Source organism: Hevea brasiliensis, unplaced genomic scaffold (genome assembly GCF_030052815.1).
Source record: "Hevea brasiliensis isolate MT/VB/25A 57/8 unplaced genomic scaffold, ASM3005281v1 Scaf355, whole genome shotgun sequence".
Classification (NCBI taxonomy): Eukaryota; Viridiplantae; Streptophyta; class Magnoliopsida; order Malpighiales; family Euphorbiaceae; genus Hevea; species Hevea brasiliensis.
Genome location: NW_026614868.1, coordinates 34 through 72,122, shown reverse-complemented (window position 1 = coordinate 72,122; position 72,089 = coordinate 34). Strand labels below are relative to the sequence as shown.

Here is a 72,089-nt window from a genome sequence, read left to right as displayed (position 1 = left end):
GTTTTTTTTAAAAGATAATTTAATTTTAAGTTGAAATTAAGAGTTCAAAATTCACATATTTGGGGTTAAGGAAAAAATAACGTAAATTACTAAAACGACCATACTTATCCACAGGCGCCAAATCACTTCTGTTAGCTCATCACCCCATTCATTAACAGTTAACTAAGATAATTAACATTTCCATCAAAGGAACGTTAAACAAATTGGCATATTCTATAACTAGCCCTCTAGATTAGTAGATTCCTGATTCAAGAACAAGAATTGCGATCATCATCTTGATCCTCTTTGTCGTCTCTAAGAGAACGCAAGGGGAATAGGGGCAATAGCTCAGGAGGCTCAACTCCTCTGGGAGTGCTCAAAGGACTTGGATGCAGATAAAACCCTTTTTCAGCAATGGCTCTCTCTTCCTCCTCACTGGAACCCCCACGGGAACAAAACTCTTCGTAGGGTGACCTAGGGCTTGCGCGCGCACAAAAGAAGTCCAAAGTTGACACCGGGGACACCAAGAAACCAGTTCGCTGTCTGAACTGCAAGAGGTCAGGATGCTCGAAGCTGTTGTTGATTGTAGAATTGCTGTTAAGGTTGATTTCTAAGTTCTTGGCGCTCTGTCTCCTTTCTTGAAGTTTGAATGCAGGTCTTTTAGGGCCTGTAATTACAGAGGAACGATTAGGGTGGGTGATTGGGAGCTTTTGGGTTGATGGGTCGTCGGTTGCTCCAGTTAGCTTTTGAACAATGGTGCGGAAGGTTGACGAGTCGGCTTGCACAAAGGTGGTGTCGAGCGAGGACGGGTCAGATCCATAGGGGGGTGGGCTGTGGTGCATGGTGGTGGTCATATTGTTATTAGAAGCGGAAGCCATGAGAGAGAAAATGGGTGATAAGCATGAAAAGTTGGCGTATATATGGGGTTTCTTGTTTTTGGGTAATTGAGAAGGTAAAGAAAGGCTGTTCAGAAAAAATTAGAGAAGGTAGAGAGAGAGGGAGAGAGGAGAAGGGTTTTTAAAGGGTTTGTCTTTGAGCTGCGTTTGAGATTTATAGGGCAACGCGTGTGGGGTTGAATGTCAGAAGGAGATATGCCAAATGATAATACTTTAGTTTGGAAGGAAATGAATGGGGGAACTTCTTGTTATATTTCCACCATGGCTTTGCTATTTGTAGAGTTCCTCTGGTGAAGGGCGGCTTGTGTTAATTTATTTTTGGATTAATTCTAATTCTTGTGCCAAAATCCAAATTGTGCTTTGTGTTATTCTAATATTATTTTACAGTATAAGGAATGGATGGTCCCACCTTGATTAAAGTTAATTATATTCATTAGGCATAATTAATCAATCAATCATTGTTTTCCTGCTTTAACTTGGTGAAATAAACGCTAAATTCAAAAGGATTTATCTCACATTTTTTTAATTACTTGAATATAATTATATGATAGACTTAGTGATTTATGAGCAAAATTTAAATATATATTCATTACTTATATTATATACACACCCATTAATTAATTTTTTATAAATTTTTATGTAAATAATTAAATTTATATTATACGCAATTTTTTAAATTGAAGTAGATCCGGCGAGAGTGATGATATAAATGGAGAATGAGCTAGCATTGAATGATGAGTCATGCGCAGTCAGTGGGAGGGGTGGCATTGAAACAAGAAACGAGGGAGAATTTGCAGCAGCAGGCAGGCAAAAGTAGTAGCAGGACTTTCAGGCTGCTTTTCAGACCTTCAAAGGTTTTGTGTGCGAGTTTCCCTTTCTCCGCCTCGACCACTTTCTTTCCATTTTCTTGTTTTGTGTATTATGCGTGATGGATGGGTAAATTTTCTGTTTCCCTTTTCTTGCTCTGGCCCTTCTTTTTCCTCTCTTCTTTTGCGTGATGGAATTTCGCTTTGACATTAGGGAAAGAAAGAAAAAGTCTTTCCTAAGAGGGCAGGTGTTGTTTCAGATCTTTTTTGGCTGTGTGTGTTCTTCTTCGTAGTTTCTTTACTTTATTTTCTTTCTTTTGATTGATTTGCTGGAATGGTTTGGTATTATGATGCCTTCTTGAAATTTTGATTTCTTAATTCATAGGACTTTTATCAGTCTTCTCTTTCCTCTTCAACATTGCTCTTTCATAACATAATCCAACTTAACTAATTTATCCTATATATATAAATGTGTGTTTGTGTGTGTGTTTGTGTGTGTGTGTTTAGAAATTGCTAGGTTTATTGAAAGCTCTGATATATATTATATACACCCCGGCGTTTTTAACTTCTTATACGGATGAGATTAATTTACACTGGGCTATGGGCAGGTGATATTTAAGTTGACGATCCCAAGATTGAATCCTTGAGCTTCATAAAAAAGTAAAAAATCTATATTCATGTCAATGGAGAGAGAAAATTGATAAAGAAGTGTGATGATGATAAGGGCAATGGTCCCCATTTTTGTGCTATAAATTGGAGTAGTAACCATTATATTATAATTATATGGTGGAAAGAAAGAGTTCCTGCGATGAGTAGATCAAAGCTATTCACAAATCCAAGAAAGACAGAATATAACAGCACAAAACATCAATAAAAGTTTCATTCTTCTTTTTCTTTCTATATTATTCCTAACTTATCTGAAAGCAAACTTTGTGAACGTAAATGTTTTATTCATCAATCTCTTAATGGGATAATCTTGACTTGCAAATTAGGAATTTAGGATAGAACAAGGCATCGTTATTCCTTTTAGCCACGCCAGCAATGGTAAGGTTTGTTGGACATGGCATCAAGAGTTGCCAAATATTATGTCACTGGTTAATTAATCTTGCATACCGAAAATGTTCATGATATATATATATGATTTCGAAATTTATAAATGTGATGTATACATCAAGAAATATAAAAATAAATTCTATGATATATACAAAGCATGTTTCAAGATTTTTTTTTCACCCCTTTGACGTCTTGGTCTTTTCAAACTTTATTTCTTTACATCTCTAATGCTTCCACTAAAAGCAAACGCAACGTGAAAAATGAAGCATTCATATTTAGATTAGCAAAAATTAGCAATATTATAAAATAAATTAGCAATATTTCTTTGCATTTTTTTATTGATTTTCTATTAGTTTGCTATTTTATGTATGCTATTTTCTCTGTCCATTTTTATTTGTCGCATTTGAGTTTTGTATAATAAATAAAGAAATAATTGAATAATCTCATTTTTATAAAAATATACTAATAGTTGTCTAAATTATTCTTTATCTTACATAATTAATTTTTATATAAATATTTATTATGCTTAATAGAAATAAAGAGCAAAGTTAAAAAAAAAATAATACTCTTTAACTTTTTAAATGTAATAAATAATTTTAAATAAAAAAATTAAATACAATAGATAAAAATAACAAATATTTTACGTGGAATATAGCTAGTCAACTTCGTTGTCTATTCCTATTTCCTTGCCACCAACCAATACGAAAATTTTGGCCGTTGATCATGATTTGGTGGGGTGAGATGTAAGGCTTTATAAATTTTTTATAAAAATTTTAATCACGAGATCCAAATATAAAAGAAAAGAAAGAAAGAAAATTACGGGGATGTAAGCAATGGCCAGTTGGATTGGTTGAAAGCAGGGAAGACGCAAAGTGAACACTCAATGAGATGAGTGATGTGTGGAGGACGGTATGATTACATAATGGACTATATATCATTCTCTAATTTAATACGTTAATCTTGCCTAACAACTCATTCAATTTAATTGATTATTCATCAAAATGCATACGTAATTAATTAATATTATTATAATGACCTATTATTCTAGTGGATATGTTACAACTTTTGCTTTGATTGGGTGTTTTTCAATCTTCTGGTGGACTTGCGAAGAAATAAGAAGTTCAATAATAATAAAAATAAATCAATAAATAAGTTTATTTGTTCTTCTTTCACTTTAAATTTAAAATTTTTGCTAATTAATGTTCTTTATATATACCTTCACATGAAACAAAGGAGGCCGTCAAGCAAATTACATTTTATGTGAATTTAAGATTTTCTTTTTTTTGTTTTTTAATGTTGTCTCAATTAATTTTGTATTATTACAATTTTGATTAATTAAAAATTTTAAAAGATTTTATTATAAAGCAGGGAAATTTTTTTTTTATTTGTCTGTTTATACATATTTGGTTCATACCATATTTTTTTCATTGCTAATGTTATTATTCACAAGTTCCCTCTTTTTCTATAATTAATTAATATATTTAATTTATAATTTTACCTTTCAATTTTTCATAATTAATATATTAATTTTTATTTTTATTTTTATATTTTTAATTTTCATATTTTAATTTTAAAAATATAACGAATTTACGAGCAATCTACGCGTTCTGCAAACTAATAATAACAATTATTATAAAAAAAAAAAAAAGAAGAAAAGTTACTAGCGTGAGATGAAATTGAGATGCAGATGGGCCAATTTTTCGAATTTGGATTTGGGTGGGCTACTTAAATTAAAGGGTGTCATTCGGATTGTTGGGCAACTAATGATTAGACTACGGCCTATGGGATTTCATGGGAATTAACTCAAATTGATCTTTCAAATTACAATCCATTATAAACTATAAATGACCATTGTCAACACCAATAGAGCCATGCCGTAACCATGAAAGTAAACTTAGAAGCTAGATAGGGCGTTAAAGTAATGAGAAAGTACCATATCCAATTGTGATTAAACACTAAAAATACAAAGCTAATTTCGCTAATATTTAGACTATTAAATTGTAATGTGCAGTTAAAATAATAAAACCTAATGTAAACTAAAATTAAATTTAAAATAATGCAATTAACCAAGAATAAATCTGATCAAATAAGCACTACGGTTATCTGAGATCACTTGCATCAATTTCTATCCCAATTCAACTGTTCAACAATCCAATTTTAGTTACCTAATACAAGGAAGGATGTTAAAAAAAAAAAATTAATACAAGGAAGAATAATCATAAAGTAATAGCCTATTGAATTAAAAAAAAGTCAAAACTTTTTTTTGTGTTTTTACAATTTAATTCAATACTTTCAATTTTAGCAAAATCAGCGAAAATTAAAAGTAAATAAAAACTTTATTCAAAATTGCAATTGAATTTGGAGAGTATGTTCCATACTATGTAGCACTCCAGCTAGCATTTTTTATTCTTTATTAGCATGTCCCACTTGACACATAGGAAAACCCAAGTTAATGTGTATTCTATGTTTATACCCCAAGTTAAATGGATTTGACTAAAACTGAATTAATTAACTAACTCGAGTTAATTAAAATATTTATAATTAAAAATATAATTTAAATCTCAATTTCGTAAAAGCAATAACATAAAAAACAAATCCCTAATCCCTAATTTTATTGCATTTTGTTAATGGTAATGGGTTTATAAATGACGAGCAACAATGTGTGTTCTTGAATGATATTTGGGTTTATTTAGTATCTGTTATTTTTATGTGACTTTGAATTTTAGATATGTCTTATGGACTCGAATTGTAACCTGATTCAAAAGTTTTATACTGTGACCCAAATAAGATAAAAAGTGAGATCTATAGTAGTAGTGGAGGGCACAAGCTGATAGGATTTGAGAGTTCTGAGTGATTGTATTATAATATTTTTTCATTTGCAATAGAGTTGTGAGATATTCGAGAAACAAACTGGGATTAGGGTTTGAGAGTTTTGAGTGACTACATCTTACTTTTTTCATCATAGTGAAACTTTTTCTCTTGTCTTGCCTGTGGACATAGACCTTATAGTCGAACCACGTTAAATTCTGTGTTATTCTTCTTCTTTTTTCTATACTGTGTGATTGTGCAATTTATGTGTGTGCCTTAGATTTGTGTGTCTGCTATAACAAACTCATATCAAAGCTTTGCGCGTGAAATTAAGGTGTCGTCTTCAATGAAGTATGAGATGGAGAAGTTTGATGGTGGATCGAGTTTCATTCTTTGGAAGATTAAAATCAAATCTTCCTTGATCCTGCAAGATCTATGGAAGGCAATCGATGATAACTTTCCAGAAGGTATGAAAGAGGCGGAGAAGGCTGATCTGAAGGAGAGAGACTTGAGTGTGATTTTCATGAGCGTAACTGATAATTCCCTACACAAGATTACTGGTGAAATCTTAATGTTTGCAACATGGAAGAAATTGAAAGAGTTGTACTTTGCTAAATTGCTTACCGACCTGTATCTGAAGAAAAGGCTACAATCTGAGAATGAGTGAATGTACGCCCATTAAAGAACATCTGGATGAATTTAATTCAATCATTATGGACCTGAAGAATATTGTTATTGATAGTGAGGATTAGGCCTTTATTATGTTATATTTTTTGCCACCCTCCTATGAGATTTTTGTTAATACTTTGTTGCATGGGAAAGATGGTATTTCAGTAGACGATGTTAGTAATTCTCTAAAATCGAAGGAGTTGAAAAAGAATTTTTTCAGACAATAGAGAAAGATTTGAGGGAGAATGTTTGGTGAGTAGGGGAAGAATACATTCAAGGGAGAGTTCTTCTAGTATGAAGAAATCTAAGGTCAGATCTAAGTTAAGAATGAAAAGGGCTAACTGTTTTGAGTATACTACAGGAGAGACAGGTCACTACAGGAGAGACTATCCCAAGTTGAAAAATAAAAAGGAAAAGTAACCAAAAAGTTCTGTGAATGTGGTTGACAGGTTTATCAATTCTGATGGTGATGATAATGCTAAGAAAATTTTATCTGTGAGTTAAGATCATGGATAAAGTTCCTGGATTCTCGATACTAGTGCTATTTATAACATGTGTCCACACAGAAACTAGTTTGTCACTTACAAACAGATGAGTGGTAAGGTGTTTCTGGACAAAGATCGTGCATTGCCTGTGAAAGGAATTGGTAACATCAGATTAAGGATGCTTGATAGCGTTGTCAGAACTATAAAGTATTGGCATATTCTAGGACTGAAGAGGAACCTACTTTCTCTTGGGACACTACTTGACTCTCATGGATTCAGATACCATGCAGAGAATAGAGTTTTCAAAGTGTACAAGGGCTTTATGGTACTCATGAATAGCAGTTTGGTTTCAGGATTGAATTTTTTGGGATAGTATAGTTTCAGGGGAAGCTGCAGTAATATTCGAAAGTAATAATCAGAATAGGATTCAATTGTGGCATCTGCGTCTTGGTCATATGAGTGAAAGAGGGTTATCTGTGTTGAGCAAGCGAGATTTATTAGATGGGCCAAAAATAGAATCTGTGGACTTTTGTGAACATTGTGTGTTTGGCAAACAGACTCGGATGAAGTTCGATAAAAAAGCAGTGCACAAGACTAGAAGAATGGTGGATTATATCTACTCAGATCTATGGGGTCCTAACAGAATCCCTTCCAAGAGTGGTACCAAGTACTTCATGACTTTGATTGATGATTACTCTCAGATGGTGTGGGTGTATTTTTTGAAAACAAAAGATGAGGCATTTTTAACCTTTGCAAAGTGGAAGACGATGATTGAGAAGTAAACAGAAAAAAGGGTCAAGTGTCTTAGAACTGATTACGGGTTGGAATTTTATAATCGTGAGTTCAACGTATTTTGCAGCAATGAAGGTATAGTGAGACACCGCACTTGTGCAAGGACACCAAAACATAATGGTATTGTAGAACACATGAACAGAATGCTTTGTAAGAAAGCACGAAGCATGCTCTCACATTCAGCATTAGGAAAGGATTTCTAGGCTGAACTAATTAATACAGCCTGTTTCTTGGTTAATAGATCTCCATCTATAGCTATTGAGTTCAAAACTCCTTTTGAGATCTAGTCTAATTCACTTGCTGATTACTCTTATGTGAGGGATGAAAAGCTTAAGCCAAGGGCAAGAAAATACATATTTCTATGGTATGCATTTGAGTGAAAGGCTACAGATTGTGGTGTAATGATCTAAAGTCTCCAGGATTAATTATCAATAAGGATGTGACATTTAATGAGTCTACTTCATTGAAAAGTTAGAGGGAGAAGTCAATAGCAGAATCAGATCACGGTGTTAGAGAATAGGTAGAGCTTGACATTGATACTTCAGTAGTTCAGTCCAGTGATTTAGAGGATGAGGTGATCAACAAGAGGATGCACCTAAGCAACAGCAACAGGAACCATATAGCATTGCAACTAGTGGAGAGAGAAGATAAATTAGACCCTTGCAGAGATATGCAAATACAAATCTAGTTGCGTTTTCCTTGTCAGTTACTGAGACAGTTGATGCGCATGAACCCAACAATTATAGAAAAGCTATTTCTTATTCAGATGTAGATCAGTGGGTTGCTGCTATGGGTGAATAAATTTAATCTCTTCACAAGAATCGGACTTGGGAGCTTGTAACATTGCCTAAGGGATAAAAAGTGGTAGGCTGTAAATGGTGTTCAAGAAAAAGGCAGGCACTCCAAAGGTTGAAGAATCTAGATATAAGGCACGGTTGATAGCAAAAGGCTTTACTCAGAGGGAGGATATTAACTTTAATGAAGTGTTTTCTCTAGTTGTAAAGCACAATTCTATCAAATTCCTACTTGCTATGGTTGCTTTTTATGATTTAGAGCTTAAGCAACTAGGTGTGAAGACAGTATTTTTGCATGGTGAGCTAGAGGAGAAAATTTATATGTGTCAGCCTAAGGAATTTATCATTCTAAATATGGAAAACCATGTATGCTTGCTTAAGAAATCTTTATATGGTCTAAAATAGTCCCCTAGGTAATGATACAAAAGATTTGATATATTTATGGTTCATAATGGCTTTATTCGTAGTTCATATTACAGTTGTGTGTGTTATAGAAAGCTTTTAGATGATTTCTTTATCTATTTGCTGTTGTATATAGATCACATACTTATTGCTGCTAAAAGTATATCACAAATTAACATTATGAAAAAGTAGTTGAGTGATGAGTTTGAGATGAAGGATTTGGGTACTGCAAAGAAGATTTTGGGAATGGAAATTACTAGGGATAGAAGTGTTGCGAAGTTTTTCTTGTATCAGTAGGCTTATGTTGAGAAAGTACTTAAGTGTTTTAACATGAATAAATCTAAACCTGTGATTGTTTCGTTTGCTGCCCATTTCAAGTTATCTATAGACATATCACCAAAAATAGATGAGGAGATAGAGCACATGTCCAGTGTTCCTTATTCGAGTACTGTTGATAGCATCATGTATGTTATAGTTTGTTCCCAACCTAACATTTTACATATAGTTAGTGTTGTGAGTAGATACATGTCACGTCCTGGGAAAGAGCATTGACAGGCAATGAAATGGATTCTGAGGTATTTGAAAGGTACTACAGATATTGGTCTAACATTCGATAGGGCTAGATGAGTCATTCAAGTATTTGCTATGTGGATTCAAATTTTGTAAGGACTTAGATAAGAGGAGATCTCTGACAAGTTATTTGTTTACTCTCTCTAAAAGTGCTATCAGTTGGAAGGCAACATTACAAGCTATAGTTACTTTGTCTATTATAGAGGTTGAATATTTGGCTTTAGCAGCGGCAGTAAAGGAAGCTTCATGGTTACAATGTTTAGTGTGTGATCTTGGGTTGATACAAAATAAGCCAATAGTATTTTGTGATAGCCAGAGTGAAATACATCTCACAAAAAATCAAATGTACCATAGGCTAACTAAGTATATTGATGTCAGATATCATTTCATTTGGGATATTATATCTTAGGGACTGTAGTTGTACAGAAAGTCTCTATGCATGATAATCTAGCAGATATGATGACCAAAAGAGACCCAGTAAGCAAGTTTAGGCATTGCCTAGACTTAGTTGATATTTGTAGTGCTTAGTAGTGCCCTTGTGAGGGCATATAGCAAGACAGAGTGTTTGTGGCTATTTTGGTGATGATGTAGAAAATTCAAGTCAAGGGGAAGAATTGTTATTTTTATGTGGCTTGAATTTCGAATATGTCTTCATGGACTCAAATTGTAACCCAACCCGAAAGCTTTATGTTGCAACTCGATTGGGATAAAAAGTAAGATTTGTGGTGGTAGCAGAGGGCACTGGTCGATGGACCTGGGCTCAAAGCTCATCACTGATCTTTTTGGGGGTGCGGGGCAATGCCTCCGTGGTATGAACTAGTATGAATATTATAATACTCTACCATTTGCGATAGAGTTGTAAGATATTTAAGAAATACACTGGAGTTAGGGTTTGAGAGTTCTGAGTGATTGTATCTTGCTCTTTTCATCATAGTGGAACTTTTTCTCTTATCTTACCCGTGGACGTAAACCTTACGATCAAAACCATGTTAAATCCTGCGTTATTCTTCTTATCTTTTCTATATTGTGTGATTGTATAATTTGTGTGTGTACTTTAAATTTGCATGCCTGCCATAACAGTATCCTTACGCTTTTTCTTTTGTTAATGGGTGCTCCATTTTCTGTTTGTTTTGTGAAAATACACAAAGAGGAGCTTTCTGGTGTTGTCTCAGGAATCGGGTCAAGATGCAGAGGCCTTAGGGAAACAAGTGAATGCAGCTTTTGGATCCTCATGGAAAGAAGTTCTCAGTGAAGGGCAGCTTGTGGAAGGGAAAATCCATCCGGGTAGTCCGGCTGTTCTTATTACTAGTACATTTGCCTCGAGAGCTATTGAACTTCTGAGGTCTAATAGTTCTTCATTTTGTCTAGATTGAATTATGCTATAACTAAATCGCTATGATTTTCAAATTCATATGAACTTAACAATGTTGTTGTAATATAGAAAACTTGCTTTTCTTCATTTTCTATATGATCATTTAGATCAAGTGAGTATGATTCTCCAAACGGGTGCGCTCATTGGCAAGAGAATGTCATGCTGTCAAGCTAAACTCAAAGCATGTGAAGGTTGAGGAATAGATAATTTCTTAGTCTTTTTGGGCTTTTATTTATATTTATTTTCTTGGGCCGATATTCTTCATTTAATACGATTTTATTTTTAAATTGTGACCATTTTGGGTTATTTATCTTCATATATCTGTTAAATTTTATTCTTCTAAGATGATATTTCTGCTATGAGTTGAAAAATGATGTGAATTTACCACAAATTATCATAGGCATTAGCTATGTTGAATGTGTTTATTTGCATGTCAGTCTGATCCCAATTCTTGTTGATAAAAATTTTACTATTGATTTATGATCTAACTTAGTTAAGTCTCCAATATCTGCTGTTAGATAGCCCTTGCATAGTTATATAGCTTTACATTTTTACCCTTTAGTTAAATAGTTAAATAGGGTTAAAAGTCTTTTTTTTTTTTTTCTTTTTGCATTAAATATATGTGAAGTGAGATCCATTGAAAGAGAATAAAAAAGTCGACTGAAGTGTCACATAATATGAGCATACTCCCTCTAAATTCATTTTTAATTTTAGATAAAATTTTTGTGATTTTGAAATTTTGATCGATTATGTCAAGATTCAAAGCATTGAATTAAATTGTAAAAATAAAAAATATTTAACTTCTTTACTCCAATAGACATGAAGTAATTGATAATATTTCCTATTTAAAAATGCTACTGCCTATTTCCCCCATAGCTATAGCAACACATAATTAGTTCTTTAGAAATTATGATTATTCATCCATAGGTCAAGCCTATTATTTTTATAAAGTTTATTATTTCAATCAATTTAATGACATTGTCTTCCAATGGGATCAGTAAACAAAATCAATGAAGTATAAACGATACTCAAACGCATTAAAAGTAAATAAAGGCTGAATATATAAATTGTTCTCTGAATTTTATCAAAAAATTTTGATAATATTTTAAATTTTTAAAAAGTCTCATGACACACTCTAACTTTTGTAAATATTTTTTGACACACCTCAACTTCTGTGAAAATTGAATTAAAATACCCTTCAAATCATAATTAGCAGTTTATCATGTCAGTGCGATTGAAATTCATGCTTAGTTTTAAAAATATCTTAATTTCACTTTATAGAGTTGAGATGTTTCATAAGACATTTTAAAAATTTAAGGTACAATAATTTCTTTTTTAATAAAATTTAGATGTGAAATGTTATGATAAACTATTGTATAGATAAAGAAAGCTAAATCAATTGTATTGATTTAATTATCGATAAAGGAATATATATATATATATTCCTTTATATATATATATATATATATTTTATCTTTATAAATTTAATTATCGATATTTTTTAATAAAATATACATTTATTTGAAATAAAAAAGCATATGCATGATGTCTATTTAAAAATTTATTTACTTTTAAAATTTTACCATAATTTTTTTATAATAAACTTTATTAAAATAAAATAATATAATTAAAAGTGTTAATAAATTATTTTTAGTCACTTATATAGAGATTTGTATTTAATAGCGTTAATAATTAAAGGTGTACAATTTTAATTTCAATTTAGGGTTTGTAAAAAAAAAATCGAATCGAAATTTTAATACGATTCTTTGTTGTTTTAGTTTCAGTTTGATACGATTCTCGATTCTTCAATTCCGATTCTAATATAGTGCTCTATTCTTAAAATAATTTTATGCAATAATTTTCATAAGAGATCATACTTGAATTAACATTTAACTTTTAAAATAAGTTATTAATTAATAATATACCATATAATATATATTTTAACTATTTATAAATTATATAATATTTAATTATAAGTTACATGTTAATTTATAATTAATTAAATTATAATAATATAATAATATAAGTGTATTATATAATATACATTTTAGTTATTTATTAATTATGGAACCTTTAATAATAATAATAATAATAATAATAATAATAATAATAATAATTTTATTATAATTTTCAAGATATTAAATTTAGTTCAATTTAATTATAAAATATTAATATTATATTTTCAATTTTTATAATATTTTATTATTGTTTTTTTTTATATATTAACTTGAAAATAAAAATTTAAATCCACCACCATTGACCAAGTCAATACCACAATTTTAAACACATCACACTCAAATAGAACTTACCTATTTCTTTGTGAAGACTTAAAAAAAAAATTCCAAGTCCACTACCAATTCGCTTTTGATTTAATTTTTTTTATTATTTTTTAAATCAGTCAATAATTACCTAAAATTTATTATTTTAAGTTGAAATTTAAGTAAAAACATTTGAGTCATCTGATGATTAGTCCAAGTCATTTCAAATCATGAATTGACATATTACATCAAATTATATTTTTTTATGTTCCTTTTAAATTGAATTTGACTAAATTTAGTAATCTAGCCTCACAATTTAATTAATTTGATTTGAATTGTCAACTAAAAAAAAAAAATAGTGCATGAATATTATATTTTTTAATTATATATTTATTATGAAAATTATAAATAAAAATTAGGAAAATTAATTAAATTTATTTATATAAAGCATATCACAAAAACATACCTGGTTCACTTATTTTTTTTAATATATTTTCTTATGTTAATCAAATCTGATGTATATTTAGCATATTTTAAGAAATCAAAAAAATATATTTATTTCAAAATCAAACGAGATAGCTTTTATTATAATCTCTTATTATAATACCTACAAACTAATGCTAGAATTCAGACCTTTATTAAGTGATGAGGTTAGCATGAGCATTTAATTAATCAAATCAAATATTTAAATAATTAAAATTTTTTATATATTTAAAATATTAATCAAATTGAATTGAAATTTAATGGTTAATTGAATATAATCGTATTGAAATGTTGTATTTGATTATTTAGTTTAACAAAAAAAAAATATATTTGATATTAATTTATAAATTTATAATTTAAAATAAAACTATAGTTATATGTTATTAATAAAAATAATTTAATATTTAATATTATTAATAAAAAAATTATAATTTATATTATTAATTAAATAAATTTAGTTAATGCTATTATCATTTAAAAAGTAATTAAATTGATAATAAAAAAAATTATAGGTCAAAAACCAAATCAATTTTTAAAAAATGTGTATTTATATTATTTTAATTTTATATATAATATTTTAAAAAATGTGGGGCGAAGGCTCACTTAAATGCTTAGTCTTCTCCTATTTATTTTAATTATAATATATCAATTTAAAAAAAAAAATTGAGGGGACCAGGGTTCGTCCCTGTCTATATGTATAAGTTACCGAATTAGCTATTTGATTCTTTAAAATAAAATCATATCACACATGATGTTGTGAACAAATTTATTGAAAATGTGAATTATTCATAAGAAATTAATAAATTATTAAAATGACTATTTATAAAAAAAAAAAAGACCTAAACATCTCAGTCAATATGTGTATATAAATAAAGTTGTTGAAAATAGAATACACGACACAATTATTAGAAACAAAATCACCCGTGAAAATTGAATTAACAAAATACTCCTCAAAAATTATAGTTGAAGATTCATGCATTGTGCAAGGGGATTTAATTCCCTTGATACGTGGTCAACAAGTAGAGAGCACAACCCGTCGTAGGGGATGGGCGAATTTGCTTGCAGTGAGTGATGCGCTAAATCTAAGAGCACGATGGAACATTAGTTCAGAATGGAAAATTTCTTAACGTATGGAAAGGTAAAATGGGTCCCTTTGAGTGTCCAAATTTAATCTAGTCAATTTAATTCAATCAATCTTTAATTATTTTAATTTACATTACATCTAAAATAATTTATAAAATTAAAATTTTATTTGAATGTACTATTTAATTTAAAAATGACTCGTTTGAATTAATTAAATTAACTCAAATTTTAACTTAATAAACAAATAAATGATAAACAATTTGATAATATGCTCATCCTCAAATTGAAAATTTTTAATTATTAAATTGTCTCAATTTAAAATAAACCAAAACCATTAATTTTATTACAAAATTAAGTTTGATATGGTTGTTATTGATTTAGTACAGACTTTTAATTCATTTTAAAATTTTCGAGAATCGTCCATCCCTATAATACTAATAATAATAATAGTAATTTTATTATAATTTTTAAGATATTAAATTTTCATTCCATCTAATTATAAGATATTAATATTATATTTTAAATTTTTATAATATTTTATTATTTATGTTTTATATATTAACCCAAAAAAAAAAAATTTAAATCCACAACTGTTGATCAAGTCAATATGACACACATGCATGAAAGGTCCTCCTGCAGGACCACAATTTCTTTGTGAAGACTTACAAAAAATTCCAAGTCAACTACTAATTTGCCTATGACTTAATTTTCTTATTAGCATTCTTTATTTCATATATTTTTTGAAGGCTTTACTCATTCAACATTATCTTAGCAAATTAAATGATTATTTCAATAGTTTATGCTGTCTTAAATATTAATCGTAATTTGACAACTTAAATCATTTAAAATGTTTGATCTCATTTTAAAATAATTCAATAAAAAACTTTAAAATTACGTAATATTATTTTATGCAAAATTTATGCAAAATTTATTATTTTAAACTAAAATTTAAGTAAAAATATTTAATTTATCTGATGATTAGTCTTAAGTCGCCCCACACCATGAATTGACATATTATACCAAATTGCACTCTTTTTACGTTCATTTTCAAAGTCCATTATATAAGGTTTGGCCATGGCATGGTTAAGAATTAAATTAGATAATTAATTCTAATTATTGTTAATTTTCAGTTTAATTTAGACTGAAACTATCTAAGGTAATTAAGGTGTTGGTCTCAATCACTTTCTCTCTTAAATTTTAAATTGAATCTGACTAAATTTAGCCATTTAACCCCACAATTTAATTAGTTTAATTTGAGCTGTCAATTAAACAAAAAATGAATAATGCACTTACCTCAATTAAGAATGAATAGTGGATTATTTTATATTTTTTAATTATATATTTATTATGAAAAATTATAAATAAAAATTATGAAAATTAATTAAACTTATTTATATAAAGCGTATTACATAATATACATGCTCCACTTATTTTTTTAATATATTTTCTTATGTTAATCAAATCTGATATACATATTTAGTATATTTTAAGAAATTAAAAAATATATTTATTTCAGAATCAAACGAGATAGCTCTTATTATAATCTCTTATTATAATACTTACAAACTAATGCTAGAATTTGGACCTTTATTAAGGGATGAGGTTAGCGTGAAAATTTGATTAATAAAATCAAATATTTAAATAATTAAATTTTTTTATACATTTAAAATATTAATCAAATTGAATTGAAATTTAATGGTTAATTGAATATAATTGTATTGAAATGTTCTATTTGATTATTTAGTTTAACAAAAAAAATATACTTGATATTAATTTATAAATTTATAATTTAAAATAAAACTATAGTTATATACTATTAATAAAAATAATTTAATATTTAATATTATTAATAAAAAAAATAAAAATATTATAATTTATATTATTAATTAAATAAATTTAGTTAATCCTATTATCATTTAAAAAGTAATTAAATTGATAATAAAAAAATTGAAGTTTTAGAAAATATATTTTAAATTAAATTATTTATTATTAAAATAAAATTTAATTTTTTTTATTATAATCAAATGATTCATGCATTCAAGGTGAGGTTGATGAAAACAAGGACTTGATCAAATCAATTATGGACTATTACACTTATAGGGAGCATGAAAGTCCTCCTGCAGGACCACAATTTTAAAAACATCACAATTAAATAAAACTTATCTGCTTCTTTGTAAAGACTAAAAAAAATTGCAAGTCCACGGTTAGTTCGCCTATGATAACATCCTCCACTTCTTGTTGAAGTCTATACTCATTGGACATTATATTAATTTCTAGGCAATTTCATAGCCCATCTTAATCAAACCATCTTGTATACGTTTCTCAAATTGATGTTTTGAACTTTCAAAATATAAAGACTTGGGTGTAAGGGAATACATTGTTCCACGTCGATTTTGGATAAAAAAAACTTTGTTAAATAAAAAAATTTTGGCAAACGTCGTCTCTCAAGCTAGCTTTTAAAGTACGTTAAACTTAATCTATTTTTTTCTATATAGAATGGGATAAGAGTCTCCGTATGTAGAGGCGGATGCAGGGTTTAATGCTGAGGGACCAAAATATAAAAATTATGTAATTATTATAATTAATAAAAATTTACAAATTACACTTTTATAAAAACAATGTAATTTATATGTTTTTAATAAATCATATATTTTATTAAATATAGATGGTTTTCAAATATATATATATAAATTTTTATTATAAATGCAATCGATTCAAATAGGTAATATAAATTTTATAATATTCATATAAATAGACTATCAACTAAACTTTCCGGCAGCCACCACCTGAATTCACTGGTACATATACCTTAAATTAAAAAGTTTTTGCAATATAATCTTTTGAATACTAGATTGATTATACTTTATCAACCAGAATCCAACTATATATTATAAAAAATATTGCCAATAAATTGCTAATAAATTGAAGCATAAAACCATAAATTTTAAACATGTTGAAGATAAAAATAAAAAGGAAAAAATAAATTTAAAAAATGTAAATTTTAATATTAAAAAGTAACAATATAACTATTTATGAAATAATAATGCCTAAATTGTGAAATATTTGAATCTCAATTAAAATGATTAAATTCTATTCTAGTTAGCTATTTAAAATTACAAATCTTAAACTATAAATCATAGTTAGAAATTATAGGAATTGAGATTTAAGAACTATAAATCATATCAATTTTTTAAAAAAATGTGTATTTATATTATGTTAACTTTATATATAATATTTTAAAAAGATGTGGGGCGAAGGCTTACCTAAATGCTTAGTCTTTGTCTATTTCTTTTAATTATAATATATTAATTTAAAAAAAAAATTGGGGGGGACTAGGGCCTTCTGAGGTATGTGCTGGGTTCGCCTCTGTCTATATGTACAAGTTACCAAATTAGATATTTGATTCTTTATAAGACAATCATACTACACATGATGTTGTTGCTAAGAAATCAATGAGTCACTTAAATGATGGCCTACAAAAACACATTTAAACATCTCTATAAATACGTTTTAGTGAATAAAGTTATTGAAAATATGAATTGTTGATAAAAAATTAATGAATCATTAAAATGACTGTCTTTAAAAGAAGACTTAAATATTACAGTCAATACGTGTATATGAATAAAATTATTGAAACTGTGATAATATCACTTTCTTTTGGAAAATTTGAGAAGTTATAACATACCACTTGCCAGTCAATACTTAGTATAAAGACTTACACTTTTCAAAATAAAGACTAAACTTCGTAACATAATATTCTTTCATAAAATTTTATATTTTCTACTATAATATTTGTAAAAACTAATTTAATTTGGATATTATATTATTGTAAATATTAAAAAAATAAACAATATAGTATCACAAATCAATTTTTATGCATTAAATTTATTTCTTTATTTAATCAAACCAAACTCTATCATTAAACTACAAATATTTTCATGATTTTAATATACATATATATATGTATACACTAGCATACTTTTAAAATCTTGAAATATAATTTTTAATCAAATTTAAATATAACATCATACCATTAAGAGATTTTTTTTTTTTTAAAAAAAGCCCTTGTATTTTAATCTTAAAAATAAAATATTTTAATAGTAATGTAGCATCATTATTTCCTCATTTATTAATAGAGAATGAAATTAAATACTTACATGTACTAAATATTCAATCTTATTTAATTGGACATGATTTCAAATATTTGAAATATTAAATTTATATCCCCAATAAAATTTGATCCAATGAAATACCTAAAAACATTCACCGATTGCCATCTCATCTACATCCTACAATAATTTCATAAATGGTATCATTAAAAAAGAAAATAGATTACGCCATGCAATTATCAAAAACCAAATCACCCATAACAATTGAATTTACAAATAATTCATCAAAAATCCTAGTTGAAGATTCATGCATTGTGCAAGGGGGTTCAATTCCCTTGATACGTGGTCAACAAATGGAGAGCACAACCCGTCATGGGGGATGGGCGAGTTTCATATATAATATTTATATATATATTGATAATATTTATATATAATATTTATATATATAGTGATAAATAAATCATAAAATATTTATATATATAGTGATAAATAAATCATAAAATAATTAATAATTAATAATGAGTTCTACAAAATTAAATTTTATTTTTATCTTGAAAATATTTTTATAAATTTTAATTTATTTATTTATTATTTTAACATATCATTTTATATATTAAATCTATATAAAATTACCATTTTAATATAAAATTTCTAATAATGTTGCCTTTGGACGGTTATTAAAAAAAAAAATTGCAGAGCTGACTTCAAGTCAACACAATTATATTAAGGAGCACATTTTCTTCTAATGAGCCAATTTGCTTCTACTACACCAAAGTTAAAGTTTCTTTCATTGAAAATTCTTGAAGAGTTAAGAATTGAAGGGTTAAGAATTGATAGGTTTGGATGAATAAAATTATTGAAAATTTGATAATATTATTTTCTATTTTAAAAATTCAAGTTAACATAATTGTTGCATTAGGGATACGTTTCTTTTTGCATTAGCTTAGTAATATTGCTAAGGACCGCAGAGGAAAGTTTTAGAATTTTTAGAGCTTATTTGGATAGTTTTTGCAAAAAGGGTCAATTATAAGGACTAAACTGTAATTTTACATCGTGCGATTGATGACTGATTGGATGGGCCCAGGAGGGGCTGTGTGATGTGATTGAGTTGTGGATATATGGTTTGTGGATACAAAAGTGTGTTTTAAGCCCTTTTGCAGGTTGGGTAGGTCCTAGGTATAGGAGAGACTCTGCCGGATTTTCGGCACGACTTAGGATATCCTTGGTCTTTTCTTAGTTTGTATTGGATCAAATGTACTAAATAATTGTAATAAAATTGTCAGGTGAGCCGGGACAGCCTTCCTCCTCCGTCCAGCCGCCACAGTGACTGCTGTTAAGTCTGTGAGTAAAATATTAATTTTAATTGTAATTTCGATATTATTATATGTTCAAGCATGCCCATGCATCACTTACAAATATGTATTTATGTAGTTAAATACTATGCATATTTTTATGTTGCATTCGTAATTGTTAAAGTGCTATGGATATTGTTGTGGTAATTTGGAGCAGTGTGCGTGCGTTGGCGTGCGTGTGGTATAATGTTGGCTATGGACAGGACGGGTAGACACAGCTTGAGATCTTCGCTGGGACCCGGTCCTTTGGGGTAGACACAGCTTGAGTTCTTCGCTGGGACCTCAATTTGGTTTATTAAGTGGAAGTCCGAGTTTGAGTTCTTCACTGGCATAGGTTGGATTAAGAGAGCTGTATAGGGGATCAGCTCCCATATATGTATTGTTTGACATTATCGGGTGTGTGAGTGCTCCAAATTACCTTTTTGCTGTTATGATGTGAAAATATTGCCGATGTTGCATTTCACTCTACAGGGTGCATTAGCTTTAGATAGTTATAGAGATTATGGTTAAAATTGATATTTTACTCTCTGAGTTGAACGCTCACTCCTGTTCATTATTTTTCCAGGCTACAGGAGGATATTTATTGTGGTTAACCTGCTTTTCTTCTTCGCAGGTCGTTTATTAATATTTGTATAATTCTATTAACTCCTAGAATTTCCGCATGTGTTAGAAACATTTATTTGATTTGGGTCTGTAATATAATTACCATGTTGGACCTGTAAACTTATTATATGCATGTATGTTGGACTAGATGAGGGAGCTGAGCTCCCATTTATTTTTATGTTGTTATGAGTATGTGGAGGGTGAGCTGAGCTCCCCAATTGATTATATATTGTGTTTACAGGTCGGGTGAGTCAAAAACTCCCTGTTGAAAGGTCCATTTTATGGCCGGACTCTGTCTGGTTGAATTCTTGAAATTGGACCCAAATGGGCCTTAGAGTTGGATTGAGGAATAGTTAGGCTTACTACGGGCCTCGGGGGCTTTAGGCTGACCCAGGTCCTAGTGCCGGTCCGGCCCATAGGTTGGGTCGTGACAATGGAATCTTTAATAATAATAATAATAATAATAATTTTATTATAATTTTCAAGATATTAAATTTAATTCAGTTTAATTATAAGATATTAATATTATATTTTAAATTTTTATAATATTTTATTATTTATTTTTTATATATTAATCCGAAAAAAAAAATCCACCACTGTTGATCAAGTCAATACCACAATTTTAAACACATCACACTCAAATAGAACTTACCTGTTTCTTTGAGAAGACTTAAAAAAAAATTCCAAGTCCACTACCAATTAGCTTTTGATTTAATTTTCTTATTATTTTTTAAACTAGTGAATAATTACCTAAAATTTAAACCCACCACTCTGTTGATCAAGTCAATACCACAATTTTAAACACATCACACTCAAATAGAACTTACCTGTTTCTTTGTGAAGACTTAAAAAAAAATTCCAAGTCCACTACCAATTAGCTTTTGATTTAATTTTCTTATTATTTTTTAAACTAGTGAATAATTACCTAAAATTTAAACCCACCACTCTGTTGATCAAGTCAATACCACAATTTTAAACACATCACACTCAAATAGAACTTACCTGTTTCTTTGAGAAGACTTAAAAAAAATTCCAAGTCCACTACCAATTAGCTTTTGATTTAATTTTCTTATTATTTTTTAAACCAGTGAATAATTACCTAAAATTTATTATTTTAAGTTGAAATTTGAGTAAAAATATTTAAGTCATCTAATGATTAGTCCAAGTCGTCCTAAACCATGAATTAGCCGTTTAGCCCCACAATTTAATTAGTTTGATTTGAATTATCAACTAAAAAAAATAAAGAATAATGCACTTGCCTCAATTAAGAATGAATAGTGCATGTATTTTTTATTTTTTAATTATATATTTATTATTAAAAATTATAAATAAAAATTAGGAAAATTAATTAAATTATTTATATAAAGCATATTACAATAATATATCTGCTTCACTTATTTTTTTGATAAATTTTCTTATGTTAATCAAATCTGATGTAAATTTAGCATATTTTAAGAAATTAAAAAAATATTTATTTTAAAATCAAACGAGATGACTCTTATTATAATCTCTTATTATAATACCTACAAACTAATGCTAGAATCCAGACCTTTATTAAGAGATGAGGTTAGCGTGAAAATTTGATTAATCAAATCAAATATTTAAATAATTAAAATTTTTTATACATTTAAAATATTAATCAAATCGAATTGGAATTGAATGGTTAATTGAATATAATTGTATTGAAATGTTCTATTTGATTATTTGTTTTAACAAAAAAAATATAGTTGATATTAATTTATAAATTTATAATTTAAAATAAAACTATAGTTATATATTATTAATAAAAATAATTTAATATTATTAATAAAAAATCAAAAATATTATAATTTATATTATTAATTAAATAAATTTAGTTAATCTTATTATCATTTAAAAAGTAATTAAATTGATAATAAAAAAATGAAGTTTTTAAAAAATATATTTTAAATTAAATTATTTATTATTAAAATAAAATTTAATTTTTTTTATTATAATCGAATGATTCATGCATTCAAGATGAGGTTGATGAAAACAAGGACTTGATCAAATCAATTATGGACTATTACACTTATAGGGAGCATGAAAGTCCTCCTGCAGGACCACAATTTTAAAAACATCACAATTAAATAAAACTTATCTGTTTCTTTGTAAAGACTTAAACAAAATTGCAAGTCCACGGTTAGTTTGCCTATGATAACATCCTCCACTTCTTGTTGAAGTCTATACTCATTGGACATTATATTAATTCCTAGGCAATTTCATAGCCCATCTTAATCAAACCATCTTGTATACGTTTCTCAAATTGATGTTTTGAACTTTCAAAATATAAAGACTTGGGTGTAAGGGAATACGTTGTTCCACATCAATTTTGGATAAAAAAAACTTTGTTAAATAAAAAAATTTTGGCAAACGTCATCTCTCAAGCCAGCTTTTAAAGTACGTTAAACCTAATCTATTTTTTTCTATATAGAATGGGATAAGAGTCTCCATATGTAGAGGCGGATGCAGAGTTGAATATTGAGGGACCAAAATTTAAAAGTTATATAATTATTATAATTAATAAAAATTTACAAAGTACACTTTTATAAAAACAATATTATTTATATTTTTTAATAAATCATATATTTTATTAATTATAGATGGTTTTCAAATATATATATATAAATTTTTATTATAAATGCAATCAATTAAAATAACTATTTGTGAAATAATAATGCGTAAAATTATGAAATATTTGAATCTCAATTAAAATGATTAAATTCTTTTTTAGTTAGGTATTTAAAATTACAAATCTTAAACTATAAATCATAGTTAGAAATTATAGGAATTGAGATTTAAGAACTATAAATCATATCAATTTTTTTTTAAAATGTGTATTTATATTATGTTAACTTTATATACAATATTTAAAAAAGATGTGGGGCGAAGGCTTACTTAAATGCTTAGTCTTTTTCTATTTCTTTTAATTATAACATATTAATTTAAAAAAAAAATTGGGGGTACTAGGGCCTTCTGAGGTATGTGCTGGGTTCGCCTCTGTCTATAAGTACAAGTTACCAAATTAGATATTTGATTCTTTATAAGACAATCATACTACACATGATGTTGTTGCTAAGAAATCAATAAGTCACTAAAATGATGGCCTACAAAAACACATTTAAACATCTCTGTAAATACGTTTCAGTGAATAAAGTTATTGAAAATGTGAGTTATTGATAAAAAAATTTATGAATCATTAAAATGACTGTTTTTAAAAGAAAACTTAAATATTTCAGTCAATATGTGTATATGAATAAAATTGTTGAAACTGTGACTTTCTTTTGGAAAATTTGAGAAGGTATAACATACCACTTGCCATTAGTTGTTGATTGACAGTCAATACTTGGTATAAAGACTTACACTTTTCAAAATAAAGACTAAACTTCGAAACATAATATTCTATCATAAAATTTTATATTTTCTACTATAATATTTGTAAAAACTAATTTAATTTGGATATTATATTATTGTAAATATTAAAAAAATAAACAATATAGTATCACAAATCAATTTTTATGCATTAAATTTATTTCTTTATTTAATCAAACCAAACTCTATCATCAAACTACAAATATTTTCATGATTTTAATATATATATATATATGTATACACTAGCATATTTTTAAAATCTTGAAATATAATTTTTAATCAAATTTAAATATAACATCATACCATTAAGAGATTTTTTTTTTTAAAAAAGCCCTTATATTTTAATCTTAAAAATAAAATATTTTAATAGTAATGTAGCATCATTATTTCCTCATTCATTAATAGAGAATGAAATTAAATATTTACCTGTACTAAATATTCAATCTTATTTAATTGGACATGATTTCAAATATTTGAAATATTAAATTCATATCCCAATAAAATTTGATCGAATGGAATATATAAAAATATTCACTGATTGCTATTTCACCTGCATCCTACAATAATTCCGTAAATGGTATAATTTAAAAAGAAAATAGAATATACAATGCAATTATAAGAAACAAAATCACCAGTGAAAATTGAATTTACAAATAACTCCTCAAAAATTCTAGGTGAAGATTCATGCATTGTGTGAGGGGATTTAATTCCATTTATGCGTGGTCAACAAGTAGAGAGCACAACCCGTCATGGGGGATGGGCGAGTTTTCTTGCAGTGGACGACGCGCTAAATTTCTTAACGTGTGGGAAGATAAATGGGTCCCTTTTGAGTGAGCTGTCTGTTTCAACAATATTATAAAATTATAAATTTGAATTTTTATTAAAAAAAAGGGTCTTTATCATTATGTTATGGTAGACAACTAGTTATAAGTAATTATAAGGGGGAGAAGTAGTGAATGGGAGCATCACATTTTCAAATGGAGTTGGCAAATTTAGCAAAGTGCTTATTATTGGGTTTTATGATCCTGTGGATTCAAATCCATAGAAGCAAAGGTTGCTTTGAAGCTGAGAGATTGGCACTCTTAAATTTTAAGAAATTTGTTGTATCAGATGGAGCTGATGCTGATCATCTTCTTTCTTCTTGGGTTGATGATTCAATGAGTGACTGTTGTAAATGGGAGCGTGTCACGTGTAATTCTACTACAAGTCACGTGATTGAGCTCTTCCTCAACAATACACGACAACATGACAAAAATAGTGAATCATTTTATGATGATGAAAATATTTGGTTTATAAAGTTGTCAATGTTCCAGCAGTTGAAAGAGCTCAGAAATCTTAATTTATCCTACAATGAAATTGGTGGTTTTATTGATTATGATGAAGGTACATATCCTATGCTCTTCTACATATCCTATGCTCTTTTATCTATATTATAATTTTTTTTATTTGTTTGCCAAATACACTATTTCAGTAAGTTATTGGGTGCACTTCTCTAAAAGGTTTTGAAAGATTTTGCTCATATGCAAGTTTTGAAAGATAATCAAAATTGAAAAAATTAGAAGTCTTAGATCTCAATGTTAATTATTTTAATAATAGAATCTTATCATCATTGAGTGTGCTTGCATCACCTAAAACTTTGATTCTTAATTCATTAGGTGCTCATATATTACTTAAGACTTTGATTCTTAATAACAATTAGTAGAATAAAATGGTCATTACATTGGGCACTCTTATGTCAGAGTTGGACTTCAATTTCAATAGATTCAATAATAATATCTTATCATCATTAGGTACTCTTATATCACTTAAGATTTTAATTTTTTTTAATAAGATTAAGTCTTCAACACTTAATTACAGTAGAAAGAAAGTTTCTTCCCTAAGAAAGATATGCTTTATTCAAAGGTTTATATATCATGATATTTCATAAATCTACAATCAATTTCATCTTTGCCCATGTATCTATGGGCATTACAAGCCATGTCAATTTCATCTCTATTCAAGTTAATTTTTGTAGTGTAAAAAGGTGTATACTATATATGTGCAGGTTTTGAAAGATTATCAGAATTAAAGAAGCTAGAAACCTTAGACCTTAGTCATAATTATTTCAATGACAGCATCTTATCATCATTGGGTGCTCTTACATCACTTAAGTCTTTGATTCTTGAAGATAATTGGATGGAAGGTTCCTTCCCTAGCAAAGGTATGTTTGATTCTTAGAATTGTTTTCTTCACACTTATTCTATCATAACATCCAACTAATAAATGGATTTTTTAAATGTTTTTGATAGAATAATTATATAGATTGTGTATATCGTAAATTGCATATCTTTTTTCTTAGTGACATACAATTTTATGTTAAATGTGATGTATTCAAATAAAATATTAAGAAAAATAAAATATGAATCATAATTTTATTAAATAGTTAAGCAATAGATATTAATATTAAAGTTTATAATTTTTTTATTGTTATAAAATTTCAATTTGTTACAATTTAATCCCTAAAACATGCTTTTCTTGCAAATAATTAATGTCATTTAGTTAAATCTAACATGAAATAAAAGTTAGTATATTATGAAAATTAAAATTGTTAATCTAATTTAATTCCAGCTACTTGAAATTAAAGATTTTTTTTTTTTGAGAAATTCAAAAACAGTATCTTGTAATTTTTTCTAGAACTTGTTATAATTTCATCTTTAATATATGCATTTTTATTTTTCTTTTTTGCACAATTACATAGAAGCTTATTTATTAATCAATTATATCATGAAATAACATAAAAGCTATAAGGTATAGAGGTTTTGAAAGGTTAAAGGAGTTGGATAACAGTGGCCATTGGTTCAATAATAGTATCTTATTATCATTGACTGCTCTTATATTTCTTAAGGCTTTGATGATTAGTGATATGTTTGATACAATGACAGGTTCCTTTCCTATCCAAGGTCTGTTCAATTTTTGGAATCCTTTTTTTCACACTTATTTTATCAGAACATCCAATTACTCTCACTTATTCTTATAAAAATAAATTGATTTTTCAAATTATTTTTGATAGTCTTACAAAATCACATATAACAAAAAAATCAATATGCAATGTTTTAAGATTTATTATATAGATTATATATATTGTAAATTTGAAGAATTTACAAATTTTAGATCACTTATAAAATAATTAATTTTCCAGAAATTTAAAAACAGTAACTTGCCATTTGTTGTAGATGATTTATTATAATTTCATTTCTAATATATACATTTTTATTTTTCTTTTTTTTACAGCTACATGTGATTCAGAATTAAATAATTTGAAAATTTTGGAAACATTGGATCTGAGTCTCAATTTTTTCGACGCTCTCTTTCACTTGAAGGTAACTTCATATCCCATCTCATTTATTATTTTTATTATTTGACATAAAATAAGCCAATTCATTTTTTAGAGCTATCATGTGTCCCGTTTAAAAAAAATGCTTGACTTAGCTGACGAATTTAAAAAATTTTCAAAGTAAGTTGAAATAATATTGAAATTATAAAATATTAATGACAAATAAAATAGATTAAAAATTTAACAACAAATAAACAAATAATTAATAAAGAAAATATTTATAATTAACCTCTATGAATTTATTTATTTTTTGAATATGTATAATTATTAACATTATTAAATATATTTTCTTTATATAAATAAAAATTTTCAAAAGTATGCTTTGTAAATCATTCTTTAACTAATAATTGCATATAGGTAATTTTTAAAAAAAAAAATATTAAAACTCTTAAAATTTTCCTTCTTTCTTTTAGTTTTGTCTGAATGTACATCCTTTATATATATATATATATGCATGAAGCATAGTTATTATTTATATATTAAATAATACAATAGTGAATCACATAAAAAAATTAAGGGAAAATAAAAAAAAAATTCATGTGGCTTCATGCTTTGACACTTTATGTTTATGTTTCATTTTTTGTCAAAATTGTGTCTTGAGATTGTTTCTGTTAGCACAAATGGTTCAAATCACACTAACGGTGTTAAGCTGCTAACATGACATATTAAAATAGTATATTGTAATAGAATGGGTCCCACAAACAAATAAAAATTAAAAACAAATTAATTTAGTTGGTTCAACAAATAATAAATAGAAATTAAATAACTTAAATTTACATTTTCTAAAATTATTTAAATAAAATTATATTTTTATTTTAATTGAATTTAAAAATTAAAAAGGAAAAGAAAGCGAAAACATGTCCTTCCCCAATTCCCAAATCATGCATTTCTTAAATCCAATCATATAGCTGTGCAAACTTAAGCTTTTGATTCTTATTCTTAATTCCCATATCCTGTATTTCTTAAACCCAACCATATAGCCATCATAGCCATCTAGTCTTAAATCAATAATAGGGATATTCCTTTCAGTACGTCCTTAACGCAAAGAATAAAGAAACATTCATAGAGTTTGTAAATATTGAATAAGTCTAACCGTTGCTAAATAATTAAACCAAATTGAAATTACACCTTAACTTATCATGCCGATGTCGTTTATGCTCAAAATATCTCATCCATCTTTATTTTCTCATTATTACCTTACCCATTCTAATCTTCTCAATTTTCTACAACACACAAGTGAAGATGAGTTATTTGAAATTTCTTCTCTGCAATTTATCCATTCTTGAAATAAATAGAAAAGCAATAGAAGATTAACACAAAAGATTTTGTGGGTTGGTTTTGATTCGGGGATTTTTGTGGATTTTGCTGATTTGGGTTAGCCACAAGTTTTTTTGGATTCCAACTCCAATGCTGGCTTAGGAGATTTTGGGCTGGCTCATGCCTTTTGGGCTGGCTCATGCCTTAGAATGAGAAAATCTCATATGCAAAGCTCAAAGGAATGCCTGGAATAATGGGCTACATTGTCCCTGGATGCTTTAATATTGGCAAAGCTACCTGTAAGCCCGATGTCTATGGATTCAGTGCGATGGTTCCTGTCTTCCTGAGGTGGTGTGAGGGCAATGACCTAGGACCAAGATTGCTAGCTTCCAGTTCCTATTGGAATGGGTGTGGTGGTTGCATTGAGAAGGGTGCATACTTGAGTACTAGGCAATTATACTAACACTCCTCCTTATAATAGAACTGTCATTTAGTTATAATAGAACTGTCATAAGAAATCTAACATGAAATTTAAGTTATTAGATTATGAAAATTAAAATTATTAGATTAAATTGTAATTTTGAGAAACGAATGACTTTTTTTTTTTTTGTCATTAAGCCTTATTTTAATGATAATTGAACTTCATGTTCAACTTGAATTTAATACAATTTCTGAAGTATGATATCATGGATATGTAGTAGTGTTTTCTTATTTTGGTCACAGTCAAGTAGTTATAGCTTTACTTATAATTGATTAGTTACAGAAACACTTTATCAGCTGGATTAGTTAAGGTGGGGCTGCTTAAAATTATTTTCTTTTTTACAAATTCAAAAACAGTATCTTCCAATCTTTTTTAGATGACTTGTTATAATTTCATCTTTAATCTATGCATTTTTACTTTTCTTTTCTGCACAATCACATAAAAGCTTATTAATTAATTAATTATATCCCAAAATAACATAAAAGTTATATGGTGTGCAGGTTTTGAAAAATTAGAGGAGTTAGACATCAGTTGGAATAGATTCAATAGTAGTATTTTATCATCATTGGGTACTCTTACATCACTTAAGACTTTGATTCTTAATGAGAACACAATGGCAGGTTCCTTCCCTATCCAAGGTATGTTTGATTCTTGAAATTGTTTTCTTCACACTCATTCTATCAGAACATCTAATTATCTTGCACTCTATTATTTGATTTAATTTAATTTAAATTTTATTTACTCTCTATTGTTTGATTTAATTTAATTTTTATTTACTCTTGGGTCAAAATTAAGCAACTTGAAAAATTGAAATCCTTATATGTAAGTGGTAATGGATTCAATGTATCGTCCTACCAATATAAGGCAAACTTTAGATTTGGGTGAACTTTAGATTTGAGTGAATTATATTTACATTTATAAATTAATTATTTTTATAAAAATTAATGGATTTAAAATTTTTTTTGATAGTTTTATAAGATCACGTATAAAATTAAAAAAAAAAATGATCTTCATGTTTAAACCATTGTTTTAAGATTTATTATACAGATTACGTATATTGTAAATTTCATTTTTTTTTCTTTCTTAATGACATATAATTGTAAGTTAAATATGATACAATTAATTCAAATAAAACTGTTAGATTAAATTGTAATTTGACAAAAAAAAATTACTTTTTTTAATCATTAATACTTATTTTAATGATTATTGAACTTCATGTTAAACTTCAATTTGGTGGAATTTAGTAACGCAAATATAATTTTTCTACTTAATTCCAAATACTTAAAATTAATGAGTAAAACTTTATAGAGTGACTTGTATAACTGAACTATCTTTTGCAAATGACTGCATATGTTTCATCTCTAATGTATATATTTTCATCTCCAATATTTAAAATTATTATATTTTCATCTCTAATGTATGTCTTTTTATTTTTCTTTTTTCATAACTGCATATGTTTCAGAATTAAATAATTTGAAAAATTTGGAAATGTTTGATATGAGTCGCAATCAATTCAATGGCTCCTTCTCATTTGAAGGTAACTTCATATCTCATCTCATTTGTTATTTTTATTTTTAGATATAAAAAATGCTTGACTTCAATTCAGAAAATTTTTAAAATGGATCAAAATAAAATTTTTATAATTGGCTTCTATGAATTTAATTTTTTGAATGCGTATAATTATTAACATTGTTAAAAAAATATTTTCTTTATATAAATAAAAACTTTCAGAAGTATGATTTTTAAATCAGTCTTTTAACTAATAATTACATGTAGGTAATTTTTTTAAAAAATATTAAAACTCTTAAATTTTTCTTTTTTTTTTTTTTTATCATAATGTATATCCTTAATACTTTTTATTGACTTTGAGAATTCATCACTGTCTTACTTATTAGTAGCTATTTATTTTTTTATTTGATTATTGTATGAATTATTATATTATTTTGGCAATTTCTTTTTTATTACTTTGTTTGAACTTTGAGTCAATATTACATTATGCTGCGGAGGTTTTGAAAAATTATCAAATTTCTTCAAAACAGTTTCTTTTTTTTCTAGAAATTCAAAAACAGTAACCTGCAATCTTTTATAAATGACTTATTTTATTTTAAACAGTAACTAATATATATTCATCTCTAATATATGTTTCAGAATTAAATAATTTGACAAATTTGGAAGTATTGGATTTGAGTTACAATCAATTCAACGGCTCCCTCTCAAAAGGTAACTTCATATCTTATCTCAATTGTTATTTTTATTTGGTTAGATATAAAATAAGCTAATTCATCTTTTAGAGGTATCGTGTGGTCCCCTTCTTAAACAATCTTGACTTAACCCATCGACAAATTCATAAATTTTTTTTAATAAATAATATATATTAAAAAATTAACCATATAATACTTTATGTAATTAATAAAGAAATACTTTACAGTACAATGCGAATATTTTAACATAATTATTCTTAAAAACTTAATAATATTCTTAAAAACTTATATTTACTGCATTTTTTATATATATATATATATATATGGAGGAACAAATAGAATAACTGGTGTTTTTAGCGCACTTCAAAATTTAACTTGTAAATTATATTTTTTATTAAATAATAATTTATAAATAAACAAATTATGTTATTTTATATCAATATTAAATGATATAATACTAGGTTTAAAGGCAAAGGATTTATTTTTTAATCAGATAAATTATTATTATTATTATCTTTCTTGAAATATGCAATTACAATATTGTTTTTATATATAAATATTCATAATTAAACATAATAAAATAAATAGAATTAAAATAAAATTTGTATACTAGTGACTTAAAAGATTTCATTATTATGATTATTATTAAATATAATTTTTGAAATTTAATATAAAAAAAGAAGTTATGAAATTAATAAATATTTATAATTTCATTAAATAATAAAAATTAAATTAAATTATTAAATAATAGTAACTGCGTGTAAGTGCACGTACCGCTACCTTGTTATGTATTATTAGATTGAATAAAAGATTTAACTACGTAATAATATATATATGACATTTGATTGAAATTTAACTAAATTTTTTTTAATTAACTTTTATTCACATTAACTTCACAAATATTACAAAATAAAATTAAAAAAAAATAATGTCACAAATATTTCCCCTTCCTTTTTCTAAAAAACTCTTTTGTCATTTTTATTATTATCTTTCAGCTAATCTCCTTATTATTCTTAACCTTCATGAATTATTTTTTTTTTCTTTTAAATTGAATATAATACTTTACAATTACATTAGCAATAATTTAAGAAAATCAATTATTAAAATAAAAATAGGTTTTCACTTCAAGTAAGAAACTTGAAAAATCATAATATTTTTATTAAAAAATATATAATAAAATCGTGAAAAGCGTGAAAATTGTAATTATATACTATTTACTCCATACTGTCATTATTTGATACATTGTCCTTTTTAAAATTAAAAGATAACACTAGAAATTATATAATTTATGATCACGTTATAGTTTTTTTCATTATCGAATTTTATGCATAAACTTATTGTTTAAAAGTTTCATTATTAATGTAAAATATAATATCATGCATGCGTACTCAGAAAGGAAGAATATTAGCAAATAGAAATATCAAAAGAACATATAAAAATAAACACTTAATTTATAATTAGCTAGGTGAATTCAAAAATACAAATAATTAAATACTATATGCAAAATTAAATATATTTTCAATTAATTATATCATATATAAAAAAAAAAGACTAATCTGTAAATTCTAGGGGCTAACATCTAGTTAAATATATTCCAGGGCACCAAATTGAATAATTAAAATTTTTTATTTTCTTTTAATTTTATCAATATTAATTTAATTTAATTATTAATATTGATAACAATTTTAATTCATTTATAAAACTTATGTAACTATATCAATTAATAAATAAAAATATTACTTTTATTTATTTTACTGTTAATCGTTAATGAAATATTTTTCTTTAAAAAATTTATTAATTTTTTTAATAATTAAGCAATAAAAATATTAATTTAAAAAGAAACATTTATAAAAAAAAAGAATGCATGCTTTTTATCATAATTAGTAAATGGTGAAAATTATATTTATCTTTTATGAAAATAGGTTTTTTAGGTTATATATACGTAAAAAATTAAAAAATTATATAAAAATATTTAAATATATTTTCAATGATATCAATTATAAAATAATATTAATCCGCGCATTATACAAGCTAACGTCTAGTTAAACATATTCTGGGTACCAAATTGATTAATTTAGCCTTCAAAATTAAAAAAAAAAAAAAAAATCCTACATTCTGACTTTATAAAATTTATCCATACTATTGAAAAATTATGGTTGATTCGCAAAATTGACTTAATATTCAAACATTTTATTGGCTTAATATTTTCCTATTGTAGGATTATGCAAATTCAAAAGTCTCGTTGAGTTAAGTCTTCAAGGAAATCGGTTTTCTGGCCCTCTTCCGGAATGTATTGGCAACTTGACCAGCCTCCAAGTTCTTGATCTGTCATTCAATCAGTTCAACGGAAACATTCAATCTGTTGTTTCTAAACTCACATCCCTCAAGTATTTGCTTCTTTCTAGTAATGAGTTTGAGGGCTTATTCTCATTTACACTTTGGCTAACCACTCAAAACTTGAAGTATTTCTACTGTCTTGGGGAAGTAGTAAGTTGGAATTGGAAACAGAAAATCCTGCATGGTTCACCGCATTTCAACCGAAGATCATTGACTTGTTGAATTGCAACTTAAACATAAGAACCAGAGCAATTCCTAGCTTTCTTCTTTACTAGTATGACATACGCTTCATTGAATCTTTCTCATAATAAGCTGGTTGGAACATTCCCCAATTGGATCTTACAAAACAATTCTAGGTTATGAGTTATGAATTTGATGAACAACTCATTCACGGGAACTTTTCATTTGCCAAACTACAAGCATGATTTGCTTGAGTTTGAAATTTCGTGCAACAACATCACTGGTGTGCTGCCCAAGGAGTTTGGTTTGGTCCTCTCAAATCTACAATATATAAACATGTCAAGAAATAATTTCAACGGTAATGTTCCTTCTTCAATTAGTGAGATACGAGAACTACATGCTCTGGATTTATCCCATAATAAATTCTCAGGAGAGTTGCCAGGAAGTCTGTTTGCAAATTGTACCTTTAATTGTGTACTGATTCTGTCAAACAATAATCTTCAGGGGAACATTTTTTCTCAAAATATGAACTTGAGAAGCTTGACGACATTGGATATGAAAAACAACAACTTCAGTGCGATGATAGGCGTAGACTTCTTGGACGGATCCTCCCTATCTTTTTTGGACATATTCAATAATAAGGTATCAGGTTCATTTCCTAGACAACTATGTAATATGAGTAGTCTTGAATTTTTAGACCTCTCAGAAAATAGGTTATATGGGCCTATGCCTTCTTGCCTAAATGCTTCATCATTGCGCTTCTTGTTTTTACAAAAGAACAGTCTAAATGGATCCATACCCCATGTGCTTCTTAGAAGTCCTAATTTAGTGGCACTTGATCTGAGGGATAATAGTTTTTCTGGAAATATTCCATCTTGGATCAGTTAGCTCTCCCAATTGCATGTGCTTTTATTGGGAGGTAATGAATTACATGGCAGTATTCCTAATCAGTTGTGTGAAGCAATAACTGTGAGTATCATGGATCTTTCAAGTAATTTACTTTCAGGTTCCATACCTTCGTGCTTTAATAACATATCTTTTGGGAATAATATATCATTTAGAATGATGGGAGTCTATTATTTTTACCCTATGAATGAAAGATATGAAGTCGTTTGTGCTCCAAGAGATAGCAGTATTGACTTGTATCTGCCTTGTGTACCTTGGGATTCTTGAGAATATGTGGAAGTGGAATTTGCAATGAACTCTTCCAGGAGTGATATTATCAACTTGATGGCATGAATAGATTTATCATGCAATAAGTTAAGTGGTAGAATTCCTCAAGAAATTAGAGACCTGCATGGAATTCGGTCATTGAATTTGTCTGACAATCACTTAACAGGATCTATGCCAGTCAGTTTTTCAAATTTAAGGAGTTTAAAGAGCTTAGATCTTGGCAACAATAATTTTAATAGTGAAATTCCTAGTGAACTAGTTATGTTGAATTTTTTGGAAACCTTCAATATTTCATACAACAATTTGTCAGGTAGAGTCCTTAATAAAGGGCAGTTTGGGACCTTCGATGAAAATAGCTACAAAGGTAACCCCAGCCTTTGCAGATCACTCATTCATAGGAGCTGCAAAACTGATGAAACTCCACCACCATCACCATCTGTTAATATAGAAGAGGAAGATGAAGGTGGTATTGTTATGGTGTGATTCTATTGGAGTTTCTGTGCATCCTTTGTCACAATTCTATTGTTGTTGGTAGCAATCCTCTGCATCAATAGGCATTGGTGCATGTTATGGTTTAACTTGGTTGATATTTGTATTAATTCAATTTTGGTTTGGCTCAATCAATAATTTATTTAGTGTCTATACAAAAATGTAGGCTTTTGCTAGTGCTTGAAGAACATGAGAACTCCATTAATATGAATATTATTGGTCTGTGCTAGTCATTGTAATAATTGAAATTTGAATTTCATTTCCATTGCCAAAAGTAGGATGTAAGATGCGTCAACATTATTTTAATGCGCTCTTTAAATTTACTTTTATTGATTGTTATTATCTTCATATAATATCTCTTTCTCATTATTTAAACTATTAAATTTTCTATAATAATATAAAGGCATTAAAGTAGGTCTTTCCTTATTACTAATAAATAAACATGAAAAAGAAAGTAGGTAAAGTATGTTTTACGTAGAATTAAACAGCTACATCTAACGGCAGAAACAACCAGTGGAAAGGGAATTGATTTTCCAAGGCCTAAATCCAAATTGTAAAAAATTGGCCACATTCTAAAATTATAACGTATTATTATTATTATTAAACTACTGTAGTTTAAATCTTGTTTATTTATTTAATATTATTTATAAATCACAAATATTTTTTTAAAAGAAACTTTTAAACCTCGATGTAAGAAAAATAAAGAAATGCTTGAAATGGTTGGATGTGTGTGTTTTCAACATGCTTCCTTGAGACTGAGCGTCTTTTATTTATTTATTGTATCCCTTTGGTTCTAGGCTTGTAATTTTGTTCCATCCAGAGTTGCATTTAGCCTGTGTTTTCCTTGGCTGGGTACACTTGGATTTTTTAGTTTCGATGACTTGGATTACAAAGGGGGTAAAAGAAGAAAGGAGAGGAAGACTATTCACAAAAAGCAATTGAAGGATCAAACATCTCCAGATCGCTCAAAGAGCTCAAGCCAGGTTTCCCCTTGCTCTCCTTCAGATAGTGATATAAATCATGTCAATTCTAGCATTCGGCGCTCCAATCCTAAAAAGAGTTATGGAGATGTTCCTTTCAATGTTAGTGAGGAAGCTCATTAAATGTTAAAGCTTGGTAAAGACTTAATGTTGGGGTTCTTGATTAAACAGATTAATGCTGACATCGAGTTGTGGAGGGACGCTATTTAATTATCTCTGTATTGGGATCTAGAGTTTTTGGGTTTCTTGATTCTCCTTTTATTTTGGCTATTTTGCCCTGTGCCTCGTGGTTTTGCATTGATTTCCTGTGTAGTAGTTGGGTCGAATTCTGTTCATTGTTGGTTCCGTTTGTTAGTGGTTTTCTTCATGGTGCTTGCTTTTGATGTTCGTGTTCCAAGGATTGGTGCTATTGGTTCCCCTTTGTAGTTTGGTTTGGTTCCCCTTTGTAGTTTGTTTTGGTTCCTCCCCTCTGTGTGTTCAAGGGCACCTTTTTTTCATATCTTTAGTTGGGTCTCAAATTGTCGAGTTCTAATGTTTGGTTATGCGCCTCCTTTTGCTATTCTAACTTTTCGGTTCGGTGTTTGCTTCTTCTGCCTTTTTCACGGTGCTAACGAGTTTCACTGTTGGTTCTATGGGATTGTGGCAATATGCTTTGCTTTGGCAAGGCATTGTAAACCAATGATTTAGCCTATAATTATGCAATCTTAGCCTATAATTATGGTGCAAGTCAAAACATATATTCTGCCTATAATCATGATCCTTAATTTATGTAAATTTCCTAGATTAGTTCCTTTGTATAGGATTTTCTTATTTTAGCTATTCAGTACACTGTATATAAATAGGATCTTTGTACACACGAGGACGCATGGTTGTTTTGACAACTCTTTTATGAAATACCAATATTAGCAATTATCAAGTTTACATGGTATCTGAGCGTGGTTTTGCTTTGATCCTTGAAGAGTCATTTTAAGACAATTCTGATTGTCTCAGTTTCAGCATCAATAGCACCACTGGTGATTGCTTGCTTCACGTGCAAGAATTGCTGAATCTGCTTCCTTTGGTTTCTCCACTCCAGGTGTGATCTGTACCTTGCTTCCTTTAATTCTATGGATTGTGATAAATCTGATACAATATCTGTTAAGTTTAATGGGAGGAACAATTCCCTATGGGAATTTCATTTTCATTTTTTTATTGAAGGTAAGGGACTTTTGAATGTTTTGGATGGTTCATTAAAAGAGCCTACAGATGATAAAGAAAAAGCAAATTGGAGAGTCAATAATGCTAGAGTTATTACTTGGATTTTAAATTCAGTTGAGAAAGACATAGCTTTAAGCTTGAGACCTTTTAGTACTGCTAATGAAATTTGGGTCCACTTACAGAAGTTATATTCTCAACCAAATCATGCTAGATTGTTTGAAATAGAATATGAAATTGCTAGAATCAATCAAGATGATAAGGATGTATGGACATTTTACTCTGAAGAGTCTGAACTCATATGATTATGGACTGAACTTGATATGGTTTCTATGAGTCTTGTTGACAAATCAGCTTATGCAGATTTAAAAAAAGAAAGGGACAGAAATAGGGTGCTGCAATTTCTTATGAAGCTTAGGCCAGAATTTGAGAATATAAGGGCCACTATAGTCAATCGTGGGATCACAGATTTTGATTCAGTTTTGGTAGAGTTACTTTGAGAGGAAACTCAGCTACAAACTCAAGCTAATTTGGATGCAAAAGCTAATAATGTTGATACTATCTTTTTTGCTTCTTGTAGTAGACCACCAATAAGAAAATGATTGGGGAAAATGGAACAGTTCAATGCAGATTTTGTGGAGAAATGTACAGTTGCTAGTCTACTTGTGCAACCTCAAAAGCATTTTTTTGGGGCTCAGTGGCACTGTTACCTGAATTTTCATGTAGAGATAGGACATTTTATAATTGGCAGTTGCATCACAAATTATTTTATTTAAGTATCAAGAAGTTAGATTGTGTATAGTGTTGAAGTTGCTGGCCTTTTCTAATGTCTTGGTATTTTAGTGTTCTTGGTGTTGTAGTAAGGTTTTCCTATCCTTTTTTATCTAATAAAATCTTTTTCTTAAAAAAAAAAAACATTATCACTGGTTAGTCCCTAAGGAATTTGGTTCAATCCTTCCAAATATGGCCTTTATAAAAATGTCAAGGAATAGTTTTGACTTTTGATGGCAATCTTCCTTCTTCAATTGGTGAGATAGGAGGACTATCTTTTCTGGATTTGTCTAATAATAAATTCTCATAAGAGTTGCTGGAAGGAAGTTTGCTAATTGTACCGATTTAGATATATTAATTCTATCAAGCACCAATTTTCAAGGGAAGATTTTTCCCAAGAATATGAACATGAGAGACTTGAGGGTCTTAAAATGAATAATAACAACTTCAGTGGGATGGTTGTAGACTAGTTGAACAGTCCATTGCTAATTGTTTTGGACTTATCCAATGATAAGGTATTAAGTGCAATTTCGATTCAGCTATGTTAATCTGAGCATTCTTGAAATTTTAAAACTCTCACTTAATAGGTTATGTGGTCTATGCCTTCTTACTTCAACGCTTCAACTTTGCGATTCTTGTTTCTTGATAAGAATAGTTTAAGTGTTTCTATACCCTATGTGCTTTCTAAAATTCATAATTTAATGGCATTGGATGTCTGGATCTAAGTGACAATAGATTATCTAGAAAAACTCCACCTTGGATCGGCCAGCTTTCCAAATTGTGAGTTCTTTTTGTTATAGTAAGCATGCAAATCTAAGGCATATATACAAATCGCACAATTGCACAGTATAGAAAAAATAAGAAGAATAACACATGATTAATCGTGGTTCGACCGTATAGTCTGTCTACGGGCAAGACAAGAGGAAAAGTTTCACTATGATGAAAAAGACAAGATACAATTACTCAGAACTCTTAAATCTTAACCTAAGTGTATTTCTCAAATATTTCACAATTCGATCGCAAAGGGCAGAATATTACAATATTTATAATGGTCTTTAAAAAAAAAAAAAATATATATATATATATATATATATATATATATAATAACAAATATAATTTCTTTTGGCAAATAACAAAGTTATTTACTAATCCCATCAATAATAAAAAATTATTTTATTTATAATTATTATCAATAATAAAAAATTATTTTATTTATAATTATTAATTTTATTGTTGCGAATTGAGATGAAATAATATAATTTAGTCAGTGCTTTTAAATTCTAAAATTCAACTCACTTATATTTGTAAGATTATCTAAATATATTACTTTTCTTTATACAAAATTTTCAACTTTTAAAAGTTCAGAGATTTTGAATTTGGAGCACAATGAATTAACAGGATGTATTCCTGAATATATGTGGACTCCACCTTTTCTCAAAGTATTATCTTTATCTAACAACAAACTCAATGGCTCTTTACCGAATCAAAGTAAGTAGCAAAATTCCAATTTTGTTATTATCAATTGTAATGATTTTGTTACATAGAATGGAGATGATAATGTTATTCTTTGTTATATAGGTTTGTGTGGCTTGAAGAGTCTTCAAGAGTTAGATCTCAGATTTAACAAATTTAGGGGCAGTCTTCCATAATGCCTTGACAATTTGACAACTCTCACATTCTTAGATGTGTGTGGAAACCAATTAACAGGCCATATTCCTTCATCTTGGCCAGCTAACCTTAAATGTATTAGTCTTAGCAATAATCTTTTTGAGGGCTTATTCTCTTTCAATTTAATTGCTAATTATTCTACCCTTGAGGTGGTTCTATTAAGTGGCATAACATTGCATTTGATGAAACTAGTTAGATTCCAACATTTCAGATAAAAGTTCTTATAATGCAAAGTTGTGGTCTTGACAGTATTCCTAGTTTCTCTTTCACCAATTCAAATTGGAAGTCCTCGACTTGTCTCACAACAAACTCAAAGGAAGGTTTCCTAATTGGTTGCTTGAGAACAGTGGAGGATTTGAGATCCTAAATCTTATGAATAATTCTTTCAATGGGTGGCTTGAAGAAATTGGTAAAAAGATGCTTCCGAATATGGGATATCTTAATTTAGCCAGAAATTGTTTTCAAGGTTATTTTCTTTTTTCTGCTGGCGATGAGTGTAAATTGAGAGATTTAGATTTGTCTTATAACAACTTCTCAAGAGAAGTACTGGGGAAACTACTTTCAAGTGTTTGTGATCCTTAATGAAAAGCTTGTGTTTGTGATCCTTAATGAAAAGAAAGCACATTTTGTTTGTCTTTTATTTTGGATCCTTTATACCATAATGTGATGGAATGTGATTAGTTACTTATCGGCTATAAGGAGGATTTTATTTCAGAAGATCATTGTCAAGAGTATTTTTCAATTCTAATTTGAGGAATGTACCAATGAAACTTGGAGGTAAAATAACACGTTGCCATAACAAGAAAACATTAAGTAGAGATGTGCAATTATGGTTTCCATGGAGCCAATAGAATAAGATAGGTGGTAAAAATTTTTTGCGGCTTTATTGGGAGTGTAAGATGCTTTCAAAGCAATTTACTGTTCTTGAATGCATGTGCTTTAACAATTCACTGTGGACTTATAGGGTGATAAATGTTTTTCAGCTTAAGGGTTGTGCTTTACCAGTCTTGTGTCAAGGAATCATCTGGAGGTCAGTCACCTCACCACTCCTTTGATGATTCAGAAGCATCTAGGTGTCTTGTTCGACAAGTAATTAAAGAAAGTTTGACCAAGTTGGAGGAGATGCCTGTTGCTTCTTAAAGGTCCATTAGACGGGAACCGGGTTCATGTTGGATGCAACATCTGCAAAAGCAGGAAACTCCATCAGATACTGATTCTAAACACTCTGAGGAGGATACTGAGACCGAACATGCTGTAAAAGGTCTTGGAAAAGAATTTAAGTTCTTGAAGAAGAGGGATAAAAAAACTAGTATGAATGGCACCCTTGAGAAGGAAGAAACTAAAACTGGCCTCTGCAGACTAAATGTTAGAACTGATGAAGGACGGCATAGCAATGGAGACTCCAACAGTGAAAATGAATTGAAGGAATTGATTTCTGAAGAAGCCTTCTTCTGTCTGAAAGAATCTGGAACTGGCCTTCATTTAAAGGTTTTTGAAAGTCTCTTTTTCCTTATAAATTTTTTGCTTGTTTCTGTCCCTGCCTGTTGTTCTTGCAGCACCAAATTTTTTCTGCTTATCTGTTGGATTTACTTCTTGCAACAGTCAGTGGATGAGCTTATTCAAATGGCATATGGATATTATAATGAAATTGCTTTGCCAAAGCTGGTAATACTTTGTTTATACAGTCAATTGCTCTAGGACAATAACTTTTATGTGGTTTTGTGTGTGATTTATGATCTAGATCTCATGCGTCATTTAGGTAACAGACTTTGGCTTGCTAGGACTTTCCCCTGTTGATGGACGTACACTAACTGACTTCATGCATTTAAGGGCACTACAGATGCGCTCTATGGGCCGGGTGGTAAGTATTCTGTGTAGGCGTGTTGAGTTAGTATGTGTCTTACTCTCATATTATATATCTGTATGCTATATTTAGTGAGTTCATTTTGTGCAAACCAGCTAAATCAAAGCATATCATACAAGTCATAATATTTCTCTGGGAAGCATACTGCCTGATAAATATTTTTGTATCGTTAACTGTTGCAATCCTTTGAATATATCCTTATGTAGTGTAAAATCATTTTGGAAAAGTTATTTCATTGAAGATTTTCATACTTGCATATGTTTTAAGAAAAATATTCTAATTTTATCGGTTCTGATCTTGTTGTAATCAGTTCGAACTGGCAGAGAAGCTTCCTCATTTACAATCACTTTGTATCCATGAGATGGTTACTAGAGCTTTCAAGCACATAGTGAAAGCAGTTATTGCATCTGTGGAGAATGTAGCAGACCTATCGGCAGCCGTAGCTTCTTCCCTAAATTTCTTCTTTGAATCATGTAATATGGAAGATAATAACCAAAATATGAAGGATGATTATAATCTCAAATTGCATTGGTTACAAACGTTTCTTTCTAGAAGATTGGTTGGACATTAAAAGATGAGTTTCTCCACTTGAGAAAGTTATCAATTCTTTGAGGACTTTGCCATAAGGTACCCCTTTTTAAAATTGTTTTTGGCTGCTGAATATATTTGAAATGTGGTTCTCACTAATAATTATTTTTCCAGGTGGGGCTGGAGTTAGTTCCAAGAGATTATGATATGGAATGCCCAAACCCTTTCAGGAAATTTGACATCATCAGCATGGTTCCTGTGTGTAAGGTTGGAGTTCGTTATCTGTCAATCTGAAAATTTCATTCTTAGTGAGCTATTAGTAAATTCAATATGAATGAGGTATTATGCTATGCTGTACAGCATGTAGGATGCTCTTCAGCAGACGGACGAAATTTATTGGAGTCATCCAAGATTTCTCTTGATAAAGGAAAGCTGGAGGATGCTGTTAATTATGGAACAAAGGTGTTAACTCATTCAATGGATACATATATGCTACATTAATCCCTTTGTTTAAGTTAGACACTCATTGTTCTCATAATATGTCTATTTACATTGAAGGCACTAGCAAAGATGATAGCTGTATGTGGTTCCTATCATTGGACTACTGCAAGTGCTTATAGTCTTCTAGCTGTAGTTCTTTACCACACTGGAGACTTTAATCAGGTAATAAAACTTCTCTGCCATGTATCTGCTTTAGTTTTAGGAATTTGATTTGGGTCATTCTTATTTCCCTTCAAGCAAAGGCATTTGTCTAAATCATTAGAATTATTTGTTGAAGTGAAGCATAAAATGGTGCATTTAATTGGTATATGATTGGATGTAAAAAAGATTCCAAGTTCTTAATATCTCTAATTATAGAATGGCTATTCAAGAATCAGAGTAGATCTTAGAAGTTACTGCAGTGCGTCAGTTTCTTATTAATATGTGTTATTTTTTGTAGCTTGAATTTTGGATATATTTTTCAAGGACTTGAATTATGACCCGACTCTAAAGTTTTCGTGCTGTGACCCGATTGGAATAAAAAGTGAGATTTGTGGTGGTAGCGGAGGGCATAGGCCGATAGTGGAACTTTTTTCATCATAGTGGAACTTTTTTTGAAAGTTCTGAGTGATTGTATCTTGTTTTTTTCTTTATAGTGGAACTTTTTTTCTTGTTTTTTTTCTTCATAGTGGAACTTTTTTTCTTTTGTCTTGCCCGTGGACGTAGACCTTGTGATTGAACCACGTTAAATTCTATATTATTCTTATTCTTTTTTTCTATACTGTGTGATTGTGCAATTTGTGTATGCCTTAGATTTGCGTGCTTGTTATAACAATATGGTAGGTGTTTGCATGTTTGAGCATCGATTATTGCTAGCAGAAAACGAAGCGGACGCCTCAGTAACCGAAAGAATAAATGCTTTGACTGAACCAGCCCGGATAGAGGAGAAGATTCTAGAATGAGAGAGATCGGGAGAGAGGCCCGGCATGAGAGATCGGAAAAGGATTGTATTAGAAAGATCGGAAGGGATGGGAGATCGGAAAGCAAAGAGAGAATAAGACAACTTCCAATAACTGTCGTCATAATCAGAGCCGAGGTAGTTAAAGCGTTGCAGACGAGATCAAATCTCCATTGCACGCCTCATTTGCAGAACCGCCTACATTGCTGACAGGTGCCAGGATATGTCATGACAGTCCTGTACATCTCGATCTCCACCGTTGATCTTACTTGGAAGGACAAGCCCAGAGCCCTTAGATCAAAGAGAAGACGACAAGACCGGTGCCTTTTATTCCCGGCCCTCAGATCTCCCTTGATAAGAGGATTTTGAGCCGTTGGATTAGAAAAGAGAAAGGACAAATATTCTGAATAGGATCTCAGCCATTCATTTTGATTCTCTTCAATTCTCAAGCATCAGATCATGTCCTTTAAAATCCAAACCTTCCATCTCCCTCAAAGAAAATCCTGACCCTTCATTGGGAGCACCCGTTCCCTATAAATACCTGCATGAAAACTGTTGAAGGGGGGAGACGAACAAAAAAGGGGTGGTGATTATAGTAGAAAGGCTCTGAAACTTGATTCAGTCTTGCTACTCTGCTATTTTTAAGCTTTCAAAATAGAAAAACTTCAGAAACTAGTTTTCTAAAGATTTCCATTGAAGGAGGGTTGAATACTGAAACTCTTCATTTTCAGTTTGTTCATTACTCTGTGATACCATCCCCCAGTTTCAGTTTTGTCTTCATCATCTTTATATCAACTTTTTTAAGCTCCATCTCATTCCAACCCGGTTACTGTTACTTCGGTTCGACTGCATTTTAACTCGGTATTCTGTATTTCAAGGCAAGCATTACTCCCCAGATTATTAGCTCGCAGCTCTACTATAGTTGTGACTTCACAGTTAGTTCAATAGATTCAACTCCCCACAGGTGAGCGTCTGAACCGTTGTTTTGTCAAGCTTTTTTATTTTCCTTTGTTTTCATGCTCGTAATTTTCATCAAGTTTATGTCATGTTAAAGAGTTCCACGAGGGTAGTTATTCTCTTGAGTTTACCTCTTATTCATCAGTTCATTTGTTCTTAGCCTTATTACCTTTAGATATAGGTGTTCTGGTTACGAGTAACGTATAAGTAGTTTAATAGAATGTTGGTAGCTGTGTCTTAACACAAGAGTTTCTTTAAAATAATAAAAGTTTGGATAATAAATCAGAGGAAAATTATGAAGTCGAATCACTAGACTAGCTCAGAAGATGACTAGTATAGTGGGGGATCAAAGTAAGGTCGGACCCCAGACTAACAAACGAAAGAGATCGAATATTGCCTGTCGAAAGGTACTGGTAAGGCGATTAAATAGGAGATCGGTAAAAATTCAGTCTGGTATCCCCTATCTAGTTATAAGGTACCAATGGGTTAAGAGAAGCCTGATTCGGGTTCCCAGTGTCTTCGGATGCCAGAACCCTTAGTCTAAGGTCCTTGCGCTATACGATCGTAACTAAATTTCAAGAGGTCAAGGGAGAGTTCTTACCCAATCCTCATTCGAACAAAAAAGAGGAGATCGGAGGAGAGTTCTTATCCGATTCTCAATCAAATTTTAAATATTAAAGAGATCGGAGGAGAGTTCTTATTCGATTCTTAATCAAATTATAAATATTTAAAGAGATCGGAGGAGAGTTCTTATCTGATCCTCAATCAAAATTTTAATAAATATTAAAGAGATCGAAGGAGAGTTCTTATCCGATTCTTAATCAAATTATAAATATTTAAAGAGATCGGAGGAGAGTTCTTATCTGGTCCTCAATCAAAATTTTAATAATTATTTAAAGAGATCGGAGGAGAGTTCTTATCCGATTCTCAGTCAAATTTTAATAAATATGGGGAGACCGGAGGAGAGTTCTTATCCGAGATTCCCCATCCAAATTTTAAACAGATTATCCCTAGAGATCGGGAGAAGCTTTTACTCGGATTCTCTTAAATCCAAACTAAAATGGCACAATACGCAAAGTAACCCTCTAAACAAAACCGTTACGCAACACCAACTCACTAAGGGTCGTCTCCTGTACTTATGTATTTGGGTAACCCGAAACAGTGAAAAATTAAATATTCCCTCTTATCAAAGGGATTAACATCTTCATTCTAACCCCCCTAGCTATCGATTTTAATTTATAAAGAGCATAATGTTAAATCTGTTTGCCCTCATAGATGGTTCCCCGCCCGTATACGGACCCCGAACCTAGAATCTTTGTTTTCGAAGTGGTTTCATTTTAATTTATTTTCACAAATGATTTTCTTTAATTTCCCTCAAAATTAAAGTGGCGACTCCTCACTCTTTTCCACTTCGGTGAGTGTTCGTCCAGGCGACCGCAAAATACCTTGCGACAGGTAACACCTACAGAGTGAGACCATCTGGTCTCCAATATGGGGTCTGGGATAGTTTTTGCATTACAATGGATGTTTTGCCTAAAGTTTAGTGATTGTGTGGCAGTAAGGCACAGGGTATGACTTTGCTCCCCTAAAAAGGAGATCGAATGCTATGAATGGTGTTCATAGCCTGTGAAATGATGCTTTAAGGAGTTTGCAATATGATAAGAGAGCAGATAGCCTAACATGATCTTATCTTTTCAAGAGGGACAAAAGGTTACTGCTAGTGATGGTGACCTATGAAATAGTATCCCAAATGAGACTATTGAGTGAGGTAAATAGTTGTTAGCTTAGGTATCCTGGAGAGGGTACAAGTTTCATTGTAGGAATCATAAGTGATCAGATCATGATAGATGTAAAGCCTTTGAATTGAATAAATATCTTAAGTTTTGGCTAATTGAGTGGATATGAAAAAATAGAATCCCTGCAGATCCCCTCCTTAAAGTAGTAGGAGATAGTATGTAGTCTAAAGGATAAGGACAGAGATCATACAATAAATGCGTGGCTGCAATTCTCTAAGTTTCTTTTCAACTTCTTATTACTCGAGAAAAGAGTATGCTCTAAACAAATGATATTAAGGGCAGTAAGTCAGCAAAGGCAAATTACAGAATGTCAGTAAATATAAAAAGCGTAGAAGTGAAAATTTTGACAGTTGATTGCAGATGCAGCATAATCCGAATGTCAGTAGAAGTACTAGTTAGAGTGATCAAAGGACTAATTCTGAGTAACATTGAGGTGTAGATGACTTGGTAGAGACAGTAAAAAGGTACAAGTTTCTAACATGACAGTCAAGTCAAGAAAGAGAATAGAGTTAAAGAATAAAATAGTCAAAGTTCAAATTTGGGTAAGATAAAAAGAGTTGGCTAAAGAACAAACTGAAAGGCCCAAATTATGATAAGATTTGGAAGAGTAGAGTCAAGATACAGAGGAGACAAAATACAGTTCTAGAAAAAGTAAACGATCTCTTTGGGGGGTGTAGGGCAATGCCTTCGCGATATGAATTAGTATAAATATTATAATATTCTGTCACTTGCAGTAGTGAGATATTCAAGAAACACACTGGAGTTAGGTTTGAGAGTTCTGAATGATTGTATCTTGCTCTTTTTATCATAGTGAAACTTTTTTTCTTGTCTTACCCGTAGACGTAGACCTTACGGTAAAATCATATTAAATCCCATATTTATCTTCTTATTTTTTCTATATTGTGTGATTGTGCAATTTTTGTGTGTATTTTAGATTTGCATGCCTGTCATAATTGTATCATTATGCTTTTTCTTTTGTTAATGGGTGCTCCATTGTCTGTTTGTTTTGTGAAAATACACTAAGAGGAGCTTTCTAGTGTTGTCTCAAGAACCGGGTCAAGATGTAGAGGCCTTGGGAAAACAAGTGAATGCAGCTTTTGGATCCTCATGGAAAGAAGTTCTCAGTGAAGGGGAGCTTATGGAAGGGAAAATCCATCCGGGTAGTCCGACTGTTCTTATTATTCGTACATTTGCCTCGAGAGCTATTGAAGTTATGAGGTCTAGTAGTTTTTCATTTTGTCTAAATTGAATTATGTTATAAATAATTGTTATGATTTTTAGATTCATATGAACTTAACAATGTTGTTGTAATATAGAACACTTGCTTTTCTTCATTTTCTATATGATCATTTAGAACAAGCGAGTATGATTCTCCAAAGGGGTGCGCTCATTGGCAAGAGAATGTCATGCTATCAAGCTATACTCAAAGCATGTGAAGGTTGAGGAACAGATAATTTCTTAGTCTTTTTGGGCTTTCACTTATATTCATTTTGTTGGGCTGATATTCTTCATTTAATACAATTTTATTTTTAAATTGTGACCATTTTTGGTTATTTATCTTCATATATCTGTTAAATTTTATTCTTCTGAGTTGATCTTTCTGCTATCATTTGGGAAATGATGTGAAGTTACCACAAATTATCATAGGCATTAGCCATGCTGAATGTGTTTATTTGCATGTCAGTCTTATCCCAATCCTTGTCGATAAAAATTTTGCTATTGATTTATGATCTAACTTAGTTAATTCTCCAATATCTGCAGTTAGATAGCCCTTGCATAGTTATATAGTTTTACATTTTTACCCTTTAGTTAAAATAGTTAAATAGGGTTAAAAGCCTTTTTTTTTTTTTCTTTTTGTATTAAATATATGTGAAGTGGGATCCATTAAAAGAGAATAAAAAAGTCAGCTGAAGAGTCGCATAATATGAACATACTCCCTCTAAATTCAATTTTAATTTTAGATAAAATTTTTGTGATTTTGAAATTTTGATCAATTATGTCAAGATTCAAAGCATTGAATTAAATTGTAAAAATAAAAAATATTTAGCTTCTTTAGGCCAATAGACATAAAGTCATTGATAATATTTCCTAAGGGTTACCAAAAATACCATTTAAAAATGCTACGGCCTATTTCCCCGATAACTATAGCAACACATAATTAGTTCTTTAGAAATTATAAGTATTCATCCATGGGTCAAGCCTATTATTTTTATAAAGTTTATTATTTCAATCAATTTAATGACATTGTCTTCCAATGGGATCAGTAAACAAAATCAATCAAGTATAAATAATACTCAACCGCATTAAGAGTAAATAATAAAGGCTGAATATATAAGTTGATCTCTAAATTTTATCAAAAAATTTTGATAACACTTTGAATTTTTAAGAAGTCTCATGACACACTCTAACTCCTATAAATATTTTCTGACACACCTCAATTTCTATAGAAATTGAATTAAGGTACCCTTAAAATCATAGTCAGCAGTTTATCATGTCAGTGCAATTGAAATTCATGTTCATCATGTCAGTGCAATTGAAATTCATGTTCGGTTTTAAAAATTTAAGGTAGAATAATTTCTTTTTTAATAAAATTTAGATGTGAAATGTTATATTCCGCCAACGGTATAGATGAAGAAAGCTAAATCAATTGTTTTGGAATGAAAATTTGCGTAAAGATTCAATTGTTCATAATTCTAAAATCAAATATAACACTTAATTAAAAATTGTTATACGTTTTAAATACTAATAAAATGGAACTAAATTTTAATGGTTAGTTAAATATAATTACTCGATATATTCCTTTTGATTATATTTAGTTTAACTAAAATAATATAATTTATAAAATATTGATTAATTTATAAATTTATAATCTAAAATAAAAATAATTATAAATTATTAATAAAAATAGTTTAAGATTTAATACTATTAATAGAAAAAAATAAAATATTATAATTTATATCATTAATTAAAAAAATTTAGTTAACTCAATTATTATTATAAAAAAATCGAATTGATAATAAAAATACAATTTTTAAAAAGATATATTTTGAAAATAATAATTAAATAATTGAATTTAATTTTTTTTTGTTATAATCAAATAATAATTCATGCAACCAAGATGAGGTTGATGAAAACAAACACTTATCAATAGCTGACGGATGTATACAGAAAAAAAGGAATATATATATATATATATATATATATATATATATATATATATATATATATATATTAGTCTCAGTTTGATACGATTCTCAATTCTTCAATTTCGGTTCTAATTTAGTGCTTTATTCTTAAAATAATTTTATTCAATTATTTTCATAAAATGTCATACTTGAATTAACATTTAACTTTTAAAATAGGTTATTAATTCATATTATACCATATAATTTATCTTTTAATTATTTCTAAATTATATAATATTTAATTATAAGTTACATGTTAATTTACAATTAATTAAATTATATAATATAATAATATAAGTATATTATATAATATACATTTTAGTTATTTATTAATTATGGAACCTTTTATAATAATAATAATAATTTTATTATAATTTTCAAGATATTAAATTTAATTCAGTTTAATTATAAGATATTAATATTATATTTAAAATTTTTATGATATTTTATTATTTATTTTTTATATATTAGCCCCAAAAAAATTTGAATCCATCACTGTTGATTAAGTCAATACCTCAATTTTAAACACATCACACTTAAATAGACCTTCCCTGTTTCTTTGTGAAGACTAAAAAAAAATTCCAAGTCCACTAACAATTCGCTTTTGATTTAATTTTCTTATTATTTTTTAAACCAGTCAATAATTACCTAAAATTTATTATTTTATGCTGAAATTTAAGTAAAAATATTTAAGTCATCTGATGATTAGTCCAAGTCGTCCCAAACCATGAATTGACATATTACCCCAAATTACACTCTTTTTATGTTCTTTTTAAATTGAATTTGACTAAGTTTAGCCGTCTAACCCCACAATTTAATTGGTTTGATTTGAATTGTCAATTAAAAAAATAAAGAATAATACACTTACCTAGCATTTGATTAACCAAATCAAATACTTAAATAATTAAATTTTTTTATATATTTAAAATATTAATCAAATCGAATTGAAATTTAATGGTTAATTGAATATAATTGTATTGAAATATTCTATTTGATTATTTGTTTTAAAAAAAATATATAGTTGATATTAATTTATAAATTTATAATTTAAATAAAACTATAGTTATATATTATTAATTAAAATAATTTAATATTTAATATTATTAATAAAAAATCAAAAATATTATAATTTATATTATTAATTAAATAAATTTAGTTAATCCTATTATCATTTAAAAAGTAATTAAATTGATAATAAAAAAATTGAAGTTTTTAGAAAATATATTTTAAATTAAATTATTTATTATTAAAATAAAATTTAATTTTTTTTTATTATAATCGAATGATTCATGCATTCAAGATGAGGTTGATGAAAACAAGGACTTGATCAAATCAATTATGGACTATTACACTTATAGGGAGCATGAAAGTCCTCTTGCAGGACCACAATTTTAAAAACATCACAATTAAATAAAACTCATCTGTTTCTTTGTAAAGACTTAAACAAAATTGCAAGTCCACGGTTAGTTCGCCTATGATAACATCTTCCACTTCTTGTTGAAGTCTATACTCATTGGACATTATATTAATTTCTAGGTAATTTCATAGCCCATCTTAATCAAACCATCTTGTATACGTTTCTCAAATTGATGTTTTGAACTTTCAAAATATAAAGACTTGGGTGTAAGGGAATACATTGTTCCACATCGATTTTGGATAAAAAAACTTTGTTAAATAAAAAATTTTTGGCAAACGTCATCTCTAACGCTAGCTTTAAAAGTACGTTAAACTTAATCTATTTTTTTCTATATAGAATGGGATAAAAGTCTCCATATGTAGAGGCGGATGCAGGGTTGAATATTGAGGGACCAAAATTTAAAAGTTATATAATTATTATAATTAATAAAAATTTACAAATTACACTTTTATAAAAACAATATAATTTATATTTTTTAATAAATCATATATTTTATTAATTATAGATGGTTTTCAAATATATATATATATAAATTTTTATTATAAATGCAATCAATTAAAATAACTATTTGTGAAATAATAATGCGTAAAATTATGAAATATTTGAATCTCAATTAAAATGATTAAATTCTTTTTTAGTTAGCTATTTAAAATTACAAATCTTAAACTATAAACCATAGTTAGAAATTATAGGAATTGAGATTTAAGAACTATAAATCATATCAATTTTTTTAAAAAATGTGTATTTATATTATGTTAACTTTATATAAAATATTTAAAAAAGATGTGGGGCGAAGGCTTACTTAAATGCTTAGTCTTTTTCTATTTCTTTTAATTATAACATATTAATTTAAAAAAAAAATTGGGGGGAACTAGGGCCTTCTGAGGTATGTGCTGGGTTCGCCTCTGTCTATATGTACAAGTTACCAAATTAGATATTTGATTCTTTATAAGACAATCATACTACACATGATGTTGTTGCTAAGAAATCAATGAGTCACTTAAATGATGGCCTACAAAAACACATTTAAACATCTCTGTAAATACGTTTCAGTGAATAAAGTTATTGAAAATGTGAGTTGTTGATAAGAAATTAATGAATCATTAAAATGACTATCTATAAAAGAAGACTTAAACATTCCAGTCAATACGTGTATATGAATAAAATTATTAAAACTATGATAATATCACTTTCTTTTGGAAAATTTGAGAAGGTATAACATACCACTTGCCATTAGTTGTTGATTGACAGTCAATACTTAGTATAAAGACTTACACTTTTCAAAATAAAGACAAAACTTCGAAACATAATATTCAATCATAAAATTTTATATTTTCTACTATAATATTTGTAAAAACTAATTTAATTTGGATATTATATTATTGTAAATATTAAAAAAATAAACAATATAGTATCACAAATCAATTTTTATGCATTAAATTTATTTCTTTATTTAATCAAACCAAACTCTATCATCAAACTACAAATATTTTCATGATTTTAATATATATATATATACTTTTAAAATCTTGAAATATAATTTTTAATCAAATTTAAATATAACATCATACCATTAAAAGATTTTTAAAAAAAAAAAAAAGCCCTTGTATTTTAATCTTAAAAATAAAATATTTTAATAGTAATGTAGCATCATTATTTCCTCATTTATTAATAGAGAATGAAATTAAATACTTACATGTACTAAATATTCAATCTTATTTAATTGGACATGATTTCAAATATTTGAAATATTAAATTTATATCCCCAATAAAATTTGATCCAATGAAATACCTAAAAATATTCACCGATTGCCATCTCATCTACATCCTACAATAATTTCATAAATGGTATCATTAAAAAAGAAAATAGATTACGCCATGCAATTATCAAAAACCAAATCACCCATAACAATTGAATTTACAAATAACTCATCAAAAATCCTAGTTGAAGATTCATGCATTGTGCAAGGGGGTTCAATTCCCTTGATACGTGGTCAACAAGTGGAGAGCACAACCCGTCATGGGGGATGGGCGAGTTTTCTTGCAGTGAGCGTTGTGCTAAATCTAGGAGTGCGATGGAACATTGGTTAAGCATGGAAAATTTCTTAGCGCGTGGGAAGATAAATGGGTCCCTTTGGGTTTCTAAATTCAATCTAGTCAATTCATTCTCATCAATCTTTAATTATTTTAATTTACATTATATCTAAAATAATTTATAAAATTAAAAATTTATTTGAAAGCAATTTGATAATGTACTATTTAATTTAAAAATGACATGTTTGAATTAATTGAATTAACTTAAATTTTAATTTAATAAATAAATAAATAATAAACAATTTGATAATCCAGCTCATCCTCAAATTAAAAAAAAATAATTGTTAAATTACCTCAATTTTAAATAAGGTAACAGGTCGCTTGCCCATCATCAACGTAGTTGACTTTAAGTCAACACAATTAAATTTCATTAGACTCTCACACCAATGATAATAATTATAATTTTTTAATTTTATTAATTATATGAAAATATAAAATATTATTTTATATTATTTTATATTTTCATTTTAATTAATACTATAAAAATATAATAATTAAAATTACATTAGTGAAATTAAGCATTTGGCTTTTAATAAAATAACCATTCTCATTTTTATGTTTTGATTTCTTAGGTTAGAAAGAGGAATGATGATTCTTTTAGTCATAGTGAATTCCTTAATCTGTGAGAATGTGAATTAAAAAAAAAAAAGTTTTTCAACACTCATAATAGAATAATTCTCATTCATTTTAATACCTAAATTAGTTTTTTCCTGATCAAATGGAGCCTAAATATTTTTATTGTTACATATCTATTTGTATAAAATACCCTCTAGAAATTATATGATACAACTGTAGTTTCATATATAATATTTATATATATATAGTGATAAATAAATCATAAAATAATTAATAATTAATAATGAGTTCTACAAAATTAAATTTTATTTTTATCGGAGCATGAAAGTCCTCCTCAAGGACCACAATTTTAAAAACATCACTTTCAATTAAAACTTTTCTATAAAGAAAAAAAAAATTCCAACTTTTCTATTTAACTATTTTAAAATTTTTATAATGAAAATTTTTATGAATTTATTTACGAAAAAATCAATAAAAATGAAAAAGAAAAATTTAACCAAAAGTTTTATAAATTACAAACCCTGAGTTCTAGGGTTGAGGTGATAATGGTCTCATATATTAAACCAAATTGAACTCTTTTTTTTTTAATTTAAAATAAAATCAAAATTGACACAATTAAATTTCAAAATTAAAATCATTCTTCCTCTCTCTTGAATTTTAAATTGAATATAATTAGAATTGGTGGATACAACTCATCCTCAAATTAAGAAAAAAAATTATTATTAAATGGTCTCAATTCAAAATAAACTAAAACCATTAATTTTAATACAAAATCAAATAGCATTATTTATTGTATTAATGGATATATTATTTAAAATTTTAAAATATTTTCCATCTTACATATATTATGTACAGAATGTATAAAATTATACATACATGTACACCTAGTTCATAGCTTTTTCATTATAATATAATTATAAAAAATAAGTTCGTAATAAACTTCCATTCATAATAATAATAGTAATATTAATTTTTGATTAAATGACATTGAGTGAGCTGTCTATTTGACAATACTATAAAATTACAAATTTGAATTCTTATTAAATATTTTTATTAAAAAAAAAAACCATCTTTATATTATGGATGTGCTAGTAGACTAGTAGTTGTGAGTATAAATAATTAAGGGGGAGAAGTAGTGAATAGGAGCATCACAATTTCAAATGGAGTTGGCTAACTTAGCAAAGTGCTTATTGTTGGGTCTTATAATCCTGGGGACTCAAATCCATGGAAACAAAGGTTGCTTTGAAGCAGAGAGATTGGCACTCTTAAATTTTAAGAAATTTGTTGTATCAGATGGAGCTGATGCTGATCATCTTCTTTCTTCTTGGGTTGATGATTCAATGAGTGATTGTTGTAAATGGGAGCGTGTCACGTGTAATTCTACTACAAGTCACATGATTGAGCTCTTCCTCAACAATACACGACAACATGACATAGATAGCGAATCACTTTTTGACGGTGAAAATATTTGGTTTATAAAGTTGTCAATGTTCCAGCAGTTGAAAGAGCTCAGAAATCTTAATTTATCCTACAATGAAATTGGTGGTTTTATTGATTATGATGAAGGTACATATCCTATGCTCTTCTATCTATATTATAATTTTTTTTTATTTGTTTGCCAAATATACTATTTTCAGTACATTATTAGGTGCACTGCTCTAAAAGATTTTGAAAGATTTTGCTCTATAATATATTTAGGTTTTGAAAGATAATCAAAATTGAAGAAATTAGAAGTCTTAGATCTTACAGTTAATTATTTTAATAATTGAATTTTATTATCATTGAGTGCTCTTACATCACCTAAGACTTTGATTCTTAATTCATTAGGTGCTCTTATATTTCTTAAGACTTTGATTCTTAGTAACAATTAATAGAATAAAAGGTTCATTACATTGGGTACTCTTATATCAGAGTGGGACATCAGTTTCACTAGATTCAATAACAATATCTTATTATCATTAGGTTCTCTTATATCACTTAAGACTTTACTTTTTTTTTTTTATAAGATTCAGTCTTCAACACTTAATTACAGTAGAAAGAAAATTTCATCCCTATCAAAGATATGCTTTATTCAAAGGTTTATGTATCATGATATTTCATAAATCTACAATCAATTTCATCTTTTCCAATGTATCTATGGGCATTACAAGCTATGTCAATTTCATCTCTACTGAAGTTAATTTTTTGTAGTGTAAAGAGGTGTATACTATATATGTGCAGGTTTTGAAAGATTATCAGAATTAAAGAAGCTAGAAACCTTGGACCTTAGTTACAATTGGTTCAATAATAGCATCTTATCATCATTGGGTGCTCTTACATCACTTAAGTCTTTGATTCTTAGTTGGAATAACATGAGAGGTTCCTTCCCTAGCAAAGGTATGTTTGATTCTTGGAATTGTTTTCTTCACACTTATTCTATCATAACATCCAACTAATAAATGGATTTTTCAAATGTTTTTGATAGATTAATTATATAGATTATGTATATTGTAAATTGCATATCTTTTTTTACTGACATACAATTTTATGTTAAATGTGATATATTCAAATAAAATATTAAGATAAATAAAATATGAATCATAATTTTACTAAATAGTGAAGCAATAGATATTAATATTAAAATTTATAATTTTTTTATGGTTATAAAATTTCAATTTGTTACAATTTAATCACTAAAACAAGCTTTTCTTGCAAATAATTAATGCCATTTAGTTAAATCTAGCATGAAATAAAAGTTAGTATATTAAGAAAATTAAATTGTAATTTTGAGAAAAAAGATGACTTATTAAGCCTTGTTTTAATGATAATTGGACTTATGTTGAAATCGAATTTGATGCAATTTCTAAAATATAATATAATTTATATGTATCAATGCTTTCTTATTTTTGTCAGAGTCATGTAGTTATAACTTATAATTGATTAGTTACATAAGTCACTCTACCAGCTGGATTAGTTAGGGTGCGGTTACTGTTGTTAGCTGGCATACATATATACCATAAAGGTGTAAAAACAATTCAGTTACAATTTCTTTCCTTAGTCACATGAAATTAAAGATTTTTTTTTTTTTGAGAAATTCAAAAACAGTATCTTGTAATTTTTTCTAGAACTTGTTATAATTTCATCTTTAATATATGGATTTTTATTTTTTCCTTTTTGCACAATTGCATAGAAGCTTATTTGTTAATCAATTATATCATGAAATAACATAAAAAGCTATAAGATGTAGAGGTTTTGAAAGATTAGAGGAGTTGGATATCTGTGGCAATTTGTTCAATAGTAGCATCTTATCATCATTGGGTGCTCTTAAATCACTTAAGACTTTGATTGTTAGTGATATGTTTAACACAATGGTAGGTGCCGTCCCTATCCAAGGTATGTTTAATTTTTGGAATCTTTTTCTTCACTCTTATTTTATCAGAACATCCAATTACTCCCACTTATTCTTATAAAAATAAATGGATTTTTCAAATTATTTTTGATAGTCTTACAAAATCACATATAACAAAAAAAAATATCAATATGCAATTGTTTTAAGATTTGAAGAATTTACAAGTTTTAGATCACTTCTAAAACAGTTTTTTTTAAGAGAAATTTAAAAATAGTAACTTACAATATTTTGTAGATGACTTATTATAATTTCATCTCTAATATATATCTTTTTGTTTTTTCTTTCACAACCACGCATGATTTAGAATTAAATAGTCTGAAGAATTTGAAAATACTGGATATAAGTGTCAATGGATTCAATGGCTCCCTCTCACTTGAAGGTAATTTCATATCCCATCTCATTTGTTATTTTTATTGTTAGATATAAAACAATCCAATTTATCTTTTAGAACTACCAAGTGTCCCCTTTAAAAAAATGCTTGACTTAACTGAGGAATTCAAAAAATTTTCGAAGTGAATTGAAATAATATTGAAATTACAAAATATTAACAACAAATAAAATAGATTAAAAATTTAACAACAAATAAACAAATAATTAATAAAGAAAATATTTATAATTAATCTCTATGAATTTATTTATTTTTTGAATATGTATAATTATTAACATTATTAAATATATTTTCTTTATATGAATTAAAATTTTCAAAAGTATGCTTTGTAAATCATTCTTTAGCTAAAAATTTCATATAGGTAATTTTTTTAGAAAAATATTAAAACTCTTAAAATTTTCCTTCTTTCTTTTAGTTTTGTCTGAATGTACATCCTTTATATATGTATATGCATGAAGCATAGTTATTATTTATATATGAAATAATACAATAGTGAATCACATAAAAAAAATTAAGGAAAAATTTAAAAAAAAAATCATGTGGCTTCATGCTTTTGACACTTTATGTTTGTGTTTCATTTTTTGTCAAAATTGTGTCTTGAGATTGTTTCCGTTAGCACAAATGGTTCAAATGACACTAACGGTGTTAAGCTGCTAACATAACATATTAAAATAATATATTGTAATAGAATGGGTCCCACAAACAAATAAAAATAAAAAAAATTAATTTAATTGGTTCAACAAATAATAAATAGAAATTAAATAACTTAAATTTACATTTTCTAAAATTATTTAAATAAAATTATATTTTTTATTTTAATTGAATTTAAAAATTAAAAAGGAAAAGAAAGCGAAGAACATGTCCTTCCCCAATTCCCAAATCATGCATTTCTTAAATCCAATCATATAGCTGTGCAAACTCAAGTTTTTGATTCTCATTCTTAATTCCCATATCCTGTATTTCTTAAACCCAACCACACAGCCATCATAACCATCTAGTCTTAAATCAATAATAGGGATATTCCTTTCACTACGTCCTTGACGCAAAGAATAAAGAAACATTCATAGAGTTCGTAAATATTGAATAAGTCTAACCGTTGCTAAATAATTAAACCAAATTAAAATTACACCTTAACTTATCATGCTGACGTCGTTTATGCTCAAAATATCTCATCCATCTTTATTTTCTCATTATTACCTTACCCATTCTAATCTTCTCAATTTTCTACAACACACAAGTGAAGATGAGTTATTTGAAATTTCTTCTCTGCAATTTATCCATTCTTGAAATAAATAGAAAAACAATAGAAGATTAACACAAGATTTTGTGGGTTGGTTTTGATTCGGGGATTTTTGTGGATTTTGCTGTTTTGGGTTAGCCACAAGTTTTTTTGGATTCCAACTTCAATGTTGGCTTAGGAGATTTTGGGCTGGCTCATGCCTTTTGGGCTGGCTCATGCCTTAGAATGAGAAAATCTCCTATGCAAAGCTCAAAGGAATGCCTGGAATAATGGGCTTCATTGTCCCTGGATGATTTAATATTGGCAAAGCTACCTGTAAGCCCGATGTCTATGGATTCAGTGCGATGGTTCCTGTCTTCCTGAGGTGGTGTGAGGGCAATGACCTAGGACCAAGATTGCTAGCTTCCAGTTCCTATTGGAATGGGTGTGGTGGTTGCATTGAGAAGGGTGCATACTTGAGTACTAGGCAATTATTTCAGTGTGAAATTTCTAACACTCCTCCCTTATAGTTGTCATTTAATAATTAATATTTTTATTATATATAAGCTAAAATATATAATTTTATGAATAGTTAAAAATAACAACCCAGTTCAGATTTTAATATCATATTAAATTTAAAAAAAATGTTAGACCCTTTTACTTTATATTTTTCCAATATGAGATTTCTAATAATTATGAAGGTAGCTGATAAGAGGTTGGACAATGACTGCATTTAGATTTTGTTTGTTTATCAGGAAAAGAGTGAGAAAATATGAGAAAGGAGAAATGTCAAAGCTTGGTTTTTTCATTATTAAAAATCAATTTCTTTTTTCTCTACAAAAAATTAATTTTTATTTTTATTTTCATTAAAAATTAAATAATTTTAATTATATGTGAAACTAATTAGATTAAAAATTATATTTTATTAAATATTTAATTCTACGTCAGTACCATATCAGCAGAGTTAATGTTGTTAAATAGTTTGGCTTAAAAATGCTAACGGTGACAAGCGCAAGGCACTATTTTGACAAAAAAAATAAAATACAAATTCAAAAGTGTCAAAGAGCAAAATCACAAGGATTTTTTTTTTTTTTTGGGTACTTTTCTCAAAAGTTAAAGTGGGTTGATATATTTACACACATGAATTAATTGCTGTCTTATTTATTAGAAGCTATTTATTTTGTTTAGTTTTATAAATTAATTATTTTTATAAAAATAAATGGATTTTTCAAATTTTTTTGATAGTTTTACAAAATCACATATAAAATAAAAAATGATTTTCATGTTTTAAGCAATTATTTTAAGATTTATTATATAAATTATGTAATTGTAAATCTGATATCTTTTCTTTTTTAATGACATATTTTTCAGTTAAATATGGTATGATTAAAAGAATATTATTAGATTAAATTGTAATTTTGAAAAAAAAATTGACTTTTTTTAATCACTAGGCAAATTTTAATTTAATAATAATTGAATTTCATTGTTGAATTTGAATTTGATACAATTTCGTCATAAAAATATAGTTAGTTGATCTCACTTATTATAATTTCATCTCTAATATATGTATATTTTTTATTTTTTAATTTTTGCATGCACAACTACATATGATTCATAATTAAATAATGTGAAAATTTTAGTTTTAAGATCCCTATTGGTGAATTGTCATTGCATTTAAAAAAGAATTATTTTTATAATAAATAAATGGTTTTTTTTTTCAGAAAATCGCATATAAATTTAAAACCTTATCTTCATTTTAAGAAATTGTTTTAAGATTAATTATATAGATTATGTATATTGTAAATTACATTTTCTTTAAGTGGACATATAATTTTATGTTAAATATGATATAATTCAAATAAAATATTAAGATAAATAAAATATGAATCATAATTTTATTAAATAGTGCAGCAATAGAAATTAATATTAAAATTTATAATTTTTATTATTGATATAAAATTTCAATTGGTTACAATTTAACACTAAAACATGCTTTTCTTGCAAATAATTAATATCATTTAGTTATAACAGAACTTTCATAAGAAATCTAACATGAAATATAAGTTGGTATATTATGAAAATTAAGTCTGTTAGGTTAAATTGTAATTTTAAGGAAAAAAATGACTTTTTTTACGCATTAAGCATTATTTTAATAATAAATGAATTTCATGTTGTACTTCAATTTGATGCAATTTAGTCACAAAAATATTAATTTTCATACAGGTAGTTAGTCTAACATAATTCCAATTAATTAAATTTTTTTTGAGAAGTTCAAAAACGGTATCTTACAATTTTTTCTAGATGACTTTATATAATTTCATCTCTAATATGTGCATTTTTTTTACACAACTACATAGGCTTATTAATAATTAATTATGTCCTGAAATGACATGAAAGTTATATGGTGTACAGGTTTTGAAAGATTAGAGGATTTGGACATCAGTTACAATCAGTTCGATAAAAGTATATTATCATCATTGGGTGCTCTTACATTACTTAGGACTTTGAAAATTGGATGGAATGACATGGAAGGTTCCTTCCCTGTCCAAGGTTTGATTCTTAGAAATGTTTTCTTCACACTTAATTCTTTTTATTGTATTTTTTCGCTCTTGGTTCAAAATTAAGTAACTTGGAAAACTTGAAATCCTTATATATAAGTGGCAACGGATTCAATAACTTCCTACCAAATTAAGATGAACTTCAAATCTGGGTGAATTATATTTATTTATAAATTAATTACTTTGTAAACATAAATGGATTTAAAAAATTTTTTTTGATAGTTTTACAATATCACATATAAAATAAAAAAAAATCTACATGTTTAAGCAATTGTTTTAAGATTTATTACATAGATTATGTATATTGTAAGTTTTTTATCTTTTCTTTTTTTAATGACATATAATTTTAAGTTAAATATGATATAATTCAGATAAAATTGTAATTTTAAGAAAAAAGTTTGAGTTTTTTTTTTAATCATTAGGCCTTATTTTGATGATAATTGAACTTCATATTGAACTTAAATTTGATAGAATTCAGTCACGAAAATATAGTTCTTCACTTAATTTCAGCTGCATAAAATGAATGAACAAAACTGTATAAAGTAAATAGTAACTGAAACTGTATGCTTTAAAATTATCAAATTTGAAGAATTTAAGTTTTAGATCACTTCTAAAATAGTTTTTTAAGAGAAATTTAAAAATAGTAACTTACAATATTTTGTAGATGACTTATTATAATTTCATCTCTAATATATATCTTTTTGTTTTTTCTTTCACAACTACACATGGTTCAGAATTAAATAATCTGAAAAATTTGGAAATACTGGATATAAGTTACAATGGATTCAACGGTTCCCTCTCACTTGAAGGTAACTTCATATCCCATCTCATTTGTTATTTTTATTGGTAGATATAAAATAACCCAATTTATCTTTTAGAGCTGCCATGTGTCCCCTTCTAAAAAATGCTTGACTTAGTGACGAATTCAAAAAATTTTCAAAGTGAGTTAAAATAATATTGAAATTATAAAATATTAACAATAAATAAAATCGATTAAAAATTTAACTATGCAATACTTTATGTAATTAATAAAGAAAATATATATAATTGACCTCTATGAATTTAATCTTTTGAATACGTATAATTATTAACATTTAAATATATTTTCTTTATAAAAATAAAAAATTTCAGCAGTATGGTTTGTAAATCACTCTTTAACTAATAACTGCATAGAGGTAAATTAAAAAAAAATATATTAAAACTCTTAATGTTTTTTTTTTTAATTTTTATTAGAACGTGCATCCTTTATATATATAAAGCATAGTTATTATTTATACATGGAATAATATAATAGTGAATAACATAAAAAAATAGTAATTTTGTATTTATATTTATTTTTTTTTCACTTTGTTGTAGTTTTATCTCCTCACTTCTAAAAAAAAAAATTTTTTTTTTATAATTTTATAAGATCACGTGTAAAATTAAAAAAAAAAATGATCTTCATGTTTAAACCATTTTTTTAAGATTTATTACACAGATTACGTACATTGTAAATTTCATATTTTTTTTCTTTTTTAATGACATATAAATGTAAGTTAAATATGATACAATTAATTCAAATAAAACTATTAGACTACATTGTAATTTGACAAAAAAAATTACTTTTTTTAATCATTAGTACTTATTTTAATGATTGTTAAACTTCATGTTAAACTTCAATTTGTTGGAATTTAAGTCACGCAAATATAATTTTTCCACTTAATTCCAACTACTTAAAATTAATGCGTAAAACTGTATAGAGTACTTGTATAACTGAAACTCTATGGTATGAAATTATCAAATTAAAAAAATTTACAAGTTATAATTTAAAACAATAACTTGCAATCTTTTGTAGATAACTTGCAATTTTCATTTCTAATGTATACCTTTTTATTTTTCTTTTATGTTTCAGAATTAAATAATTTGAAAATTTTGGAAATGCTAGATATAAGTTACAATCAATTCAATGACTACTTCTCATTTGAAAGTAACTTTATATCCTATCTCATTTGTTATTTTTATTTTTGAATATAAAAAATGCTTGACTTCAATTCAGAAAATTTTTAAAATGGGTCAAAATAAAATTACAGAAAACATTTATAATTGGCTTCTATGAATTTAATTTTTTAAATACGTATAATTATTAACATTGTTAAAAATATTTTCTTTATATGAATAAAAACTTTCAGAAGTATGCTTTTTAAAACAGTCTTTTAACTAATAATTGCATGCAGGTAGTTTTTTTTTTAAATATTAAAACTCTTAAATTTTTCTTTTTTTTTATCATAATATATATCCTTAATAATTTTTATTGACTTTGTGAATTCATCACTGTCTTACTTATTAGTAGCTATTTATTTTGTTTAAGTTTATTGTATGAATTATTATATTATTTTGGCAATTTCTTTTTTATTACTTTGTCTGAACTTTGAGTCAATATTACATTATGCTGCGGAGGTTTTGAAAAATTATCAAATTTCTTCAAAACAGTTTTTTTTTTTTTTTAGAAATTTAAAAACAGTAACTTGCAATCTTTTATAAATGACTTATATTATAATTTCATCTTTAATATATATTATTTTATTTTTTTTTGCATGCACAACTACATATGATTCAGAATTAAATAATCTGACAAATTTGGAAATATTGGATTTGAGTGACAATCAATTCAATGGCTCCCTCTCAAAAGGTAACTTCATATCTTATCTCAATTGTTATTTTTATTTGGTTAGATATAAAATAAGTCAATTCATCTTTTAGAGGTCCCCTTCTTAAACAACCTCATTGATGAATTCATAAATTTTTTAAGAGTGTCAAAATAATGTATATTAAAATTATAAAATATTAACAACAAATAATATAGATTAAAAATTTAACCTTATAATACTTTATGTAATTAATAAAGAAATACTTTACAGTACAATGCCAATATTTTAACATAATTATTCTTAAAAACTTAATACTATGCGATACATAAGAAAGATAAAAAAAAAATTATATTTACTGCATTAAATATATATATATATATATATATATATATATATATATATATATATGAAGGAAGAAATAGATTAACTGGTGTTTTAGCACAGTTCAAAATTTAACTTGTAAATTATATTTTTTATTAAATAATAATTTATAAATAAACGAATCATGTTATTTTATATCAATATTAAATGATATAATAAAGGAAAAAGAATTATTTTTTAATCAGATAAATGATTATTATTATCTTTCTTGAAATATGCAATTACACTATTGTTTTAAATTTTTATTGTAGTGACCTAAAAGATTTCATTATTATGATTATTATTAAATATAAAATTTTGAAATTTAATATAAAAAAAGAAGTTATGAAATTAATAAATATTTATAATTTCATTAAATAATAAAAATTAAATTAAATTATTAAATAATATTAACTACGTGTAAGTGCACATACCGCTAACTTGTTATGTATTATTAGGATTGAATCAAAGATTTAACTATGTAATAATACATGACATTTGATTGAAATTTAACTAAATTATTTTTTAATTAACTTTTATTCACATTAACTTCACAAATATTTCAAAATAAAATTAAAAAATAATCATATCATAATTAAATAAAATTGAGGTTTCCCCTTCCCTTTTCAAAAAAACTCTTTTTCTTTTGTCATTTTTATTATTATCTTTCCGTTAATCTCCTCATTATTCTTAACCTTAATGAATTTTTTTTTCTTTTAAATTGAATATAATACTTTACAATTAAATTAGAAATAATTTAAGAAAATCAATTATTAAAATAAAAATATGTTTTCACTTGAAGAAAGAAACTTGAAAAATCATAATATTTTTATTAAAAAATATATAATAAAATCATGAAAAGCGTGAAAATTATAATTATATACTATTTACTCCATTCTGTTATTATCTTATCCTTTTTAAAATTAAAAGATAATACTAAAAATTATATAATTTTATGATCACATTATAGTTTTTTTTTATTATTGAATTTTATGTATAAACTTATTGTTTAAAAGTTTCATTATTAATGTAAAATATAATATCATACTGACTTAGAAAGGAAGAATATTAACAAATAAATATATCAAAAGAACATATAAAAATAAACACTTAATCTATAATTAGCCAGGTGAATTAAAAAAAAATACACAACTAAACATTAAATATGTTTTCAATTAATGATATCATTTAAAAAAAATAAGATTAATCTGCACATTATATGGGCTAGCATCTAGTTAAATATACTCTGGGTTACCAAATTGATTAATTAAAATTTTTTATTTTCTTTTAATTTTATCAATATTAATTTAATTAAACTATTAATATTGTTAACAATTTTAATCCATTTATAAAACTTATATAACTATATCAATTAATAAATAAATATATTACTTTCATTTATTTTAATTTAATAGTTAATAAAATATTTTTCTTGAAGAAAATTTATTAATTTTTGTAATAATTAAGCAATAAAAATATTAATTTAAAAAGAAACATTTATAAAAAAAAAATAATGCATGCTTTTTATCATAATTAGTAAATGGTGAAAATTATATTTATTTTTTACGAAAATAGTTTTTTTAGGTTATATATACGTAAAAATTAAAAATTATATAAAAATATTTAAATATATTTTCAATGATATCATTATAAAATAATATTAATCCGCTCATTATACAAGCTAACGTCTAGTTAAACATATTCTGGGTACCAAACTGATTAATTTAGCAAAAAAAAAAAATTCCTACATTCTAACATAATAAAATTTATCCGTGCTATTGAAAAATTATGGTTGATTCGCAAAATTGACTTAATATTCCAACATTTTATTGGCTTAATATTTTCCTATTGTAGGATTATGCAAATTCAAAAGTCTCGTTGAGTTGGGTCTCGGACGAAATCAATTTTCTGGCCCTCTTCCGGAATGTATTGGCAACTTGACCAACCTCCAAGTTCTTGATCTGTCATTCAATCAGTTGAGTGGCAACTTTCAATCTGTTGTTTCTAAACTCACATCCCTCAAGTATTTGCTACTTTCTGGTAATGAGTTTGAAGGCTTATTCTCATTTAGCGCTTTGGCTAACCACTCTAAGCTTGAAGCATTTCTACTCTCTTCGGGAAGTAGGAGGTTAGAATTGGAAACAGAATATTATACATGGTTTCCTACATTTCAACTCAAGTACATTGACTTGTCGAATTGCAACTTAAATGTGAGAACTAGAGCAATTCCTAGCTTTCTTCTCTACCAAAATGACATACGCTTCATTGATCTCTCTCACAATATGCTGTTTGGGACGTTCCCCTCTTGGATCTTACGAAATAACTCCAAGTTACAAGTTATGAATTTGATGAACAACTCATTTACGGGAACTTTTCATCTACCAAATTACAAGCATGATTTGCTTAAGTTTGATATTTCGAGCAACAACATCACTGGTGTGCTGCCTAAGGAGTTTGGTTTGGTCCTCTCAAATCTACTCTATATAAACATGTCAAGAAATAATTTCAACGGTAATGTTCCTTCTTCAATTAGTGAGATACAAGAACTATATGCTCTGGATTTATCCCATAATAAATTCTCAGGAGAGTTGCCAGGAAGTCTGTTTGCAAATTGTACCTTTGATTGTACACTGATTCTGTCAAACAATAATCTTCAGGGGAACATTTTTCCTCAAAATATGAACTTGAGAAGCTTGACGACATTGGATATGAAAAACAACAACTTCAGTGCGATGATAGGCGTAGACTTCTTGGACAGATCCTCCCTATCTTTTTTGGACATATCCAATAATAAGGTATCAGGTCCATTTCCCAGACAACTATGTAATATGAGTAGTCTTGAATTTTTAGACCTCTCAGAAAATAGGTTATATGGGCCTATGCCTTCTTGCTTCAATGCTTCATCATTGCGCTTCTTGTTTTTACAAAAGAACAGTCTAAATGGATCCATACCCCATGTGCTTCTTAGAAGTCCTAATTTAGTGGCACTTGATCTGAGGGACAATAGTTTTTCTGGAAATATTGCATCTTGGATCAGTCAGCTCTCCCAATTGCGTGTGCTTTTATTGGGAGGTAATGAATTGCATGGCAGCATTCCTAATCAGTTGTGTGAATTAAGAAATGTGAGTATCATGGATCTTTCAAGTAATTTACTTTCTGGCTCCATACCTTCGTGCTTTAATAATATATCTTTTGGGAATAATATATCATTTAGAATGATGGGAGTCATTTATTCTTACTTTATGAACAATATAGTTGATGCCAATTGTGCTCCCCTAGATAGCCCTCTTCACTTCCATCTACCTTGTGTATATTGGAATTCTTTAGAAGATGTGGAAGTGGAATTTGCAATGAAATATAGATACAACTCTTATAGGGGTGATATTATCAACTTGATGGCAGGAATAGATTTATCATGCAATGAGTTAAGTGGTAGAATTCCTCAAGAAATTGGAGACCTGCATGGAATTCGGTCATTGAATTTGTCTAACAATCACTTAACAGGATCTATACCAGTCAGTTTTTCAAATTTAAGGAATTTAGAGAGCCTAGATCTTGGCAACAACAGTTTGAATGGTGAAATTCCTAATGAACTAGTTGTGCTGACTTTTTTGGAAACTTTTAATGTTTCATACAACAATTTCTCTGGTAGAGTTCTTGATAAAGGGCAATTTGGGACTTTTGATGAAAATAGTTACAAAGGTAACCTACTTATGGGCCACTCATTCATCTGAGTGCATGATCGATGAAACTCCACCACCATCACCATCTATTGCTGTAGAAGAGGAAGATGAAGGTGGTATTGATATGGTGTGGTTCTATTGGAGTTTCTGTGCATCCTATGTCACAATTCTATTGGTGTTGGTAGCAATCCTCTGCATCAACAAGCATTGGTGCATGTTATGGTTTAACTTGGTTGATATTTGTATTAATTCAATTTCGATTTGGCTCAACCAATAATTTGTCTAGTGTCTATGCAAAAATGTAGGCTTTTGCTAGTGCTTGAAGAACATGAGAGCTTCATTGATACGAATATTATTGGTCTGTGTTAGTCATTGTAATAATTGAAATTTGAAGCCAAAACGTCAACATTATTTTAATGTGCTCTTTAAATTTACTTTTATATTTTTATTATATTAATTCAGCTGTGTTTTTTTTATTAATTGTTATCATCTTCATATAATATTTCTTTCTCATTATTTAAAATATTAAATTTTCTATAATAATATAAAGGCATTAAAATAGGTCTTTCCTTATTACTAATAAATAAACATGAAAAAGAAAGTAGGTTGTTTTATGTAGAATTAAACAGCTACATCTAACGGCAGAAACAGCCAGTGGAAAGGGAATTGATTTTCCAAGGCCTAAATCCAAATTGTAAAAAATTGGCCACATTCTAAAATTATAACGTAAAGAAACTTTTAAACCAATAATTTGGATGTGTGTGTTTTCCTTTATTTATTTGTTGTATCCCTTTGGTTCTAGGCTTGTAATTTTGTTCCCTCTAGAGTTCAATTTAGCATGTGTTTTCCTTGATTGGGTATACCGGGATTTTTTAGTTTCGATGACTTAGTTTATATTGGATAATACATGTTCAATTTCTCCTAAAATTTATTAATAAAATATTTTTCTTATCGGAAAAAAAAAAAAAAGTTATTACAATACCACTGGTTAGAGCAAGGAGAAGATGAGAGTCTTGTAGCAGAAGCTTTGCTTTCCTCAAAATATTTTTGCTGCTCACTCTTCTCCTCTGCAACACCAAATAAATTAATGGCTGACATTTACCCTTCCTCCCCTCAACACCTCCCTCCCCCTCGCTTCCTAGAACACATTACCATAAACAGTCGAAACCCATCAAAACCTCCACAACCAGAGAGGGAAACACTAAATTCGAATCCATTTTAAAACCGGAGACCTCCCACCCAAAATCAAAGCCCAACCACCATCTACCTTGAAAATTTTCCTCCAGGCTGGAATGCAAAGGCTCTATGGTCTACCTTTTCCAAGTTTGACACCATTTTGGAAGTATATATTCCAAATAAACTTAGTCGTAGGGGGAGACATTTTGGCTTCATAAGGGCTCCATCTACTTCACAGGCATGCAGCCTCTTAAACATCATTAACAATTTATGGATTGGTAGTTTTAAGCTAAGGGCTTTTTACTCAAGATTCGTGAGGAATCAATCATCTACAGCAAGCGAGATCTGCAACCTCAACTCAAAATGGTAACAATGATGCCAAAGTGTTTGACTAATGTTCTAATCAACCAAGATCATCTGAGCATTATCTAGTGGCTGGAAAATATAATATTCCTGAAGAAGTATTAAAAGAGAATGGAGACTGGCTTTCTCGTTCTGCCATAGCCACTCTGCAACATGTTCACTCTGTCACTAATTTGGAGGACCACTTCATAGCTGCAAGTGTTCCTTATATTAAAGTAACCTTAATGGGGCTGATAAAGTCCTCTTTAACTTTTGAGAAAAAAGAACTAATGGAGGGATTAGTAGTTGAGAATAAGGATTGGTTAAATTAGTGGCTATATGATATTAAACCATGGCAGGCACTCTATACTCCATCGGATCGCCTTATATGGTTGAGGTTACAGGGTATACCACTGAATGTATGGTCCAGCCATTTCTTCCAATGGGTAGGGAATTTGTGTGGAACTTTCATTGCAGTACACGGAGCCAATCTATCAAGAAACAAGTTAGATGCTGCGAGGATTTTGCTCATAATAGATCATCAAGGTCATATTGATAAGATAATAGCAATTGATATTGACAACACTCGATACCACATCAAAGCTTTTGAGGAATCATGTTCTGAGCTCTACAAGCAGTTCCCACAAAATCGTAAAAGAGAAAGTCCATCATCAAGCTGTGAAGATGATGATGGGGAATCCTCAAACATTAGTGCTGACGTGGGGAAAAATCTCAGCAAGGCAATTGGTGATTCTGATCACGATGATGTGAATTTTTTCGATGGTTCTGCTCATGATGACATGAATTTTTACGATGAATTAGCAGCTCGGGAGGATGAAGTGGGTTGTGATTTTGCATTGATTTCCTGTGAAGTAGTTGGGTCGAATTCTGTTCATTGTTAGTTCCGTTTGTTATTGGTTTTCTTCATGGTGCTCGCTTTTGATGCTCGTGTTTCAAGGATTGGTGCTATTGGTTCCTCTTTGTAGTTTGGTTTGGTTCCTCCCCTCTCTGTGTTCAAGGGCACCCTTTTTTTTCATATCTTTAGTTGGGTCTCAAATTGTCGAGTTCTAATGTTTGGTTATGTGCCTCCTTTTGCTATTCTAACTTTTCGATTCAGTGTCTTGTTTCTTCTGCCTTTTTCACGGTGCTAACGAGTTTCACTGTTGGTTCTATAGGATTGTGGCAGTATGCTTTGCTTTGGCAAGGCATTGTAAATCAGTGATTTAGCCTATAATCATGCAATCTTAGCCTATAATTATGGTGCAAGTCAAAACAGATATTCTACCTATAATCATGATCCTTAATTTATGTAAATTTCCTAGATTAATTCCTTTGTATAGGATTTTCTTATTTGAGCTATTTAGTACACTGTATATAAATAGGATCTTTGTATACACGAGGACACACCGTTTGTTTTGACAACTCTTTTATGAAATACCAATATTAGCAATTATCAAGTTTACATGGCATCAGAGCATGTTTTGCTTTGATCTTTGAAGAGTCATTTTAAGACAATTCTGATTTTCTCAGTTTCAACATCAATAGCACCTCTGGTGATTGCTTGCTTCATGTGCAAGAATTGCTGAATCTGCTTCCTTTGATTTCTCCACTCCAGGTGTGATCTGTACCTTGCTTCTTGTAATTCTATTGATTGTGATAAATCTAATACAATATCTGTTAAGTTTAATGGGAGGAACTATTCGCTATGGGAATTTCATTTTCGTATTTTTATTGAAGGCAAGGAACTTTTAATATTTTGGATGGTTCATTAAAAGAGTCTACGTATGATAAAGAAAAAGCAAAATGGAGAGTCAATAATGCTAGAGTTATTACTGGGATTTTAAATTCATTTGAGAAAGACAATGCTTTCAGATTGAGACCTTTTAGTACCGCTAATGAAATTTGGGTCCACTTACAGAAGTTATATTGTCAACCAAATCATGCTAGATTGTTTGAAATAGAATACGAAATTGCTAGAATCAATCAAAATGATAGGGATGTACGGACATTTTACTCTGAACTCATAGGATTATGGATTGAACTTGATATGGTTTCTATGAGTCTTGTTGACAAATTAACTTTTGCAGATTTAAAGAAAGAAAGGGACAGAAATAGGGTGCTGCAATTTCTTATGAAGCTTAGGCCAGAATTTGAGAATATAAGGGCCACTATAGTCAATAGTGGGATCACAGATTTTGATTCAGTTTTGGGAGAGTTACTTCGAGAGGAAACTCGGCTACAAACTCAAGCTAATTTAGATGCAAAAACTAATAATGTTGATACTATCTTTTTTGCTTCTCGTAGTAGACCACCAATGAAGAAAATGACTGGGGAAAATGGAACAGTTCAATGCAGATTTTGTGGAGAAATGTGGCATATACAGTCTCATTGCAAGAAGAGGAATGTGTGCAATTACTGTAAGAAGAAGGGACATGTGATACTTTGAGTGTCATCTCCTGCAAAGGAACAAACACAACCAAGCTGC

At 28.0% G+C, this 72,089-nt stretch overlaps 3 protein-coding genes, 1 long non-coding RNA gene and 2 other non-coding genes across 11 annotated transcripts; 5 read left to right on the top strand and 1 right to left on the bottom strand.

Annotated features, from left to right (window-relative positions):
* Window positions 1–67: 67 nt before the first annotated feature.
* Window positions 68–1,185, bottom strand: LOC110652319 (VQ motif-containing protein 11-like). Its single transcript, XM_058142160.1, has one exon. The coding sequence runs from the start codon at window positions 855–857 to the stop codon at window positions 249–251; it is 609 nt and encodes a 202-aa protein (XP_057998143.1). The 5' UTR covers window positions 858–1,185; the 3' UTR covers window positions 68–248.
* Window positions 1,186–10,988: 9,803 nt separating this feature from the next.
* Window positions 10,989–11,075, top strand: LOC131177212 (small nucleolar RNA Z122). The gene has a single exon (XR_009146830.1). It is a non-coding gene; the product is annotated as a small nucleolar RNA Z122 (small nucleolar RNA).
* An 18,152-nt stretch (window positions 11,076–29,227) lies between these two features.
* Window positions 29,228–68,137, top strand: LOC131177210 (receptor-like protein 9a). The gene is made up of 4 exons (XM_058142161.1): window positions 29,228–29,653; window positions 30,478–30,552; window positions 31,164–31,235; window positions 66,258–68,137. Exons 1-4 carry the CDS (start codon window positions 29,629–29,631, stop codon window positions 68,135–68,137), a joined length of 2,052 nt encoding a protein of 683 aa, XP_057998144.1. The 5' UTR covers window positions 29,228–29,628.
* On the top strand, window positions 33,877–47,553 carry LOC131177209 (uncharacterized). Of its 5 annotated transcripts, none has more exons than XR_009146827.1 (10): window positions 33,879–34,091; window positions 34,238–36,378; window positions 37,366–39,828; window positions 39,919–40,474; window positions 40,992–41,496; window positions 41,611–41,673; window positions 42,183–42,499; window positions 42,575–42,667; window positions 42,761–42,862; window positions 42,959–47,552. It is a non-coding gene; the product is annotated as an uncharacterized LOC131177209 (long non-coding RNA). The 5 variants fall into 5 exon arrangements; XR_009146826.1 differs by adding an exon at window positions 41,768–41,869 and having other exon boundaries at window positions 33,881–34,091; window positions 37,366–40,474; window positions 42,959–47,551; XR_009146828.1 differs by lacking the exon at window positions 39,919–40,474 and having other exon boundaries at window positions 33,877–34,091; window positions 42,959–47,553.
* On the top strand, window positions 48,201–48,287 carry LOC131177211 (small nucleolar RNA Z122). Its single transcript, XR_009146829.1, has one exon. It is a non-coding gene; the product is annotated as a small nucleolar RNA Z122 (small nucleolar RNA).
* LOC131177208 (receptor-like protein 56) lies at window positions 54,989–62,624 on the top strand. Of its 2 annotated transcripts, XM_058142158.1 has the most exons (5): window positions 54,989–55,429; window positions 56,084–56,239; window positions 57,556–57,630; window positions 61,271–61,408; window positions 62,151–62,624. In XM_058142158.1, exons 1-5 carry the CDS (start codon window positions 55,024–55,026, stop codon window positions 62,264–62,266), a joined length of 891 nt encoding a protein of 296 aa, XP_057998141.1. In that variant the 5' UTR covers window positions 54,989–55,023; the 3' UTR covers window positions 62,267–62,624. The 2 variants fall into 2 exon arrangements, with proteins under 2 accessions (XP_057998141.1, XP_057998142.1); XM_058142159.1 differs by lacking the exon at window positions 57,556–57,630 and having other exon boundaries at window positions 62,151–62,623.
* Window positions 68,138–72,089: the final 3,952 nt, after the last annotated feature.

Bases quoted from the DNA above. Each gene is read 5' to 3' on its own strand.
- LOC131177210 (XM_058142161.1), top strand. From the start codon at position 29,629: ATGGCAGGTTCCTTCCCTATCCAAG. The intron at 29,654-30,477 runs GTATGTTTGATT...CATATGTTTCAG, and splicing joins AGGTTCCTTCCCTATCCAAG to AATTAAATAATTTGAAAAAT. The intron at 31,236-66,257 runs GTAACTTCATAT...TTCCTATTGTAG, and splicing joins CAACGGCTCCCTCTCAAAAG to GATTATGCAAATTCAAAAGT.
- LOC131177208 (XM_058142158.1), top strand. From the start codon at position 55,024: ATGGAGTTGGCTAACTTAGCAAAGTGCTTATTGTTGGGTCTTATAATC. The intron at 57,631-61,270 runs GTAATTTCATAT...TATGGTGTACAG, and splicing joins TGGCTCCCTCTCACTTGAAG to GTTTTGAAAGATTAGAGGAT. The intron at 61,409-62,150 runs GTTTGATTCTTA...CACATGGTTCAG, and splicing joins AGGTTCCTTCCCTGTCCAAG to AATTAAATAATCTGAAAAAT.
- LOC110652319 (XM_058142160.1), bottom strand. From the start codon at position 857: ATGGCTTCCGCTTCTAATAACAATATGACCACCACCATGCACCACAGC.